At 37.8% G+C, this 51,295-nt stretch overlaps 3 protein-coding genes and 3 long non-coding RNA genes across 13 annotated transcripts; 1 reads left to right on the top strand and 5 right to left on the bottom strand.

The window, feature by feature from the left end:
* Positions 1–1,245: 1,245 nt before the first annotated feature.
* Positions 1,246–8,915, bottom strand: LOC122987259 (sialoadhesin-like). The gene is made up of 10 exons (XM_044359050.1): positions 8,274–8,915; positions 7,313–7,367; positions 6,852–7,214; positions 5,455–5,745; positions 3,371–3,619; positions 3,016–3,276; positions 2,819–2,903; positions 2,344–2,436; positions 2,158–2,221; positions 1,246–2,066 (listed from the first exon to the last, which is right to left on the bottom strand). The coding sequence occupies exons 2-10, from the start codon at positions 7,344–7,346 to the stop codon at positions 2,022–2,024; spliced, it is 1,485 nt and encodes a 494-aa protein (XP_044214985.1). The 5' UTR covers positions 7,347–7,367; positions 8,274–8,915; the 3' UTR covers positions 1,246–2,021.
* Positions 8,916–16,115: 7,200 nt separating this feature from the next.
* LOC122987258 (myelin-associated glycoprotein-like) lies at positions 16,116–21,312 on the bottom strand. Its single transcript, XM_044359049.1, has 6 exons — positions 21,063–21,312; positions 19,663–19,953; positions 17,550–17,798; positions 17,195–17,455; positions 16,998–17,082; positions 16,116–16,484 (listed from the first exon to the last, which is right to left on the bottom strand). The coding sequence occupies exons 1-6, from the start codon at positions 21,310–21,312 to the stop codon at positions 16,352–16,354; spliced, it is 1,269 nt and encodes a 422-aa protein (XP_044214984.1). The 3' UTR covers positions 16,116–16,351.
* A 4,752-nt stretch (positions 21,313–26,064) lies between these two features.
* On the bottom strand, positions 26,065–34,045 carry LOC122987072 (myelin-associated glycoprotein-like). 2 transcript variants are annotated; one of them, XM_044358718.1, is made up of 9 exons: positions 33,908–34,045; positions 33,072–33,126; positions 32,585–32,947; positions 31,194–31,484; positions 28,875–29,135; positions 28,672–28,762; positions 28,238–28,330; positions 28,062–28,125; positions 26,065–27,970 (listed from the first exon to the last, which is right to left on the bottom strand). In XM_044358718.1, the coding sequence occupies exons 2-9, from the start codon at positions 33,103–33,105 to the stop codon at positions 27,926–27,928; spliced, it is 1,242 nt and encodes a 413-aa protein (XP_044214653.1). In that variant the 5' UTR covers positions 33,106–33,126; positions 33,908–34,045; the 3' UTR covers positions 26,065–27,925. The 2 variants fall into 2 exon arrangements, with proteins under 2 accessions (XP_044214653.1, XP_044214654.1); XM_044358719.1 differs by lacking the exon at positions 28,238–28,330.
* Positions 34,046–38,757: 4,712 nt separating this feature from the next.
* Positions 38,758–41,970, bottom strand: LOC122987103. 3 transcript variants are annotated; one of them, XR_006404450.1, is made up of 4 exons: positions 41,879–41,970; positions 41,630–41,675; positions 40,189–40,345; positions 38,758–39,053 (listed from the first exon to the last, which is right to left on the bottom strand). It is a non-coding gene; the product is annotated as an uncharacterized LOC122987103 (long non-coding RNA). The 3 variants fall into 3 exon arrangements; XR_006404451.1 differs by having other exon boundaries at positions 40,189–40,278; XR_006404452.1 differs by having other exon boundaries at positions 41,630–41,672; positions 41,879–41,969.
* Positions 41,971–44,390: 2,420 nt separating this feature from the next.
* Positions 44,391–50,345, bottom strand: LOC122987102. Of its 5 annotated transcripts, none has more exons than XR_006404448.1 (6): positions 50,224–50,345; positions 49,861–50,016; positions 49,294–49,391; positions 46,028–47,345; positions 45,778–45,823; positions 44,391–44,428 (listed from the first exon to the last, which is right to left on the bottom strand). It is a non-coding gene; the product is annotated as an uncharacterized LOC122987102 (long non-coding RNA). The 5 variants fall into 5 exon arrangements; XR_006404447.1 differs by lacking the exon at positions 44,391–44,428 and adding an exon at positions 44,437–44,495; XR_006404449.1 differs by lacking the exon at positions 44,391–44,428 and adding an exon at positions 44,437–44,495 and having other exon boundaries at positions 45,778–45,820.
* LOC122987104 lies at positions 46,969–49,295 on the top strand. The gene is made up of 3 exons (XR_006404453.1): positions 46,969–47,056; positions 47,549–47,586; positions 47,850–49,295. It is a non-coding gene; the product is annotated as an uncharacterized LOC122987104 (long non-coding RNA).
* Positions 50,346–51,295: the final 950 nt, after the last annotated feature.

The following is a 51,295-nucleotide window of genomic DNA, read 5'->3' as shown; positions in this document are numbered from 1 at the left end:
GTTACCTCTAAATGTCTCAAGAAAGTCTGATAAACATAAAATTATACTGTCACTGCTCTGAGGATCTGTGAAACCATGATTAAAGTAACTCCTAGAAAACAATTTTTCCTTTCAAAGGTCATAACCTGCAGAGAAATACAACGATGTGTGATCTAAAGATGTGCAATGTATAACATTATTCATATGTGCGCTTCACTGAACCTTAAGTATCTGTATTTTTGTTTATTACAGAATGTGCGTTTGTGTTGCCGCTGTTACATTTGTCAATAGTTAATTCTCCTTTGACATTTTCAGTTTCAGTTTCCCCATATTTCACATTTCAGCTTTGTTTTCATGTAGATGGGTTGTTTGAATATTATGATCTGTTTCTACAGTGCTAATAAACTATTTTAGCATGACTGGTTTAGGCCTTATCTCCCAAGCTTCAAATAAATATTTACAAACAAAACCAACCATTTTGTTACTTTGCAGCATCTCTACTTTAACTTAAGCTGCAATTAACTGTAAAATAGGTCAATTGTTTATTGATCTTTCTGTAGCATCTCACTCCCCAAAGTCAAAAGTCAGTTTTTCTAACCTCCGAGACAGTCTGGAAAGCCGGTTCCACATGCTAAATGTGACCAAAAATTAAAACAATACATAAATCACATTCTCATAATGCCATGTGGAAGAATTGAAGATGCACATCAGTGAAGCACCACACATTGAATCTGATCTACAACCTTTTTGTATTTACCTGCTGTGAGAGAAAATACAAGAGAGAAATGCTTATTTGTGAAGGAGATGTTCAAATGTTCAGTATATGGATATATGTTCATTAAAGAATGTGTTAATAAATGCCCTGCAATAATGATTTAATCTGCAGGGCCTCTGTCTCTCTGACATTCATGGTCTCTCACAAAAGAGACCATGGTTGCATGATCTGTGCTATTCTATAAGAACTGACTGTTTCCTGTAATCCTTTAAGTTTTTGTTGAGACCGTATCCATGTATACGTTGTGCCAAAAGCTTCTGTGACATCAGATGTTCATTTTCAATAAACTTCATGTATTCAAGTAAGAATCAACTGGAGCCTGTAAAGTTTCTTTATCTTTATTCTTCATCAAAGTGTATATTGGACAGATATTGATCAAGTACAAGATTTCTCCAACAAACTGCCGTTGTCGGCAAGGAATCCAAGACAGACGGACACTGGGTAAGTAATTATTATTATTTTACTTATTATTATTTTATTTTATTTGTCTTACCCTGTGTGCCTCTTGACAATATTCCAAAAAAACAAATTAGAAATTGTACTTAAAAGGAATATTTGGCTTAATATATGTGAATTACAGTGACTGCTTTTCCGTTGCTTGAAGTGTGCTTAGGGCATGACTCACTCTGGCAGCAGAGAGAAAAAGGAGGGAGAGAAACACACTTTGAGTGTGGTGTAGTAATCCCACAGCCACCACAGATGCCTTTAATTCACAATGTAAATGTAAACCCACAACAGTCAGGGATACAGATATAAGAGTAACTGCAGGACCCTCTGCACCTCCCATAGATCGGCCGCCATCTGACAGTGAATCCAGTAGCGCAGGACCAGTTCAGACCTCCGCTGAGACAAACACTCAGACTATTGCTCAGACAGGTAAAAAGTTAAATAGCTGGGAGAGAGATGCAGACAGAAAAGGTAGAAACTAAAATACTTAAACCTAGTGACACTGTGGGCAAGAAAACAGACAATAAAGCTTCACAAAAAGCACTAAAACAACAAATAGAACAGGTGACTGCAATAAAGTTTTGTTTCTGGACTACAGAAAAACATGCAGACACAAAAGATGATGAGTAATAGGATTATTTTCAAACACAGTACTTTTGAAAAATATATGTAAAAAGAATATATGTGAAATGTACTGCACAGAAAATAGCACATCAACAGTTGCAACTGTCTTGACCCACATAATAATCACATCAGTGAGAGGACACACAGATGGACTGCAGCAGTTCTCCTGGACCAATCAGGAATGTTCTTGTTCATATTATGTATTGGCGTATATTGCATCATCATCTGTTGTCCATTTAGTCTGTTTAAGAAATAAGATGAACTTACTCTCTTCTTTTATGCATGGAAATAATAAAATAAAACTCTTGAGCAATAAAGAAAACATAACATACCTCCATGTTGCCATATATATGATCATTGCTAGGGTACTGTTCATCATCATAGCACGTCTCTTTCCTGAGGACAGAAGATAAACACAATTTCACATTAATTACACACACACACTCTCCTGCAAAGTCTTACTGCAAGTTTTGAAACTAATCATTTGTTTATTCTAAACTGAGGTGAATATTTAAAACCTTGGTGTTGTAGAGTACTGGGGGACCTCCACAGTTTTGTGTGCTGTCATGGTCTGCATTTGAGATGGTGGCACACCTCCAGATCTCCCCCTACTGGTAGAATAATGGTATCTAATTTAGGACATTGAAAACCTGTTGACATGCTGAGCACACACTATCATGCTCTAAAAGCACTTGCAAGCTGATCTGCTCTGCAAATTGTGGTCAAAAGCACATGCACCCATTTCCACTCCATACACAGACATACATTTCCGTGCAGTGCTAACATATGCATAGACACACATGACCTATATTTGACAAGCAAATTGAGCATTGTCGTACATTGCTGCATACATTGTTGTTCTGAAGTTTTTTTAAAATGCTACACACTTTTTAAATGCAGTTAAATATTGTTAGAAAACATAGCTAAAAAGAGAAACATGATTCTTCTTCTACATACTTTCAATGACATCAAACATTTTCTGTAAAGGCCTACCATTTCTTAACCACTGCCACCACTATTAGTATCACCAAAATCGCAGCTGCAGCTCCACTGGCGATGGCAAGAGTCGGTATCTGACCTGTTTAAACAGAAACCATATGGTGTCAGTTTCCTCTTATCTATATGGTAACAGTCTGGAGGCACATCATACAGACATGTAATACATACTTGAAATTCTAAATATTTCTTACTTTTATCCGGTAAAGTTAGTGTGATGTTGGCATTGCCCACCGTGTTGTTTACCACACAGTGGACAAATCCAGATGATCCCAAGTTTGCCTGCAGAGTCCCGATGGTAACAGGGCCATTGATTTCTACCTTGGTGCTTGACAGGACTCTGTTAGAAAGCAAAAAATGGACCATGCTGGAGGGCTTGGACTCTACAATGCAGATGCACTTCACCATATCCCCCTCTGAGTAGCAAGAAGAGTCATTCCTAATCTCAGGGGCATCTGTAAAACATAAAAATTAGATACCAGATTATACATTATGAGCCCCCCACACTCAAATCAAATTCTCACCTTCATCATTACACTGTTCACTTACATGACACGTTGAGCTGAACAGGGCTTGATCTGCCCTGTCCCATTTTGTTGATGGCAATACAATACAGGGCACCTGTGTGTCTGGAGACGTTTTTCAGCATGTAGAGGTTTCCCTTGTGCAGTTGAGCACCAGTGTCACTTCGCCACTCAAAGTTGCTGGCAGGGTGAGCATCACTGGTGCATTTCAGCCTCACATCCTCTCCCTCCTTTACATTTGACTTGTATTCAACCTTCACGTTCACAGGGGCATCTGAATGGAAACACACAATTAAAGGATATGGCTGGCAATTTTCTGTATTTTTCTTGTTATTGATAAATCTCATGTGCAATGCCAAACCAACAATGAACTGAACCCTACTTACAAGTATTGTGTGTGTATCCAAAGCCTGATGTAAGTTCTTTAAGAAATTTACAATGTGGCACAAGTATGATATTTCAGGCTTTGGATACAAACAAAATACTTGTAAGTAGGATCAGTTCATTGGTGCTTTGAGCTAAATGTTAACAACAGCATTGCAACGTCTTTACTGACAATGCCAACATGCTGATGTTCAGCAAGTATGATGTTTAACATGTTAACTATCCTATATCATAGCTCCCTTTAGTGTGTTAGCAAACTGATAATGAGCACTACACACAAAGTGCATCTGAGGCTGGGAATGGTGTATTTAGTCATAAACCAGAGAACCAGTTCATTTAAATTTATTTTTGATTTGATGGAAAGGTCAGGGGATTAGCAAAATGATTACAATTCATGCTGAGGGGCAATTAATGTGTGTAATCAATCCATTTGTTGAAAAATCACAAATGTTAACCTCATGGTGTTGCTAGACAAAAAGTCAAGGAATCATCCTTGAATCTTTGTACAAAATTTTATGACAATCCATCCAAGAGAGATATAGATGAAAGGGGCCAAAATAGCTTCATAAAGCCATTAAAGAAAAGGTTCACAATTTTTCAAGTGTGTCTTAAAACAACAGTCAGGTGCCCATATGAACACTGAAAGAGGTTTTCCTTGCAGTAATCAGTCCTCCTGTTCATACTGGCCATTAAAAGATCTTCAAATGTGCTTTCAATGTAAGTAACAGGGCCAGAAATCCACAGTGTGTCCACATGTCATTTTGTGCAAAAGTGCATTTAAAAATTTATCTGAAGCTGATATGAGGCTTCAGCAGTCTGAGTTAGTCAAATCAAGTGGATATCTGCCACAATTACAGTCTTTTTAGCATCAAATTCCCTCTTTGTGTTTCCTCAGACAGTGTTTCCCTGTTGAGCTGCAGTGGAAGTATAGTAACAAAAAGAGGAACTTTGGCACTAAAAAGACTGTAACGTTGAAAGATATCTACTTGATTTGATTAATTTGGGAAGGTGAAGCTTCATATTAGCTTCGGATGAACTTTTAAATATATTTTAGCATTTAAAGAGGCTTGTAGATTGAGGCCCCCATCACTTACGTACATTGTACACTTACTTACAAGTACATTATGAGGGGATCTTCTAATGGTCAGTATGAACAAGAAGAATGATCATGGCAAGGAAAACATTTCAATGTTCATTTGGGCACCTGACTGTTGTTTTAAGACAGACTTGAAAAATTGGGAACCCATCCTTTAAGCAGGTTTAAGATGCAACTGAAGAATCACAGAAGCAGACAGATTGGATGAGATAATGTCTTGATGCAGCCAGCTCATCCAGTGTACAGTAAGTGGTGCAGCATAATGCAGTTTTTCCTACAGTATGAATTCTGTACTTGGAGTCCTCTGATTCATGAAGCCGTGGTATGTGTGTGCATGTGTGTTGTTAGCTTACACATTGGGAAAAAATAAATCCAGTATGTATAACAACATATGGTTTGGTTGATTTAAATTTCATTTCAAGATTTATTCTCAAAAGCATTTAACTGGTGCGTTTTAACCCTGATTTGGTCTAATTCTTTAACAATTTTCACTTGATTTTGATATTTATTCAAAGTCTTTTTGCCATATTTTTGCACTCACTGTAGTGCTATATAAACAAACTTTTACTTACCTACGTAGCATATTTTCAGCACTGGCTTTTATTATTGCCACTGCCATAGACACTTACATTTTACTTTGAGGACCTTGGATGTTTTCTGGTGCTGCCCTCCCTTGTATGTTACGGTGCATTGTAAAGGCTTGTTGTTATCAGTGCGGGTGGGTTGAAAGGTCAGCGTGGACGTTGCTTCCCACTGGCCATTTTCAAGCTGCTGTGGTTGGAAATGTTCTTGTCCAGAGTGACTCCAGGTGAAGACAGGGGGACAGGTGGGGCAGGAGTGAGACACAGAGCAGGACGCAGACACCTTTACACCCTCTTCCACTTCCTCTTTCACAGAGAAATTGATGGGATTTGGTTCAGCTAGAGCAACATACAACAAGTTTCATGATAAGAAAAGATCGTGAAGGCTTTTGTACAGAAAAAGGAAGTGAAAGCACATTGTGTCTTTTATATTCTTTTTATATATTAAATAATTTTATAAGCACTTAAGTTGACAAAGATAAAATAAAAAATCTTGAAAATCACAAATCATGAAATTGCTGGAATGACATAAGGTTACCAAAATACAACACCAGAACTGAATACTAAAATATGTTATGAAGGGATGTGGGGTAAAGGTATGGAAAGATTTTACTGTTTTATTCAGATTTATTCAGTGTTTCCAAAAAATAATAATATATTCAGCTCTTGTCCAAAATTGTATCAGTGTTCTAAAAGTGTAGAACTTATTTCATGTTGCTACCGATCCAACTTTGTTTCACACCCCAATCACATCTCAAATTCAAAGATTTTCTGTCTGATTTTGAGCTTCAGGACAGATAAAAATGGACTCAACTGCCCTGAGACTTTAAGAGCATTTCTGTTGAATCTCATACATCTGTCTGGAGAAATGAAACTGTTTAAATGTTGTATGATCAAAGATATTTAAAGCAAGAGGAGAACAATCCGTTATGATAGCATAAATAAGGAAGTGGGCATATTTGCATAGTTGTCGAAATTATAGTGTTTGAAACCTAAATGACCATTATTACGAAAAAATGTGTGTTGTCTTTGGACTTTTTTTGAGGAAGCTAAAACTCTTTGTAGGAAAAGACAACTGAAATAAACTATAGAGGTGAAGGCTGCTGTATGGTTAAAAAGTACCTTTACTGTACCAGTGCTCATGAGCCTTTTTTGCCAGTTATTGTAATGTATTCTTGGTTCATTGTGCAAACTTAAAGTAATATCACATTTATAAAAATAAAATAAAATAGTAATTCAATACCATGTGGAAAGCAACCAAATTACTGTAAGATGTTCTTGAATAATGCATCCCGACCTCATGCTGTTCACTGATCTCTGATCCGAGGAAATGACCAGTGAAGTCAAGAAATGCAAATTACTTAAAGGAAAACATCATGGGAACAACACTTAGATTAAAGACATACTGTTAAAGATGCTTGTTGAAAGTTGCTAATCCAACTTACTTATCATTGTAATGGAGACTTTGTTCTGCAGGTAAGAAAAAATGTCATAGTTTCCAATTTCGATCCTGAAATGAAAAGGCCCACGGTCACTTTGTTGAAGAGGATCAATCTTCAGTGAACAGTTCTTCTGTCTGACATCTCCCACCAGCTCGGTTCGACCTTGATACTGCTGCGTGATTTCAGAGGCAACAGGGTGATAGATAAGCTTATTTGTGTCCTCATGCCAAGTCCCAGTGAATTGAGTGACCGTCTTCCTCGGATCAGGGTAGTTATATGAGCAGGGAATCACCACACAGGATCCAGGAAGGCCTTTAACTGAAGATGGCGCCTGAAGCGTCCAAGACAAGGCTTCAGCTTGAATAACTGAAATGAAATGCAGATGAAAAGGTATCTTTACTTGTAATTGTACTTCTTGTGAGCAGTAAATGATTTCTGCTGGATATTCAGAGAATGCGCCATACCTTTCAGGAAAAGGAAGAGAAACAGAGTTTCCATCTTGTTCTCTCACGGTCAGACCTGCAAATAAAGTGACAAATATTTCCAGGCTCGTGTGGCACCACTGTCATTTCCCTCTGGTGAGAGATGACTTGTCAAGTTTCCATTCCACTTTCAATACTCCACACATCCACAGTGTTAAACACAAAACCAGTCCTGTGCTCTCAACCATTCTCACCCAAGCTCTATATTTTTCAGGTTTTAATGTCATACACCAATACATAAAAGAGAAAAAAATGCTCAATTTTCTCTGATATTATATTTCTTTTAATACAATTACAACAAATACAACTTCAAATATAGGCTACAAGATTTTGACTCATTTTGACCAATTTTATTTTTGTTTTGTTTCGTAAGGCATGTTAACCACTTCATGAAACTTAGACCTCTGTTCAGCTCATGTTCACTGACCAACAATCTCAGCCAGCAAATTTTATTGTATGGAGATCTAAAACCCTCATTTAAGCCCCTTTAATTGTACTTTTACAGCACTGTATTATGGTGGTATTTGTTATTTTGCTACATATTATAGTTTAGATGCACATGCCGTATGTGCTGAACAAAGAAAACAATACAAAGCAGTAAACAAACCTCAGAGAAGTGATTATAATTAATGTCAGGTAAATCTCTGCACAAAAATCAAATCAAGAAGCAACACACTCTATCAGCTGGAAGGTTGAATGTATTTGTCCAACAAGCTTGTTTACATATAAGGTAACAAACTATATTTGCTTCAGAGAAAATATCTCGATAACAGTGTGCTCAGATATAATATAAGATCCAAGTTAAAAGGAAGGGCATATAAACTCATTGAGAGGTCAATGTAAAAAGCAAATCCTCCTTGAGTATTGCCTTTGGTTAAATGTTAATGCAAATAGTTAATGAGAAGAAAAACTTTTTCTATCAGGAAAATGGCATTTACTGTACCTTACACTGGTATGTGTCTATCACTGATGCAGATGAATCAAGAAAGGATTTTCTTTGCTCACTTGATGTTTACAGCTCCTGAAGTCACAGGATGTCTTGTGTCCTGTGCTTATTATTATCTTAACATCGATTTACATCAACATCAAAACTGCATTTGCACCCAGTGCAAAATTAAAAAGAACACCTCTCTACTTTTGCTTCATTCTCCACTCTCACGTTACACTGAGGGCTCACTTCCTGTTCTTTTTTTCACACCTATGGTTTTGTGGTGAGAATGATCACTCTCTTAGCTGAAGCCCTCTATGACAGACATAATCTCTCATGTTACAGGAATATCACAGGTTTTGCTTCTTTGAATATTAAATCCTTGAGGATCCTCTTGCTGAGTTTTTGTGTAGGTTTAATTGTCCATATGGAGTTGAGCAGTTCATGGACCCTGATCTCCAACAAAAGCAGGGTTCAGCATTCTGTCCCTGTTTGGATAAAAACTCTCACTGTCTTGAACAGCTAGGTCAGCATAACGGATGCTGTGTGTGAGGTGGACCTTTTTCACAGAGAAGCTTTTCTTTGTTTTAACACTCCAGAAGTCCTCTTCATATTGTGTCAAGAAATCCTCCAGCTTGACTGCGTCCTCTTTCAGGCGTCCCCCAGACAGTTTCTTAGGAGTAGGAGTGATGAAGCCGGTGGATGCCGAGTTACCCATGACAGGATATTCAATGAGAAAATCTGGGAATTAAAAAACAAAGAAAACGAATGTCTGTTTGTAATTAACTAAAAAATACATGCATGTCAAACTGAAAAATTACCTGAGTTATTACCTGGTTGCCAACAGGTCACAGTGATGTCCCCTCTCACCTCTGGTGTAATGTTGAATGAGAGGTGGTCAAGCTCCACCATTTTAAAGACAGTTCTGCTGGGCAGATGGATGGCCTGACTCTGTCTGTCATCAAAGGAACAATTAGTCAGATCAGTAACAATACAACTTAATCACTGCTGATTAATACATCTTACAATCAGTTGTTTGCATTAATCAGTCAGTCAATCAATCACTCACAAACCCACCCAATCACAAACACACAATGAATTAAAACTAGAGATGCACGATATTGGATTTTTTGCCGATATCCAAGTCATTGTGGCCGATTGCCGATACTGATATATGCACTTTTTTTTCCAGCTGGCTGAGACTATAATGCATGCAAGCATAGATTGTACTAAGTATGATCAAGAAGGACAATATATGAAGGAAGAACTTAGGAAGACTGGAGTTCAGGAGCTCAGCATTAAAACTTTAATGAACCTGCCAAGTGGGTGGAGCAGTAGAGTTTTCTTTGAGTTTATTAGACAGACAGGATTAATGTGTAGGATTTAATCTCTGGTCCACACTCTGGAGCAGAAGGTGGCGGTAATGCACCTAATACACTGGTTGCCAGCTGCCATTACAAATCAAAATGAAGAAATTTTCCCAAACAGAGTGGTACATCCTCAGACGAAGTGTTTCCTATCTGTTTGGCCGAGTATAGCTGCTCCTCGATGGACTGTTTCATCCTGACAGTCTTGGTATTTCCTTCGCAGGCTCTACTTCACTCAAGCTGCCCGTCAGACCAGCTGCTTCTTCCCACAACCAAGCCCCGGTTTGTCACTCAGGTTAAAGTGGGAAGAAGCAGCGGGTCTGACAGACAGCTGAGTGAAGTGGAGCCTGCAGAGGAAGCCCCTGGACTGTCAGGGTGAAACAGTCCGTCGAGGGAAGCACAGTCAAGTGGCGTTGGAGAAGGCGACATATCGGCCTCTCAAATCAGCAGACTTTGCTGATGCCGATATTTCATTTTAGAGCTTTTATCGGCCGATACCGATGATGTGCCGATAATATCGTGCATCCCTAATTAAAACATTTTTTATGACAAAGGTGCCCTTTGTGAATATGTGTTCATTGTCTCTATACTGTTGCTGTGTACTGAAAACTAGAATAGCTCAATTATATTCACCACATTTGATAATAAGATAGTATGAATGTTCTGTTACCCCTAAATACCTCAAGAAAGTCTGATAAACATAAAATTATACAGTCACTGCTCTGAGGATCTGTGAAACTGTGATGAGAGTCACTACAAGAAAATAATTTTACACCTAAAACTGTTCAGTATACTCCCCAAAGTCATGTCTAGCTCAAAGAATTATCAATGATATGAGGATCCAAACCTCCCTTTCAGAGGTCATAACCCGCAAAGAAATACACCGATGTATGATCTAAAGATGTGTCATGCGTAACGTTATTCATATGTATTTTTGTTTATTATACAATGTGATTTTTGTTGCCACTGTTACATTTGTCAATAGTTAATTCTCCTCCAACATTTTCAGTTTCAGTTTCCTTATATTTCACATTTCAACTTTGTTTTCATGTAGATGGGTTATTTGAATATTATAATCTGTTTCACCAGTGCTAATAAACTATTTTAGCATGACTGCTTTAGGCCTCATCTCCCAAGCTTCAAATAAATGTTCACAAACAAAACCAACCATTTTGTTACTTTGCAGCATCTCTACTTTAACTTAAGCTGCAGTGTCATAGTGGGCAGAAAGACAAATCAGGGAGCGGTTACTACCCTTCACTCACTTTTGTTAGTTAAATTTGCATCACTATAACCAAACTGCTGCAAGTAAAACAGATTAAATAAAAATAGCCTCCCTCTGCTCAAAGAAAACTTTACTTCAATTCTTCTACGCGCTTCAACTTGAGCTAACTTTAACCAATCTGATGAGAAGAACTACTGAATTTCATGAACTCTTCATCACGCTTCACTTACTGAGTTTGTCTCCAGGCATTGTTTCACTCTTCAGTGACATCTGCGGCTGTGTATCAGTCTTAAAGCACCACCATCTGACATGAAGGAGTACTGAAAGTGGCCAATTCATTAAAAACATTCATGGCAGTCGGGGTGTATTTCATCTCATTGTCCACACTGCAAAAAGGAAATTTAAGAAAGTTATATCTTATTTTAGGATGATTAAATCTTATTTTTTCTTGTCAAAGACAAATAATCTTGTCAAGCACCATATGCACTACACATAATGGACTGGATTCAAGGTAACTGGTCTTAATATGCTAGGTTTTGTAGAAATGTTAATATACTATGTATTCCACGTGTTGAAACAGTGCCACTGCTCTGTATACGCAGAGTATGCAGAGCGCGTGGGGCGCAGTACCAGGCAGGCTGGCCCCCAAAATTGAGGTTGATAAAAATGTCATGATAATTATCACATTATTACATTTTAACACAAATTGAAAAAATATATAAATTACTTATGGACAGGCCCATCGTTGGTTTTTTCATTGTATGTACTCTATCACTCAATTCAGGCAAATTAGATGTTTTTACCCAATGTAAAAAAGGAGCCCCCCCCCCCCAAAATGGTACAACTTTCAAAGCCCTCGTCTGTACGCTTTGAGTGAGGCCATAAGCGGAGAGACTATACTGGTAGAGGGGGTGGCCGCCCCAGGGCCCACGCTCAGTAGGGGCCCGCTGGGGGCGTGGCGGTTGACCTCGCGGGTGCAGCAGGAATAGGAGAACTTAACTCTCTCAGCTTCTTCTATTCACTCTCTATGGTAGTTCTTATCAATGGGTTGCAATGGCAGATGGCGCTGTCCGTATTTCTGCTTGTTAACTCTGCGGGAAGTGAAGACCGCAGAAACAGCGATTCAAAGTTTATGACTGACTTCGCTGAAAACTTTATCCAAAATATATTATATTCGCGTCTTTTTATATTTAAGGTGAATGAAACTTGCCAGACAAAGTTTCAGCCTTCTGAGGCTCATTAAAGGCTGTTTGCATTCATGTTTGAATGAGGCCAAACTATCCAACCTCACTTTGCTGTGTGTTGAGCGGGACATAAACACTAATAAGGACTAAATGGTTAGCAGGTTTGCCACCATGAAGGAGAGGAGGATAAAGTTTTAAAAGGGACCATGAAATGTACAAAGTTTGTTAAACTGTGCGCATTATTTTGCTCCACGGAGGATGGAGAAATACACAAATGGAACTAACGTTACACTAAACTACAGCAGTCTAAGCAGGGGACAACAACTGGTGAGTGAAACATCCATAATTAGTCTTTATTAACATAAAAGTTTTAATGTTAGATTAATGTGTTGTTTAACTCCATGCTTGCCGCATCTCAGCACCTGTCTGTGTCACTGCCTGTGGTGTTGTAGACTGTCCACTTTGTATTTGAATAGGCCTTGCAGTGTTGTAGACAGCTGTGTCTATTTTATGTTTGTTACTCCCGTGTTAGAAAGACATGGTACTGAGACAGAGCAGCTGGCTTGTCGCTATCTATTGGTGGTGGTGCTGAACTGTTTGTCAGTCAGTGTATGTAGAGCACCACATGCTGTCCTGAGTGCTGAAACATTTGAACGCGGCTGGCAACCTGTTTTCTTTTTTGTTCTCCAGAACAAGCCTGTCTCAAAGTGGCTTCACTGTATGTTTCTTGAGACATAGGCTTGCATGGCTCAATAACAATTTGTGATTATGAATAGGATATATCAGCTATTTTACAGTTGTGCATTTTAAAATAACTGTTTTAGAAAGGCCCCTTGAGAATGCTTTGCCCCCTCTGTGCTGAGAGTCTAGCTCCGCTCCAACATGAATCTCTGAAAAAAAGCTGAAAAATGGAAGAAGAGAAAACTGGGCCCCCATGACCAATTATGCTCAGGGCCTCCAAATGGTTAGCAGCGGCCCTGTGTTGAAATGTAGATATTCAATGTTCCTGTGGTTTGCAGAAACGTAAACTGCCATGGTTTTATTCTGGTGACCAGGCTGGACATAGCTAATTTAACTAATAACTAAGGGCAAATATGTCAGATTGTGAAATTTTCATGAAATTCGAGTATAGCCATCACTCAAAGTTTACTGAATGTCGAGGGTTTGTCATTCAATACCCCCCTCCCTCCCCCATAGAGGACAAAGGCATTACAATCGAGCAATGATGAAACAACCACTACAGAAAGAAGACAATTCAAGATTTAGGCTAATGCACAAGAATCAAGGTTTACAATACTGAAACAAGAAGTTGTTATTATTAGATGGAAAAACAGGTTTACAACATTTCTCATTTAATGTAGTCACTTGGAGATTAAAAACATTTTTCAATTTGATGTCAAGGTTTATGAAAGTTGTGTGAAAATCACACATTTAAATTAAATTCTTAAATGAAATTCTACATGATGAATCAAGGAAACTTCTCACCTATAGCAGTGAAGTTCTGTTTTTCACTTCTCATGTTTAGACTCTTCTGATTCGTACATAGAAAAAGGAGAACAAAAAATAACAGGATGATATCTGACATATAAATACAAGCACTTGTTTTATCAAAAGTAACAAGAATACACCCATCAGATGAGTGACGCATTGATGTGTGAAGGTTTGCGGTCAGAACAAACCAGAACTAGTTGACCGTAATTAATTGTAAAATAGATCAATTGTTTATTGATCTTTCTGTAGCATCTCACTCCCCAAAGTCAAAAGCCAGTTTTTCTAACCTCTGAGACAGTCTGGAAAGCCGGTTCCACATGCTAAATGTGACCAAAAAATAAAACAAAAATTAAAACAATACGTAAATCACATTCTCTGTGGAAGAATTGAAAATGCACATCAGTGAAGCACCACACACTGAATCTGATCTACAACCTTTTTGTATTTACCTGCTGTGAGAGAAAATGCACGAGAGAAATGCTCATTTGTGAAGGAGACGTTCAAATGTTCAGTATATGGATATATGTTCATTAAAGAATGTTTTAATAAATGCCCTGCAATAATGATTTAATCTGCAGGGCCTCTGTCTCTCTGACATTCATGGTCTCTCACAAAAGATGTTTTATGTTCGGGGCGCCAGCATATGAGATAAGGTGGTAGCCTTGGATGGGTAACAAAGCTATCTTTGTTATTTACAGTTAAAGTTCACTCTGATGTGTTCCCTCCTTTCAGGTTGCATGATCTGTGCTATTCTATAAGAACTGACTGTTTCCTGTAATCCTTTAAGTTTTTGTTGAGACTATATCCATGTATATGTTGGGCCAAAGGCTTCTGTGACGTCAGATGTTCATTTTCAATAAACTTCATGTATTCAAGTAAGAATCAAATGGAGCCTGTAAAGTTTCTTTATCTTTATTCCTCATCAAAGCATGTATTGGACAGATATTGAACAAGTACAAGATTGTTGGCAAGGAATCCAAGACAGACGGACACTGGGTAAGTAATAAGAATTATTTTATTTTCTTTGTCTTACCCTGTGTGCCTCTTGACAATATTCCAAAAAAACAAATTAGAAATTGTACTTAGAAGGAATATTTGGCTTAATATATGTGAATTGCAGTGACTGCTTTTCCCTTGCTTGAAGTGTGCTTAGGGCATGACTCACTCTGGCAGCAGAGAGAAAAAGGAGGGAGAGAAACACACTTTGAGTGTGGTGTAGTAATCCCACAGCCACCACAGATGCCTTTAATTCACAATCTAAATGTAAACCCACAAGAGCATCCAGTTGCACTGAATGTATGAAATATATGTTGTATTGTGTAAGTTGATGCTGCTTTAGTTACCTTACAGGAAACTACCTCATGTTACTCTAACTCATATGATACTGGTTGTTGTTCTCATCTATCTCTTCTAAAATCTGTAAGTACAAAACCTTTTTTCCTTTTGTTTCTTGGTTTATGATCCTCATCCATCGTTACTGTTCTGTAAGTAGTGAAATGTGCCTCTAAAACGGCCTCGAACAACACTAAAGCTCAGGCAATAGAAATGACACTTCCTGGAATTCCTAAACACTTACAATCCAAAATAAACCAGATTTGAAGGGAAAAACAAAAGATAAACAAAGATAAACTTTTAATTCCACCTGGGTCATTCTCCTCCAAAAAAATGAAAATGATGACAGACATCATATAATCCAGGAAAAGGACAGCTAATTAGGAATATCGGTAAACGTGCAAGTGCACATCACAGTGGGAAAAGATAGCATCAGAAGTCTGCTCTCCAAAGTCACCAAAGACACCTAAAAGCCAAAGTGTGTCTTTCTCTGGGTCCCCAGAGACGACTCAAGATGACTCAGAGGAAGTTAAAACGGTCATATCAAAAATAGATGAGGCCTTGTGCACAGAAATTTACAAAGTACACGCAAATGTAAGCTTCAACACTCTCCTACTGCTTAGTTATGCTATAATGCTCAAACATTCTGAAATATGTCAGATCAAGCTTAAACATCCAAACCAAGTTGAAAGACAGGCTGCTGCCATGTGCTATGCATGGGCTAATTTGCACCCGCATCCAACCAAAAAGAAACTGCTCCTACAAGTAATCACAGGAGGATTTAGTGCTGAGTGGTTTTCTTTCAGTGAGAGTTGTGTTTTTAAAATTGCTGGCCTTTATGCAAAAAGAACAGCTAATCACATTGGCAGTTTATGGCCGTTTATAGAATATGCCACCGTGCTACTGAACACTGATGTTACCTTCAGGGATACAGACATAAGAGTAACTGCAGGACCCTCTCCACCTCCCTTAGATCAGCCGCCATCCAACAGCGCATCAAGTAATGCAGGACCAGCTCATACTATTGCTCAGATAGTTAAAAAGTCAAACAGTTGGAAGAGAGAGGCAGACAGAAAAGGTAGAAACTAAAATAGTTAAACCTAGTGACACTGTGGGCAAGAAAACAGACAATAAAGCTTCACAAAAAGCACTAAAACAACAAATAGAACAGGTGACTGCAATAAAGTTTTGTTTCTGGACTACAGAAAAACATGCAGACACAAAACATCATGAGTAATAGGATTATTTTCAAACACAATACTTTTGAAAAATATATGTAAACTGAATATATGTGAAATGTACTGCACAGAAAATAGCACATCAACAGTTGCAACTGTCTTGACCCACATAATAATCACATCAGTGAGAGGACACACAAATGGACTGCAGCAGTTCTCCTGGACCAATCAGGAATGTTCTTGTTCATATCATGTATTGGCGTATATTGCATCATTGTCTGTTGTCCGTTTAGTCTGTTTAAGAAATAAGATGAACTTACTCTCTTCTTTTATGCATGGAAATAATAAAATAAAACTCTTGAGCAATAAAGAAAACATAACATACCTCCATGTTGCCATATATATGATCATTGATAGGGTACTGTTCATTATCATAGCACATCTCTTTCCTGAGGACAGAAAACAAACACGATTTCACATTAATTACACAGACACACTCTCCTGCAAAGTCTTGCTGCAAGTTTTGAAACTAATCATTTGTTTATTCTAAACTGAGGTGAATATTTAAAAACTTGGTGTTGTAGAGTACTGGGTGACCACACATCTCCAGATCTCCCCCTACTGGTAGAATAATGGTATCTAATTTAGGACATTGAAAAAAACCTGTTGACATGCTGAGCACACACTATCATGCCCTAAAAGCACTTGCACGCTGATCTGCTCTGCAAATTGTGGTCAAAGGCCCATTTCTGCTCCATAAATAGACATACATTTCCTATGCATAGACACACATGACTTATATTTGACAAGTAGATTGATCATTGTGGTACATTTCTGCATACATTGTTGTTCTGATGTTTTTAAAATGTTTAACACTTTTTAAATGCAGTTAAATATAGTTGGAAAACATGATTAAAAAGAGAAACATAATTAATTTTAGAACATTTTCTGTAAAGGCCTACCATTTCTTAACCACTGCCACCACTATTAGTATCACCAAAATTGCAGCTGCAGCTCCACTGGCGATGGCAAGAGTCGGTATCTCACCTGTTTAAACAGAAACCATACGGTGTCATTTTTCTACTGTCTATATGGTAACAGTCTGGAGGCACATCATACAGACATGTAATACATACTTGAAATTCTAAATATTTCTTACTTTTATCCGGTAAAGTTAGTGTGATGTTGGCATTGCCCACCGTGTTGTTTACCACACAGTGGACAAATCCAGATGATCCCAAGTTTGCCTGCAGAGTCCCGATGGTAACAGGGCCATTGATTTCTACCTTGGTGCTTGACAGGACTCTGTTAGAAAGCAAAAAATGGACCATGCTGGAGGGCTTGGATTCTACAATGCAGATGCACTTCACCATATCCCCCTCCGAGGAGCAGGAAGAGACGTTCTTAATCTCAGGGGCATCTGTAAAACATAAAAATTAGATAAAAGATTATAAATTATAAGCCCCCCACACTCAAATCAAATTCTCACCTTCATCATTACACTTTTCACTTACATGACACGTTGAGCTGAACAGGGCTTGATCTGCCTTGTCCCATTTTGTTGATGGCAATACAATACAGGGCACCTGTGTGTCTGGAGACGTTTTTCAGCATGTAGAGGTTTCCCTTGTGCAGTTGAGCACCAGTGTCACTTCGCCACTCAAAGTTGCTGGCAGGGTGAGCATCACTGGTGCATTTCAGCCTCACATCCTCTCCCTCCTTTGCATTTGACTTGTGTTCAACCTTCACGTTCACAGGGGCATCTGAATGGAAACACATAATTAAAGGATATGGCTGGCAATTTTCTATATTTTTCTTGTTATTGATAAATCTCATGTGCAATGTCAAACCAACAATGAACTGAACCCTACTTACAAGTATTGTGTGTGTATCCAAAGCCTGATGTAAGTTCTTTTAGAAATTTACAATGTGGCACAAGTATGATATTTCAGGCTTTGGATACAAACAAAATACTTGTAAGTAGGATCAGTTCATTGGTGCTTTGAGCTAAATGTTAACAACAGTATTGCAGCATCTTTACTGACAATGCCAACATGCTGATGTTCAGCAGGTATGATGTTTAACATGTTAACTGTCCTATATCATAGCTCCCTTTAGTGTGTTAGCAAACTGATAATGAGCACTACACACAAAGTGCATCTGAGGCTGGGAATGGTGTATTTACTCATAAACCAGAGAACCAGACAATTTAAATTTATTTTTGATTTGATGGAAAGGTCAGGGGATTAGCAAAATGATTACAATTCATGCTTAGGGGCAATTAATGTGTGTAATCAATCCATTTGTTGAAAAATCACAAATGTTAACCTCATGGTGTTGCTAGACAAAAAGTCAAGGAATCATCCTTGAATCTTTGTACAAAATTTTATGACAATCCATCCAAGAGAGATATAGATGAAAGGGGCCAAAATAACTTCATAAAGCCATTAAGGAAAAGGTTCACAATTTTTCAAGTGTGTCTTAAAACAACAGTCAGGTGCCCACATGAATACTGAAAGAGGTTTTCCTTGCAGTATTCATTCCTCCTGTTCATACTGGCTATTAAAAGATCTTCAAATGTGCTTTCAATGTAAGTAACAGGGCCAGAAATCTACAGTGTGTCGACACGTCATTTTGTGCAAAAGTGCATTTAAAAATTTATCTGAAGCTGATATGAGGCTTCAGCAGTCTGACTTAGTCAAATCAAGTGGATATCTGCCACAATTACAGTCTTTTTAGCATCAAATTCCCTCTTTGTGTTTCCTCAGACAGTGTTTCCCTGTTGAGCTGCAGTGGAAGAATAGTAACAAAAAGAGGAACTTTGGCACTAAAAAGACTGTAACGTTAAAAGATATCTACTTGATTTGATTAATTTGGGAAGGTGAAGCTTCATATTAGCTTCAGATGAACTTTTAAATATATTTTAGCATATAAAGAGGCTTGTAGATTGAGGACCCCATCACTTACGTACATTGTACACTTACTTACAAGTACATTATGAGGGGATCTTCTAATGGTCAGTATGAACAAGAACAATGATCACGGCAAGGAAAACATTTCAATGTTTATTTGGGCACCTGACTTGTTTTAAGACAGACTTGAAAAATTGGGAACCCATCCTTTAAGCAGGTTTAAGATGCAACTGAAGAATCACAGAAGCAGACAGATTGGATGAGATAATGTCTTGATGCAACCAGCTCATCCAGTGTACAGTAAGTGGTGCAGCATAATGCAGTTTTTCCTACAGTATGAATTCTGTACTTGGAGTCCCCTGATTCATGAAGCCATGGGAGCTTTTTTTATACAGAATGTTTTATATAGTATGTGTGTGCATGTGTGTTGTTAGCTTATACATTGGGAAAAAATAAATCCAGTATGTAGAACAACATATGGTTTGGTTGGTTTAAATTTCATTTCAAGATTTATTCTCAAAGGCATTTAACTGATGCCTTTTAACCCTGATTTGGTCTTATTCTTTAACAATTTTCACTTGATTTTGATATTTATTCAAAATCTTTTTGTCATATTTTTGCACTCACTGTAGTGCTATATAAACAAACTTTTACTTACCTACGTAGCATATTTTCAGCACTGGCTTTTATTATTGTCACTGCCATAGACACTTACATTTTACTTTGAGGACCTTGGATGTTTTCTGGTGCTGCCCTCCCTTGTATGTTACGGTGCATTGTAAAGGCTTGTTGTTATCAGTGCGAGTGGGTTGAAAGGTCAGCGTGGACGTTGCTTCCCACTGGCCATTTTCAAGCTGCTGTGGTTGGAAATGTTCTTGTCCAGAGTGACTCCAGGTGAAGACAGGGGGAGAGGCGGGGCAGGAGTGAGACACAGAGCAGGACGCAGACACCTTTACACCCTCTTCCACTTCCTCTTTCACAGAGAAATTGATGGGATTTGGTTCAGCTAGAACAACATACAACAAGTTTCATGATAAGAAAAGATTGTGAAGGCTTTTGTACAGAAAAAGGAGGTGAGAGCACATTGTGTCTTTTATATTCTGTTTATATATTAAATAATTTTATGAGCACTTAAGTTGACAAAGATAAAATAAAAAATCTTGAAAATCACAAATCATGAAATTGCTGGAATGACATAAGGTTACCAAAATACAACACCAGAACTGAATACTAAAATATGTTATGAAGGGATGTGGGGTAAAGGTATAGAAAGATTTTACAGTTTTATTCAGATGTATTCAGTGTTTCCAAAAAATAATAATATATTCAACTCTTGTCCAAAATTATATCAGTGTTCTAAAAGTGTAGAACTTATTTCATGTTGCTACCGATTCAACTGTTTCACACCCCAATCACATCTCAAATTCAAAGATTTTCTGTCTGATTTTGAGCTTCAGGACAGATAAAAATTGACTCAACTGCCCTGAGACTTTAAGAGCATTTCTGTTGAATCTCATACATCTGTCTGGAGAAATGAAACTGTTTAAATGTTGTATGATCAAAGATATTTAAAGCGAGAGGAGAACAATCCGTTATGATAGCATAAATAAGGAAGTGGGCATAGTTTGCATAGTTGTCGACATTACAGTGTTTGAAACCTAAATGACCATTATTACCAAAAAATGTGTGTTGTCTTTGGACTTTTTTTGAGGACGCTAAAACTGAAATTTTGCAGGAAAAGACAACTGAAATAAACTATAGAGGTGAAGGCTGCTGTATGGTTAAAAAGTACCTTTACTGTACCAGTGCTCATGAGCCTTTTTTGCTAATTACTATAATGGAATCTTGGTTCATTGTGCAAACTTAAAGTAATATCACATTTGTAAAAATAAAATAAAATAGTAATTCAATATCATGTGGAAAGCAACCAAATTACTGTAAGATGTTCTTGAGTACTGCATCCTGACCTCATGCTGTTCACTGATCTCTGATCCAAGCAAATGACCAGTGAAATCAAGAAATGGAAAGTACTTAAAGGAAAACATCATGAGAACAACACTTAGATTAAAGACATACTGTTAAAGATGCTTGTTGAAAATTGCTAATCCAACTTACTTATCATTGTAATGGAGACTTTGTTCTGCAGGTAAGAAAAAATGTCATAGTTTCCAATTTCGATCCTGAAGTGAAAAGGCCCACGGTCACTTTGTTGAAGAGGATCAATCTTCAGTGAACAGTTCTTCTGTCTGACATCTCCCACCAGCTCGGTTCGACCTTGATACTGCTGCGTGATTTCAGAGGCAACAGGGTGATAGATAAGCCTATTTGTGTCCTCATGCCAAGTCCCAGTGAATTGAGTGACCATCTTCCTCGGATCAGGGTAGTTATATGAGCAGGGAATCACCACACAGGATCCAGGAAGGCCTTTAACTGAAGATGGCGCCTGGAGCGTCCAAGACGAGGCTTCAGCTTGAATAACTGAAATGAAATGCAGATGAAAAGGTATCTTTACTTGTAATTGTACTTCTTGTGAGCAGTAAATGATTTCTGCTGGATATTCAGAGAATGCGCCATACCTTTCAGGAAAAGGAAGAGAAACAGAGTTTCCATCTTGTTCTCTCACGGTCAGACCTGCAAATAAAGTGACAAATATTTCCAGGCTCGTGTGGCACCACTGTCATTTCCCTTTGGTGAGAGATGACTTGTCAAGTTTGCATTCCACTTTTAATACTCCACACATCCACAGTGTCAAACACAAAACCAGTCCTGTGCTCTCAACCATTCTCACCCAAGCTCTATATTTTTTTTCAGGTTTTAATGTCATACACCAATACATAAAAGAGAAAAAAATGCTCAATTTTCTCTGATATTATATTTCTTTTAATACAATTACAACAAATACAACTTCAAATATAGGCTACAAGATTTGACTTATTTTGACCAATTTTATTTTTGTTTTGTTTCGTAAGGCATGTTAACCACTTCATGAAACTTAGACCTCTGTTCAGCTCATGTTCACTGACCAACAATCCCAGCCAGCAAATTTTATTGTATGGAGATCTAAAACCCTCACTTAAGCCCCTTTAATTGTACTTATACAGCACTGTATTATGGTGGTATTTGTTATATTGCTACATATTATAGTTTAGATGCACAGGCCGTATGTGCTGAACAAAGAAAACAATACAAAGCAGTAAACAAACCTCAGAGAAGTGAGTATAATTAATGTCAGGTAAATCTCTGCACAAAAATCAAATCAAGAAGCAACACACTCAGCTGGAAGGTTGAATGTATTTGTCCAACAAGCTTGTTTACATATAAGGTAACAAACTATATTTGCTTCAGAGAAAATATCTCGATAACAGTGTGCTCAGATATAATATAAGATCCAAGTTAAAAGGAAGGGCATATAAAATCATTGAGAAGTCAATGTAAAAAGCAAATCCTCCTTGAGTATTGCCTTTGGTTAAATGTTAATGCAAATAGTTAATGAGAAGAAAAACTTTTTCTATCAGGAAAATGGCATTTACTGTACCTTACACTGGTATGTGTCTATCACTGATGCAGATGAATCAAGAAAGGCTTTTCTTTGCTCACTTGATGTTTACAGCTCCTGAAGTCACAGGATGTCTTGTGTCCTGCGCTTATTATTATCTTAACATCGATTTACATCAACATCAAAACTGCATTTACACCCAGTGCAAAATTAAAAAGAACACCTCTCTACTTTTGCTTCATTCTCCACTCTCACGTTACACTGAGGGCTAACTTCCTGTTCTTTTTTTCACACCTATGGTTTTGTGGTGAGAATGATCACTCTCTTAGCTGAAGCCCTCTATGACAGACATAATCATGTTACAGGAATATCACAGGTTTTGCTTCTTTGAATATTAAATCCTTGAGGATCCTCTTGCTGAGTTTTTGTGTAGGTTTAATTGTCCATATGGAGTTGAGCAGTTCATGGACCCTGATCTCCAACAAAAGCAGGGTTCAGCATTCTGTCCCTGTTTGGATAAAAACTCTCACTGTCTTGAACAGCTAGGTCAGCATAACGGATGCTGTGTGTGAGGTGGACCTTTTTCACAGAGAAGCTTTTCTTTGTTTTAACTTTTAACTTTGTTTTGACAGCTGAGTGAAGTGGAGCCTGCAGAGGAAGCCCCTGGACTGTCAAGGTAAAACAGTTTGTCGAGGGAAGCACAGTCAAGTGGCGTTGGAGAAGGCGACATATCGGCCTCTCATTCGTTATTCATATGTATTTTTGTTTATTATACAATGTGATTTTTGTTGCCACTGTTACATTTGTCAATAGTTAATTCTCCTCCGACATTTTCAGTTTAGGTTTCCCTATATTTCACATTTTCAACTTTGTTTTCATGTAGATGGGTTATTTGAATATTATAATATTATAATATTGAATATTATAATAAGCGGAGAGACTATACTGGTAGAGGGGGTGGCGGCCCCAGGGCCCACGCTCAGTAGGGGCCCGCTGGGGGCGTGGCGGTTGACCTCGCGGGTGCAGCAGGAATAGGAGAACTTAACTCTCTCAGCTTCTTCTATTCACTCTCTATGGTAGTTCTTATCAATGGGTTGCAATGGCAGATGGCGCTGTCCGTATTTCTGCTTGTTAACTCTGCGGGAAGTGAAGACCGCAGAAACAGCGATTCAAAGTTTATGACTGACTTCGCTGAAAACTTTATCCAAAATATATTATATTCGCGTCTTTTTATATTTAAGGTGAATGAAACTTGCCAGACAAAGTTTCAGCCTTCTGAGGCTCATTAAGGACTATTTGCGTTCATGTTTGAATGAGGCCAAACTATCCAACCTCACTTTGCTGTGTGTTGAGCGGGACATAAACACTAATAAGGACTAAATGGTTGGCAGGTTTGAAGGAGATGATGAAGGAGAGGAGGATGAAGTTTTAAAAGGGACCGTGAAATGTACAAAGTTTGTTTAACTGTGCGCATTATTTTGTTCCATGGAGGATGGAGAAATACACAAATGGAACTAACGTTACACTAAACTACAGCAGTCTAAGCAGGGGACAACAACTGGTGAGTGAAACATCCATAATTAGTCTTTATTAACATAAAAGTTTTACTGTTAGATTAATGTGTTGTTTAACTCCATGCTTGCCACATCTCAGCACCTGTCTGTGTCACTGCCTGTGGTGTTGTAGACTGTCCACTTTGTATTTGAATAGGCCTTGCAGTGTTGTAGACAGCTGTGTCTATTTTATGTTTGTTATTCCCGTGTTAGAAAGACATGGTACTGAGACAGAGCAGCTGGCTTGTCGCTATCTATTGGTGGTGGTGCTGAACTGTTTGTCAGTCAGTGTATGTAGAGCACCACATGCTGTCCTGAGTGCTGAAACATTTGAACGCGGCTGGCAACCTGTTTTCTTTTTTGTTCTCCAGAACAAGCCTGTCTCAAAGTGGCTTCACTGTATGTTTCCTGAGACATAGGCTTGCATGGCTCAATAACAATTTGTGATCATGAATAGGATATATCAGCTATTTTACAGTTGTGCATTTTAAAATAACTGTTTTAGAAAGGCCCCTTGAGAATGCTTTGCCCCCTCTGTGCTGAGAGTCTAGCTCCGCTCCAACATGAATCTCTGAAAAAAAGCTGAAAAATGGAAGAAGAGAAAACTGGGCCCCCATGACCAATTATGCTCAGGGCCTCCAAATGGTTAGCAGCGGCCCTGTGTTGAAATGTAGATATTCAATGTTCCTGTGGTTTGCAGAAACGTAAACTGCCATGGTTTTATTCTGGTGACCAGGCTGGACATAGCTAATTTAACTAATAACTAAGGGCAAATATGTCAGATTGTGAAATTTTCATGAAATTCGAGTATAGCCATCACTCAAAGTTTACTGAATGTCGAGGGTTTGTCATTCAATACCCCCCTCCCTCCCCCATAGAGGACAAAGGCATTACAATCGAGCAATGATGAAACAACCACTACAGAAAGAAGACAATTCAAGATTTAGGCTAATGCACAAGAATCAAGGTTTACAATACTGAAACAAGAAGTTGTTATTATTAGATGGAAAAACAGGTTTACAACATTTCTCATTTAATGTAGTCACTTGGAGATTAAAAACATTTTTCAATTTGATGTCAAGGTTTATGAAAGTTGTGTGAAAATCACACATTTAAATTAAATTCTTAAATGAAATTCTACATGATGAATCAAGGAAACTTCTCACCTATAGCAGTGAAGTTCTGTTTTTCACTTCTCATGTTTAGACTCTTCTGATTCGTACATAGAAAAAGGAGAACAAAAAATAACAGGATGATATCTGACATATAAATACAAGCACTTGTTTTATCAAAAGTAACAAGAATACACCCATCAGATGAGTGACGCATTGATGTGTGAAGGTTTGCGGTCAGAACAAACCAGAACTAGTTGACCGTAATTAATTGTAAAATAGATCAATTGTTTATTGATCTTTCTGTAGCATCTCACTCCCCAAAGTCAAAAGCCAGTTTTTCTAACCTCTGAGACAGTCTGGAAAGCCGGTTCCACATGCTAAATGTGACCAAAAAATAAAACAAAAATTAAAACAATACGTAAATCACATTCTCTGTGGAAGAATTGAAAATGCACATCAGTGAAGCACCACACACTGAATCTGATCTACAACCTTTTTGTATTTACCTGCTGTGAGAGAAAATGCACGAGAGAAATGCTCATTTGTGAAGGAGACGTTCAAATGTTCAGTATATGGATATATGTTCATTAAAGAATGTTTTAATAAATGCCCTGCAATAATGATTTAATCTGCAGGGCCTCTGTCTCTCTGACATTCATGGTCTCTCACAAAAGATGTTTTATGTTCGGGGCGCCAGCATATGAGATAAGGTGGTAGCCTTGGATGGGTAACAAAGCTATCTTTGTTATTTACAGTTAAAGTTCACTCTGATGTGTTCCCTCCTTTCAGGTTGCATGATCTGTGCTATTCTATAAGAACTGACTGTTTCCTGTAATCCTTTAAGTTTTTGTTGAGACCATATCCATGTATATGTTGGGCCAAAGGCTTCTGTGACGTCAGATGTTCATTTTCAATAAACTTCATGTATTCAAGTAAGAATCAAATGGAGCCTGTAAAGTTTCTTTATCTTTATTCTTCATCAAAGCATGTATTGGACAGATATTGATCAAGTACAAGATTGTTGGCAAGGAATCCAAGACAGACAGACACTGGGTAAGTAAAAAGAATTACTTTATTTTCTTTGTCTTACCCTGTGTGCCTCTTGACAATATTCCAAAAAAACAAATTAGAAATTGTACTTAGAAGGAATATTTGGCTTAATATATGTGAATTGCAGTGACTGCTTTTCCCTTGCTTGAAGTGTGCTTAGGGCATGACTCACTGGCAGCAGAGAGAAAAAGGAGGGAGAGAAACACACTTTGAGTGTGGTGTAGTAATCCCACAGCCACCACAGACGCCTTTAATTCACAATCTAAATGTAAACCCACAAGAGCATCCAGTTGCATCGAATGTATGAAATATATGTTGTATTGTGTAAGTTGATGCTGCTTTAGTTACCTTACAGGAAACTACCTCATGTTACTCTAACTCATATGATACTGTTTGTTGTTCTCATCTATCTCTTCTAAAATCTGTAAGTACAAAACATTTTTTCCTTTTGTTTCTTGGTTTATGATCCTCATCCATCGTTACTGTTCTGTAAGTAGTGAAATGTGCCTCTAAAATGGCCTCGAACAACACTAAAGCTCAGGCAATAGAAATGACACTTCCGGAAATTCCTAAACACTTACAATCCAAAATAAACCAGATTTGAAGGGAAAAACAAAAGATAAACAAAGATAAACTTTTAATTCCACCTGGGTCATTCTCCTCCAAAAAAATGAAAATGATGACGGACATCATGAAATCCAGGAAAAGGACAGCTAATTAGGAATATCGGTAAACGTGCGAGTGCACATCACAGTGGGAAAAGATAGCATCAGAAGTCTGCTCTCCAAAGTCACCAAAGACACCTAAAAGCCAACGTGTGTCTTTCTCTGGGTCCCCAGAGACGACTCAAGATGACTCAGAGGAAGTTAAAACGGTCATATCAAAAATAGATGAGGCCTTGTGTGCAGAAATTTACAAAATACACGCAAATGTAAGCTCCAACACTCTCCTACTGCTTAGTAATGCTATAATGCTCAAACATTCTGAAATATGTCAGATCAAGCTTAAACATCCAAACCAAGTTGAAAGACAGGCTGCTGCCATGTGCTATGCATGGGCTAATTTGCACCCGCATCCAACCAAAAAGAAACTGCTCCTACAAGTAATCACAGGAGGATTTAGTGCTGAGTGGTTTTCTTTCAGTGAGAGTTGTGTTTTTAAAATTGCTGGCCTTTATGCAAAAAGAACAGCTAATCACATTGGCAGTTTATGGCCGTTTATAGAATATGCCACCGTGCTACTGAACACTGATGTTACCTTCAGGGATACAGACATAAGAGTAACTGCAGGACCCTCTCCACCTCCCTTAGATCAGCCGCCATCCAACAGCGCATCAAGTAATGCAGGACCAGCTCATACTATTGCTCAGATAGTTAAAAAGTCAAACAGTTGGAAGAGAGAGGCAGACAGAAAAGGTAGAAACTAAAATAGTTAAACCTAGTGACACTGTGGGCAAGAAAACAGACAATAAAGCTTCACAAAAAGCACTAAAACAACAAATAGAACAGGTGACTGCAATAAAGTTTTGTTTCTGGACTACAGAAAAACATGCAGACACAAAACATCATGAGTAATAGGATTATTTTCAAACACAATACTTTTGAAAAATATATGTAAACTGAATATATGTGAAATGTATTGTACAGAAAATAGCACATTAACAGTTGCAACTGTCTTGACCCACATAATAATCACATCAGTGAGAGGACACACAGATGGACTGCAGCAGTTCTCCTGGACCAATCAGGAATGTTCTTGTTCATATTATGCATTGGCGTATATTGCATCATCGTCAGTTGTCCATTCAGTCTGTTTAAGAAATAAGATGAACTTACTCTCTTCTTTTATGCATGGAAATAATGAAATAAAACTCTTGAGCAATAAAGAGAACATAACATACCTCCATGTTGCCATATATATGATCATTGCTAGGGTACTGTTCATTATCATAGCACATCTCTTTCCTGAGGACAGAAAACAAACACGATTTCACATTAATTACACAGACACACTCTCTTACTGCAAGTTTTGAAACTAATCATTTGTTTATTCTAAACTGAGGTGAATATTTAAAACCTTGGTGTTGTAGAGTACTGGGGGACCTCCACAGTTTTGTGTGCTGTCATGGTCTGCATTTGAGATGGTGGCACATCTCCAGATCTCCCCCTACTGGTAGAATAATGGTATCTAATTTAGGACATTGAAAAAAACCTGTTGACATGCTGAGCACACACTATCATGCCCTAAAAGCACTTGCACGCTGATCTGCTCTGCAAATTGTGGTCAAAGGCCCATTTCTGCTCCATAAATAGACATACATTTCCTATGCATAGACACACATGACTTATATTTGACAAGTAGATTGAACATTGTGGTACATTTCTGCATACATTGTTGTTCTGATGTTTTTAAAATGTTTCACACTTTTTAAATGCAGTTAAATATAGTTGGAAAACATGATTAAAAAGAGAAACATAATTAATTTTAGAACATTTTCTGCAAAGGCCTACCATTTCTTAACCACTGCCACCACTATTAGTATCACCAAAATCGCAGCTGCAGCTCCACTGGCAATGGCAAAATAAAGAGTCGGTATCTCACCTGTTTAAACAGAACCCATATGGTGTCATTTTTCTACTGTCTATATGGTAACAGTCTGGAGGCACATCATACAGACATGTAATACATACTTGAAATTCTAAATATTTCTTACTTTTATCCGGTAAAGTTAGTGTGATGTTGGCATTGCCCACCGTGTTGTTTGCCACACAGTGGATGATTCTAAATGATCCCAAGTTTGCCTGCAGAGTCCCAATGGACACAGGTCCATGGATTTCTACCTTGGTGCTTGACAGGACTCTGTTAGAAAGCAAAAAATGGACCATGCTGGAGGGCTTGGACTCTACAATGCAGATGCACTTCACCATATCCCCCTCTGAGGAGCAGGAAGAGACGTTCTTAATCTCAGGGGCATCTGTAAAACATAAAAATTAGATAAAAGATTATAAATTATGAGCCCCTCGCACTCAAATCAAATTCTCACCTTCATCATTACACTGTTCACTTACATGACACGTTGAGTGGAACAGGGCTTGATCTGCCCTGTCCCATTTTGTTGATGGCAATACAATACAGGGCACCTGTGTGTCTGGAGACGTTTTTCAGCAACACACAATTAAAGGATATGGCTGGCAATTTTCTATATTTTTCTTGTTATTGATAAATCTCATGTGCAATGCCAAACCAACAATGAACTGAACCCTACTTACAAGTATTGTGTGTGTATCCAAAGCCTGATGTAAATTCTTTTAGAAATTTACAATGTGGCACAAGTATGATATTTCAGGCTTTGGATACAAACAAAATACTTGTAAGTAGGATCAGTTCATTGGTGCTTTGAGCTAAATGTTAACAACAGCATTGCAACGTCTTTACTGACAATGCCAACATGCTGATGTTCAGCAGGTATGATGTTTAACATGTTAACTGTCCTATATCATAGCTCCCTTTAGCGTGTTAGCAAACTGATAATGAGCACTACACACAAAGTGCATCTGAGGCTGGGAATGGTGTATTTAGTCATAAACCAGAGAACCAGACCATTTAAATTTATTTTTGATTTGATGGAAAGGTCAGGGGATTAGCAAAATGATTACAATTCATGCTGAGGGGCAATTAATGTGTGTAATCAATCCATTTGTTGAAAAATCACAAATGTTAACCTCATGGTGTTGCTAGACAAAAAGTCAAGGAATCATCCTTGAATCTTTGTACAAAATTTTATGACAATCCATCCAAGAGAGATATAGATGAAAGGGACCAAAATAACTTCATAAAGCCATTAAAGAAAAGGTTCACAATTTTTCAAGTGTGTCTTAAAACAACAGTCAGGTGCCCACATGAACACTGAAAGAGGTTTTCCTTGCAGTAATCATTCCATCTGTTCATACTGGCTATTAAAAGATCTTCAAATGTGCTTTCAATGTAAGTAACAGGGCCAGAAATCCACAGTGTGTCCACATGTCATTTTGTGCAAAAGTGCATTTAAAAATTTATCTGAAGCTGATATGAGGCTTCAGCAGTCTGAGTTAGTCAAATCAAGTGGATATCTGCCACAATTACAGTCTTTTTAGCATCAAATTCCCTCTTTGTGTTTCCTCAGACAGTGTTTCCCTGTTGAGCTGCAGTGGAAGTATAGTAACAAAAAGAGGAACTTTGGCACTAAAAAGACTGTAACGTTTAAATATATCTACTTGATTTGATTAATTTGGGCAGCTGAAGCTTCATATTAGCTTCAGATGAACTTTTAAATATATTTTAGCACATAAGGAGGCTTGGAGAATCGTCGCAACTGTACAATCAACTTTCATTGATTGTACACTTACTTACAAGTACATTATGAGGGGATCTTCTAATGGTCAGTATGAACAAGAACAATGATCATGGCAAGGAAAACATTTCAATGTTTATTTGTGCACCTGACTGTTGTTTTAAGACAGACTTGAAAAATTGGGAACCCATCCTTTAAGCAGGTTTTTAGCTGCAACTGAAGAATCACAGAAGCAGACAGATTGGATGAGATAATGTCTTCATGCAGCCAGCTCATCCAGTGTACAGTAAGTGGTGCAGCATAATGCAGTTTTTCCTACAGTATGAATTCTGTACTTGGAGTCCTCTGATTCATGAAGCCATGGGAGCTTTTTTTATACAGAATGTTTTATATAGTATGTGTATGCATGTGTGTTGTTAGCTTACACATAGGGAAAAAATAAATCCAGTATGTATAACAACATATGGTTTGGTTGGTTTAAATTTCATTTCAAGATTTATTCTCAAAGGCATTTAACTGATGCGTTTTAACCCCAATTTGGTCTTATTCTTTAACAATTTTCACTTGATTTTGATTGTTTATTCAAAATCTTTTTGTCATATTTTTGCACTCACTGTAGTGCTATATAAACAAACTTTTACTTACCTACGTAGCATATTTTCAGCACTGGCTTTTATTATTGCCACTGCCATAGACACTTACATTTCACTTTGAGGACCTTGGATGTTTTCTGGTGCTGCCCTCCCTTGTATGTTACGGTGCATTGTAAAGGCTTGTTGCTATCAGTGCGGGTGGGTTGAAAGGTCAGCGTGGACGTTGCTTCCCACTGGCCATTTTCAAGCTGCTGTGGTTGGAAATGTTCTTGTCCAGAGTGACTCCAGGTGAAGACAGGGGGAGAGGCGGGGCAGGAGTGAGACACAGAGCAGGACGCAAACACCTTTACACCCTCTTCCACTTCCTCTTTCACAGAGAAATTGATGGGATTTGGTTCAGCTAGAACAACATACAACAAGTTTCATGATAAGAAAAGATCGTGAAGGCTTTTGCACAGAAAAAGGAAGTGAGAGCACATTGTGTCTTTTATATTCTGTTTATATATTAAATAATTTTTGAGCACTTAAGTTGACAAAGATAAAATAAAAAATCTTGAAAATCACAAATCATGAAATTGCTGGAATGACATAAGGTTACCAAAATACAACACCAGAACTGAATACTAAAATATGTTATGAAGGGATGTGGGGTAAAGGTATGGAAAGATTTTACTGTTTTATTCAGATTTATTCAGTGTTTCCAAAAAATAATAATATATTCAGCTCTTGTCCAAAATTGTATCAGTGTTCTAAAAGTGTAGAACTTATTTTATGTTGCTACCGATTCAACTGTTTCACACCCCAATCACATCTCAAATTCAAAGATTTTCTGTCTGATTTTGAGCTTCAGGACAGATAAAAATTGACTCAACTGCCCTGAGACTTTAAGAGCATTTCTGTTGAATCTCATACATCTGTCTGGAGAAATGAAACTGTTTAAATGTTGTATGATCAAAGATATTTAAAGCGAGAGGAGAACAATCCGTTATGATAGCATAAATAAGGAAGTGGGCATAGTTTGCATAGTTGTCGACATTACAGTGTTTGAAACCTAAATGACCATTATTACCAACAAATGTGTGCTGTTCCTGGACTTTTTTTGAGGAAGTTACAAATGTAACTTTGCAAGAAAGATAACTGAAACAAACCATCGAGGTGAAGGCTGCTGTATGGTTAAAAAGTACCTTTACTGTACCAGTGCTCATGAGCCTTTTTTGCCAGTTATTGTAATGGAATCTTGGTTCATTGTGAAAAGTTACTGTAAAATCACATTTGTAAAAATAAAATAAAATAGTAATTCAATATCATGTGGAAAGCAACCAAATTACTGTAAGATGTTCTTGAATACTGCATCCTGACCTCATGCTGTTCACTGATCTCTGATCCAAGCAAATGACCAGTGAAATCAGGAAATGCAAATTACTTAAAGGAAAACATCATGGGAACAACACTTAGATTAAAGACAAACTGTTAAAGATGCTTGTTGCTAATCCAACTTACTTATCATTGTAATGGAGACTTTGTTCTGCAGGTAAGAAAAACTTTCATAGTTTCCAATTTCGATCCTGAAATGAAAAGGCCCATGGTCACTTTGTTGAAGAGGATCAATCTTCAGTGAACAGTTCTTCTGTCTGACATCTCCCACCAGCTCGGTTCGACCTTGATACTGCTGCATGATTTTAGAGGCAACAGGGTGATAGATAAGCTTATTTGTGTCCTCCTGCCAAGTCCCAGTGAATTGAGTGACCGTCTTCCTCGGGTCAGGGTAGTTATATGAGCAGGGAATCACCACACAGGATCCAGGGAGGCCTTTAACTGAAGATGGCACCTGAAGCGTCCAAGACGAGGCTTCAGCTTGAATAACTGAAATAAAATGCAAAGGAAAATGAAACTGAGAGAGAGCAGATGAAAAGGTATCTTTACTTGTAATTGTACTTCTTGTGAGCAGTAAATTATTTCTGCTGGATATTCAGAGAATGTACCATACCTTTCAGGAAAAGGAAGAGAAACAGAGTTTCCATCTTGTTCTCTCACGGTCAGACCTGCAAATAAAGTGACAGATATTTCCAGGCTTGTGTGGCACCACTGTCATTTCCCTCTGGTGAGAGATGACTTGTCTAGTTTGCATTCCACTTTTAATACTCCACACATCCGCAGTGTCAAACACAAAACCAGACTGTTGTCTCATCTGATTTTGATATTGAATTAATCATAATTTATTATTACTTATAATTTAATTTCTGTATTCATTTTTGCCATGTCCTGTGCTCTCAACCATTCTCACCCAAGCTCTATATTTTTTCAGGTTTTAATGTCATACACAAATACAAAAAAGAGAAAAAAATGGTCAATTTTCTCTGATATTATATTTCTCTTAATATAATTAAAAGCATTGGCTGCAATATGTATCACACTGTGAGTGCCACCCTGCTGCTCCCACTTCTCTCTTCGAATATAGGCTACAGGATTTTGACATATTTTAGAAATCTGAACTTCTTCAATTTTATTTTTGTTTTGTTTTGTAAGGTATATTAAGCACTTCATGAAACTTAGACCTCTGTTTAGCTCATGTTCACTGACCAACAATCCCAGCCAGCACATTTTAAAACTGTACAAACTGTATTTGCTTCAGAGAAAATACTTTGATAACAGTGTGCTAAGATATAATATAAGATCCAAGGTGAAAACAAGGACATTGAGAAGTCAATGTAAAAAGCAAATCCTCCTTGAGTATTGCCTTTGGTCAACTGTTAATTACAGTAAATCTTCATTGAGAAGTTCAGTTAATGAGGAGAAAAACTTTTTCTATGACATTTATTGTACCTTACACTGGTATGTGTCTATCACTGATGCAGATGAGTCACGACAGGATTTTCTTCGCTCAGTTGATGTTTACAGCTCCTGAAGTCACAGGATGTCTTGTGCCCTGCTTGTATTATTAATATCTTAACATCGATTTACATCAACATCAAGTTGAAACAAAAAGTGTTCTCATACTGCATTTGCACTCAGTGCAAAATTAAAAAAGAACACCTCTCTACTTTTGCTTCATTCTCCACTCTCACGTTACACTGAGGGCTCACTTCCTGTTCTATTGTTCACACCTACGGTTTTGTGGTGAGAATGATCACTCTCTTAGCTGAAGCCCTCTATGACAGACAAAATCATGTTACAGGAATATCACAGATGTTGCTTCTTTGAATATTAAATCCTTGGGTTTTTGTGTAGGTTTAATTGTCCATATGGAGTTGAGCAGTTCATGGACCCTGATCTCCAACAAAAGCAGGGTTCAGCATTCCGTCCCTGTTTGGATAAAAACTCTCACTGTCTTGAACAGCTAGGTCAGCATAACGGATGCTGTGTATGAGGTGGACCTTTTTCACAGAGAAGCTCTTCTTTGTTTTAACACCCCAGAAGCCTCTGGTGTAACGTTGAATGAGAGGTGGTCAAGCTCCACCATTTTAAAGACAGTTCTGCTGGGCAGATGGAGGGCCTGACTCTGTCTGTCATCAAAGGAACAGTTAGTCAGATCTCTCTGAATGAGGTTAAACACAGCAGTCTTACAATCAGTTGTTTGTATTTATCAGCAGTCAGTCAATCAATCTCTTACAAACCCCACTCAATCATAAACACACAATTAAAATATTAAAACATTTCTTTATGACAAAGACAAGAATAGCTAAATCATATTCACCACTTTTGATAGTAAGATGTATGAATATTCTGTTAGGATCTCTGAAACCATGATGAAAGTACCGGTAACTACTAGAATGCAATTTTACACCTCAAAATGTTCCAGTATCCTCCCCGAAGTGGTCTTTAGCTCAATGAGTTATGAATGATTTGAGGATCCAAACCTTCCTTTCAGAGGTCATAACCTGCAAAGAAATGTACCGATGTATGACCTCAAGATGTGTCATGCATAATGTTATTCATACATGTGCTTCACTGAACTGTAACCCTTGTGCCTGAAGCCATGATTTTTGGCAAAGGTGTGTATTTTTTATCCAATTTTTATTTGATTATATTAAGTCTATAATACACTGTGTAGAAACAATACTAACTTTCAGCATGTTAGGGCCCTTTTAGGTCCCACTGAAACCCATTAAAACCACACATTTTTTGATACCATGGTTGCTACTGCATAAATTCATGCATTCCGTTTTATAAGACTTTAAAACTGAAGCCCTAGCTTCAAAATTTTAGTTTTTACTATTTTTCAGCTGATTGAGCCACTTTCTCTTTTTAAACCCTTTGTGCAAAATGCATGCTACATTCATGGTTCCACTAGGGGCATTGATCCTTTATTATGATTACTGCAGCCAAGTATATTACAGCTTCAGTGAGTTGTATGTGTGGGTAGGGATGTCTAAATGTGATGTATGTGTGTGTAAGGACAAATTGGTGTTTGTGTGTGGCCAAAATACAGACACTCAAATCCTTATGGAAAACAGCCCAATGTAAACCCATACAAACTGTATTTTTTGATCCCCTGGGCCACAATATTGTATAAACATGCATTCTATTTTATTAGGCTTTCAAACTGAAACCCTAGCTTCAAAATTGTAGTTTTTACTATTTTCCAGCTGATTTTCTCCTGTTTGCCCTGAAGAACAAATACCATTAGAATTTCTCTCCACTAAGGGCTATGCCAGGGGCATTTCATGCATTATCAAGTTTTGCAAGACATTGTACCAAATTCGTTCATTTAAAAATGGTCTGTTTGTATTGATATGGATGTCCAAGGGTGGTATATGTGTGTGTATGGAAAAACTAGTGTGTGTGTGTGTGCGCAGATAAAAAGAGGTCATTTATATGGGCTGCAGGACACATTACTCCTTTCTCCCTCTCTCTCTCTCACAGAGACACACATTCACACACCTTCAACCCCCTGCTCGCACTCATACACACATGCACGTGCAGGCCTTCTGACTCAATAAAGGATATTATACCTGATACAGATGCCTACATAAGTTACAGTACAGTATGTGCTATTGAGCTTTGAAGAGGCGTGTGTGTGTGTGTGCACGCGCACGTGCATGCTTGGAGTGACAGAACAAGTGCATATCTGTCACTATGTGTGTATGTGTGAAACAAGAAAGCAAGCAAGCAAATTTTATTTATATAACACCTTTCACAGACACCGGTCACAAAGTATTTCGCAGTCAAAGAAATAAAATCAAATACAATCAAAATAAACAAAAACAAAGACACCAGATAAAATATAGTACAGACAAAATAGAAAAATTAAAACGTAAAATTCCACATGCTACCCGATTCCACATGCTACCCAAAAGCCTGTCTGAACAGATGGGTTTTTAGCTGCTTTTTAAAAGAGTCCACAGTATCAAAGGACCTTAAGCTTATTGGGAGACTATTCCAAAGCTTAGGGGCTGCTGACTGGAAGGCACGATATCCCCGAGTCTTAAAATGTATCCGAGGTGCATTTAGAAAGCCCTGGGTGGAGGACCTACGAGCTTGGTTTGTGATGCAGAAAGTCTGTCATATACTGCGGAGCCTGGCCATGTAGGGCTCTATAACTGAGCACCAAAATTTTAAAATTCATTCTAAAATTAACTGGAAGCCAGTGCAGTGAGGTTAAAATAGGAGTAATATGTGACCATCTTTTGGATCATGTTAAGAGCCTAGCAGCAGCAGCAGCATTTTGGACAGTTTGTAAGCAGTGTATGGAAGATTTATTAAGGCAGGTAAAAAGAAAATGACAGTATTCCAAACGTGATGAAATAAAAGCATGTATTAGCATCTCCATTTCATTTCTTGATACAACAGACCAGAGTTTGGCTATGTTTCTCACGTGAAAGAAATCAAGTCAGCGTCTTAATGTGAGCTTCAAAACTCATGAATTAGTCAGTCTATGACACACACACGTATGCATACACGCACACACATGCACAGACACAGACCTACTCACTCACTCATTCATTTCTGTTCTGAATTTTTGAATGTTAAATGTGGAATTTTATTAAATTTTGTAAAATAAATGTTCAAAGTGATGTTGTATTTATGCTATATTTCTAGAGCAAAATAAGGAAATATGCTATTAGAAAGTAAAAACTTTGAAGGGTAATAGAACAATCTTTCATGTTTTGGATTTTATTTATTATAATGTCTTTTTGTTTTTACTTTAAATCAATTTTTAAATTTTGTTTTAAACTGTGCGATATAAATAATTATTATTTAACGTAATGTGAAAAGGGTCACTTGTAGTAACAAACCAACAAAGAATTATCACACAATTCTCTGCAGCCCTCAGACCTTTGTTGCCTCTTTTAGCTAATTGTTTTAAGTGTGTGGACTGCATACTGAGGTCCAATCACAATGACAGCAGAATTATTGATTAATGAAATAATGCTTATTAAATGCAAAGGCCTGCGATCAGATGTCCAATGAGACAATGTTGCTCTGTGTCTGCTAGTTGTGTAAGCAAACAACTGTGTGTGGACCAGCTTGTCTTAGATTTCTTCTGCCTTATTGTGGCCAAAAAAGTATCGATGCAACTTTGTATAATTCTTAAAAAATGCATGTCTGAGTGAAATGTGGTTAAAGTGTAAATTCTACACAATTAATGAAGGAAACTTCTCACCTATAGCAGTGAAGTTCTGTTTTTCACTTCTCATGTTTAGACTCTTCTGATTCGTACATATAAAAAGGGGAACAAAAAGCAACACGATGATATCTGACATATAAATAAAAGCACATATCTTATCAAAAATAACAAGAATACACCTATCAGATCAGTGATGCACTGATGTGTGAAAGTTTGCAGTCAGAACAATACAGAACTAGTTGCTAAAATATCTGTGAAGATACAAAACCCTTACACTGCCTCTTACCTTTGGTAAGAATGGCCGACTGTTATTAACTGTAAAATAGATCAATTGTTTAATGATTTTTCCGTTGCATTTGCATTTTGACTACTTTAAGGATTCAGCACCCTGCTGTATTATTGTGAGTTGAGCATGTTGCATCATAGTTTTCCATGTCTTTCTGTAGTATCTCTGTAGAAATGCTCATTTGTGAAGGAGACGTTCAAATGTTAAGTATATGGATATATGTTCGTAAAAGAATGGTCTAATAAATGCCCTGCCATAATGATTTAATCTACAGGACCTCTGTCTCTCTGACTTTCATGGTGATCTAAAAAAGTCACATCAAAAATAGATGAAGCCTTACACACAGAAATTCACAAAATATGCACAAATGTAAGCTCCATTACTCTCCCGCTGCTTAGTAATGCTCTTATGTTCAAAAATTCTGAAATATATCCGTGGAAGTGGACGTGGTTGATGTTCAGCTGCAGTAGAGAGAGGTGTAGAAATGGCTCAGGAGAGCAGTGCCAGGTGAATTGATTGGCACAGCTGGTGCTTGTTGGCTAATTGTACTCTCCCTTTCAAATGCAGTAGCGTGCAGTAGTGTGCTGGACCTCAGATGACTGCTGCACATCACAGAGACAGACAGGCTAACTGTCAGAGATTGTTTGGTGAAGGCCGAAACTATTATTTGGTGGGACTGAGTTCTCTGTGACTGATCTGTTGTGTTGGTGTTGTATGCTGAGGGAACTCACGGTAGCAGCTAGACTTGCTACAATACCAGATCAAATAAAAACATCCGAACCAAGTGGAAAGACAAGCTACAGCCAAAGAGAAATTGCTCCTACAGGTAATCACAGAAGGATTTGGTGCTGAGTGGTTTCCTTTCAATGAGAGTTGTGCTCTTAACTTTGCCGACCTTTCTTATAAAAAGAACAGCTAATCACACTGACAGTTTATGGCTATTTATAGAATATGCCACTGTGCTGCTGATCACTGATGTTACAGTCAAGGATACAGACACAGGAGTAACTGCAGGGTCCTCTGCACCTCCCATAGATCAGCTGCCATCTGACTGTGCATCCAGTAGCACAGGACCAGCCCAGACCTCCATTCAGACAGTTTATAAAGTCAAACAGCTGGAACAAAGGCCAACAGAAAAAGCAGAAACTAAAATAGGTAAACCTAGCAACAATGTAGGCAAGAAAACAGACAAAGCCACATAAAAAAGCACTAAAACAACAAATGGTTAGCAATGCAACACACCTGCTTTTCTCATACAGAGTCAATATATTTGAATGGATAGTTAGTCATTATTTTATTTTTGTTATCCTCATTTTAGACAAAGAAATATGCCATCATCCTCCACAGAGGCCAAGAGTGAGTATAAATATCATGGAAATATCTGGATATCAGATCTTGCCTATTGTGATTTCAATAGGACATTTTACATACACTTTAAGTCGAAAGTTTTTTTTAAAAATCCTCCTTGCCTTTCATATATAGAAAATATTTCAATGTGTTTTTTTAATAAATATTAGTGGTATCATCACAAAAACTGGCATTTCAAGGGTTAAAATTCTGAAAATTAATGAATATATGGTAGTCATGATCAGGACTGAAGTTAGTTAAAAAATTAACTCAAAGAGGAAAAAAGTTTGATATATATTTTTATGGCAGTTTTTGATGGGGACCTTTTAAGTCCCTAATATGCTCTATTGATACTATAATAAAGCGAGGCCCAAAGGTTAAGTATCTGTAATTTTGTTTATTAATCACAATGTGAGTTTGTGTGCCACTGTTGCATTTGTCAATAGATAATTCTCCTCTAACATTTTCAGTTTCCCTGTATTTTGCATTTCAACTTTGTTTTCATGTAGATTTGTTTCATGTAGACCAGTGCTAATAAACTATTTTAGCATGACTGCTTTAGGCCTCATCTCCCAAGCTTCAAATAAATGTTCACAAACAAAACCAACCATTTTGTTACTTGGCAGCATCTCTACTTTGACTTAAGCTGCAGTGTCATAGTGGACAGAAAGACAAATCAGGGAGCAGTTACTACCCTTGACTCACTTTTGTTAGTTAAATTTGCATCACTGTAACCAAACTGCTGCAAGTAAAACATCTCCACAGATTAAATAAAAATAGCCTCCGTCTGCTCAAAGAAAACTTTACTTCAATTCTTCTACATGCTTCAACTTGAACTAACTTTAACCAATCTGAAGAGAAGAAACACTGAATTTCATGAACTCTGCATCACGCTTCACTTACTGAGTTTGTTTCCAGGCATTGTTTCACTCTTCAGTGACATCTGTGGCTGTTGATCAGTCTTAAAGCACCACCATCTGACATGAAGGAGTACTGAAAGTGGCCAATTCATTAAAAAACATTCATGGCAGTCAGAGTGTATTTCATCTCATTGTCCACACTGCAAAAAGGAAAGTTATATATTATTTTAGGATGATTAAATCTTATTTTTTCTTGTCAAAGACAAATAATCTTGTCAAGCACCATATGCACTATACATAATGGACTTAATTCAAGGTAACTGGTCTTTATTTGTCTTAGTAAGGTATTCAGGGTATTTTTCAGCTAGAGCTGACAAGAAACAAGTCTGAAAAGTGGATTGTATAGTTATCACACTACTATCTCTATTATGAGAGAACAAGATTGCTTTGCTTATTTAAAAAAAATCAGACCACAAACTAAAGAGCTTGAAGATATTAATTCCTAAACTGAGTCAAATTAAAAGGTAGGCCCTGGTATCCTTCTCATTGAGCCACATGCCACAACTCATAAACTGGGGTGACTTTAAAGACAAAAACTCTAGTTTCAAGCATCTTTAATGTGAATTTCTGACAGTTCATTGCTTACTGTATATGAAATACTAGTTTAAGGTTAGATTGTGTTTGATAGTGACTAGAGTATGATGCTAGTTTCAAGAAAACTTAAGTAATGGCACATTTTCTTGCTTGAAATGATCAAATTTCAGTAGTTCCAAGAATATGTTGTATTATTTCTATTAGGGGAGTTTTTTTCTGTGCAAACAGCAGTTTCTTTGGCACCTCTGGTTTCTGAGCTCCAGATTTGAGTCCAGTCAAAAGGCTGTGGAATAAAAAAACTAAGGGATAATATGACTTCATGAAACTCGAGTATAGCCATCACTCAAAGTTTTCTGAATGTCAATGGTTTGTCATTCAGTTGACTTTCATGTTTTGGATTTTATTTATTATAATTTCTTTTTGTTTTTACTTTAAATCAATTTTTAAATTTTGTTTTAAACTGTGCGATATAAATAATTATTATTTAACGTAATGTGAAAAGGGTCACTTGTAGTAACAAACCCACAAAGAATTATCACACAATTCTCTGCAGCCCTCAGACCTTTGTTGCCTCTTTTAGCTAATTGTTTTAAGTGTGTGGACTGCATACTGAGGTCCAATCACAATGACAGCAGAATTATTGATTAGTGAAATAATGCTTATTAAATGCAAAGGCCTGCGATCAGATGTCCAATGAGACAAAGTCGCTCTCTGTCTGCTAGTTGTGTTAGCAAACAACTGTGTGTGGACCAGCTTGTCTTAGATTTCTTCTGCCTTATTGTGGCCAAAAAAGTATCGATGCGACTTTGTATAATTCTTAAAAAATGCATGTCTGAGTGAAATGTGGTTAAAGTGTAAATTCTACACAATTAATGAAGGAAACTTCTCACCTATAGCAGTGAAGTTCTGTTTTTCACTTCTCATGTTTAGACTCTTCTGATTCGTACATATAAAAAGGGGAACAAAAACAACACGATGATATCTGACATATAAATAAAAGCACATATCTTATCAAAAGTAACAAGAATACACCCATCAGATGAGTGACGCATTGATATGTGAAGGTTTGCGGTCAGAACAATACAGAACTAGTTGCTAAAATATCTGTGAAGATACAAAACCCTTACACTGCCTCTTACCTTTGGTAAGAATGGCCGACTGTTATTAACTGTAAAATAGATCAATTGTTTAATGATTTTTCCGTTGCATTTGCATTTTGACTACTTTAAGGATTCAGCACCCTGCTGTATTATCGTGAGTTGAGCATGTTGCATCATAGTTTTCCATGTCTTTCTGTAGTATCTCACTCCCCAAAATCAAAAGCCAGTTTTTCTCATTTCGGAGACCTCTAGAAAGCCACATGCTAAATGAGACAAAAAATTAAAACAATACATAAATCACATTCTCATAATACTGTGGAAGAATTGAAAATGCACATCAGTGAAGCACCACACATTGAATCTGATCTACAACCTTTTTGTACTTACCTGCTGTGAGAGAAAAAGCATGAGAGAAATGCTCATTTGTGAAGGAGACGTTCAAATGTTAAGTATATGGATATATGTTCGTAAAAGAATGTTCTAATAAATGCCCTGCCATAATGATTTAATCTACAGGACCTCTGTCTCTCTGACTTTCATGGTGATCTAAAAAAGTCACATCAAAAATAGATGAAGCCTTACACACAGAAATTCACAAAATATGCACAAATGTAAGCTCCATTACTCTCCCGCTGCTTAGTAATGCTCTTATGTTCAAAAATTCTGAAATATATCCGTGGAAGTGGACGTGGTTGATGTTCAGCTGCAGTAGAGAGAGGTGTAGAAATGGCTCAGGAGAGCAGTGCCAGGTGAATTGATTGGCACAGCTGGTGCTTGTTGGCTAATTGTACTCTCCCTTTCAAATGCAGTAGCGTGCAGTAGTGTGCTGGACCTCAGATGACTGCTGCACATCACAGAGACAGACAGGCTAACTGTCAGAGATTGTTTGGTGAAGGCCGAAACTATTATTTGGTGGGACTGAGTTCTCTGTGACTGATCTGTTGTGTTGGTGTTGTATGCTGAGGGAACTCACGGTAGCAGCTAGACTTGCTACAATACCAGATCAAATAAAAACATCCGAACCAAGTGGAAAGACAAGCTACAGCCAAAGAGAAATTGCTCCTACAGGTAATCACAGAAGGATTTGGTGCTGAGTGGTTTCCTTTCAATGAGAGTTGTGCTCTTAACTTTGCCGACCTTTCTTATAAAAAGAACAGCTAATCACACTGACAGTTTATGGCTATTTATAGAATATGCCACTGTGCTGCTGATCACTGATGTTACAGTCAAGGATACAGACACAGGAGTAACTGCAGGGTCCTCTGCACCTCCCATAGATCAGCTGCCATCTGACTGTGCATCCAGTAGCACAGGACCAGCCTAGACCTCCATTCAGACAGTTTATAAAGTCAAACAGCTGGAACAAAGGCCGACAGAAAAAGCAGAAACTAAAATAGGTAAACCTAGCAACAATGTAGGCAAGAAAACAGACAAAGCCACATAAAAAAGCACTAAAACAACAAATGGTTAGCAATGTAACACACCTGCTTTTCTCATACAGAGTCAATATATTTGAATGGATAGTTAGTCATTATTTTATTTTTGTTATCCTCATTTTAGACAAAGAAATATGCCATCATCCTCCACAGAGGCCAAGAGTGAGTATAAATATCATGGAAATATCTGGATATCAGATCTTGCCTATTGTGATTTCAATAGGACATTTTACATACACTTTAAGTCGAAAGTTTTTTTTAAAAATCCTCCTTGCCTTTCATATATAGAAAATATTTCAATGTGTTTTTTTAATAAAAATTAGTGGTATCATCACAAAAACTGGCATTTCAAGGGTTAAAATTCTGAAAATTAATGAATATATGGTAGTCATGATCAGGACTGAAGTTAGTTAAAAAATTAACTCAATCAAAGAGGAAAAAAGTTTGATATATAATATTTTTATGGCAGTTTTTGATGGGGACCTTTTAAGTCCCTAATATGCTCTATTGATACTATAATAAAGCGAGGCCCAAAGGTTAAGTATCTGTAATTTTGTTTATTAATCACAATGTGAGTTTGTGTGCCACTGTTGCATTTGTCAATAGATAATTCTCCTCTAACATTTTCAGTTTCCCTGTATTTTGCATTTCAACTTTGTTTTCATGTAGATTTGTTTCATGTAGACCAGTGCTAATAAACTATTTTAGCATGACTGCTTTAGGCCTCATCTCCCAAGCTTCAAATAAATGTTCACAAACAAAACCAACCATTTTGTTACTTGGCAGCATCTCTATTTTGACTTAAGCTGCAGTGTCATAGTGGACAGAAAGACAAATCAGGGAGCAGTTACTACCCTTGACTCACTTTTGTTAGTTAAATTTGCATCACTGTAACCAAACTGCTGCAAGTAAAACATCTCCACAGATTAAATAAAAATAGCCTCCGTCTGCTCAAAGAAAACTTTACTTCAATTCTTCTACATGCTTCAACTTGAACTAACTTTAACCAATCTGAAGAGAAGAAACACTGAATTTCATGAACTCTGCATCACGCTTCACTTACTGAGTTTGTTTCCAGGCACTGTTTCACTCTTTAGTGACATCTGTGGCTCTTGATCAGTCTTAAAGCACCACCATCTGACATGAAGGAGTACTGAATGTGGCCAATTCATTAAAAAACATTCATGGCAGTCAGAGTGTATTTCATCTCATTGTCCACACTGCAAAAAGGAAAGTTATATATTATTTTAGGATGATTAAATCTTATTTTTTCTTGTCAAAGACAAATAATCTTGTCAAGCACCATATGCACTATACATAATGGACTTAATTCAAGGTAACTGGTCTTTATTTGTCTTAGTAAGGTATTCAGGGTATTTTTCAGCTGGAGCTGACAAGAAACAAGTCTGAAAAGTGGATTGTATAGTTATCACACTACTATCTCTATTATGAGAGAACAAGATTGCTTTGCTTATTTAAAAAAATCAGACCACAAACTAAAGAGCTTGAAGATATTAATTCCTAAACTGAGTCAAATTAAAAGGTAGGCCCTGGTATCCTTCTCATTGAGCCACATGCCACAACTCATAAACTGGGGTGACTTTAAAGACAAAAACTCTAGTTTCAAGCATCTTTAATGTGAATTTCTGACAGTTCATTGCTTACTGTATATGAAATACTAGTTTAAGGTTAGATTGTGTTTGATAGTGACTAGAGTATGATGCTAGTTTCAAGAAAACTTAAGTAATGGCACATTTTCTTGCTTGAAATGATCAAATTTCAGTAGTTCCAAGAATATGTTGTATTATTTCTATTAGGGGAGTTTTTTCTGTGCAAACAGCAGTTTCTTTGGCACCTCTGGTTTCTGAGCTCCAGATTTGAGTCCAGTCAAAAGGCTGTGGAATAAAAAAACTAAGGGATAATATGACTTCATGAAACTCGAGTATAGCCATCACTCAAAGTTTTCTGAATGTCAATGGTTTGTCATTCAGTTGACTTTCATGTTTTGGATTTTATTTATTATAATTTCTTTTTGTTTTTACTTTAAATCAATTTTTAAATTTTGTTTTAAACTGTGCGATATAAATAATTATTATTTAACGTAATGTGAAAAGGGTCACTTGTAGTAACAAACCCACAAAGAATTATCACACAATTCTCTGCAGCCCTCAGACCTTTGTTGCCTCTTTTAGCTAATTGTTTTAAGTGTGTGGACTGCATACCGAGGTCCAATCACAATGACAGCAGAATTATTGATTAATGAAATAATGCTTATTAAATGCAAAGGCCTGCGATCAGATGTCCAATGAGACAAAGTTGCTCTGTGTCTGCTAGTTGTGTTAGCAAACAACTGTGTGTGGACCAGCTTGTCTTAGATTTCTTCTGCCTTATTGTGGCCAAAAAAGTATCGATGCGACTTTGTATAATTCTTAAAAAATGCATGTCTGAGTGAAATGTGGTTAAAGTGTAAATTCTACACAATTAATGAAGGAAACTTCTCACCTATAGCAGTGAAGTTCTGTTTTTCACTTCTCATGTTTAGACTCTTCTGATTCGTACATATAAAAAGGGGAACAAAAAGCAACACGATGATATCTGACATATAAATAAAAGCACATATCTTATCAAAAATAACAAGAATACACCTATCAGATCAGTGATGCATTGATATGTGAAGGTTTGCGGTCAGAACAATACAGAACTAGTTGCTAAAATATCTGTGAAGATACAAAACCCTTACACTGCCTCTTACCTTTGGTAAGAATGGCCGACTGTTATTAACTGTAAAATAGATCAATTGTTTAATGATTTTTCCGTTGCATTTGCATTTTGACTACTTTAAGGATTCAGCACCCTGCTGTATTATCGTGAGTTGAGCATGTTGCATCATAGTTTTCCATGTCTTTCTGTAGTATCTCACTCCCCAAAATCAAAAGCCAGTTTTTCTCATTTCGGAGACCTCTAGAAAGCCACATGCTAAATGAGACAAAAAATTAAAACAATACATAAATCACATTCTCATAATACTGTGGAAGAATTGAAAATGCACATCAGTGAAGCACCACACATTGAATCTGATCTACAACCTTTTTGTACTTACCTGCTGTGAGAGAAAATGCATGAGAGAAATGCTCATTTGTGAAGGAGACGTTCAAATGTTAAGTATATGGATATATGTTCGTAAAAGAATGTTCTAATAAATGCCCTGCCATAATGATTTAATCTACAGGACCTCTGTCTCTCTGACTTTCATGGTGATCTAAAAAAGTCACATCAAAAATAGATGAAGCCTTACACACAGAAATTCACAAAATATGCACAAATGTAAGCTCCATTACTCTCCCGCTGCTTAGTAATGCTCTTATGCTCAAAAACTCTGAAATATATCCGTGGAAGTGGACATGGTTGATGTTCAGCTGCAGTAGAGAGAGGTGTAGAAATGGCTCAGGCGAGCAGTGCCAGGTGAATTGATTGGCACAGCTGGTGCTTGTTGGCTAATTGTACTCTCCCTTTCAAATGCAGTAGCGTGCAGTAGTGTGCTGGACCTCAGATGACTGCTGCACATCACAGAGACAGACAGGCTAACTGTCAGAGATTGTTTGGTGAAGGCCGAAACTATTATTTGGTGGGACTGAGTTCTCTGTGACTGATCTGTTGTGTTGGTGTTGTATGCTGAGGGAACTCACGGTAGCAGCTAGACTTGCTACAATACCAGATCAAATAAAAACATCCGAACCAAGTGGAAAGACAAGCTACAGCCAAAGAGAAATTGCTCCTACAGGTAATCACAGAAGGATTTGGTGCTGAGTGGTTTCCTTTCAATGAGAGTTGTGCTCTTAACTTTGCCGACCTTTCTTATAAAAAGAACAGCTAATCACACTGACAGTTTATGGCTATTTATAGAATATGCCACTGTGCTGCTGATCACTGATGTTACAGTCAAGGATACAGACACAGGAGTAACTGCAGGGTCCTCTGCACCTCCCATAGATCAGCTGCCATCTGACTGTGCATCCAGTAGCACAGGACCAGCCTAGACCTCCATTCAGACAGTTTATAAAGTCAAACAGCTGGAACAAAGGCCAACAGAAAAAGCAGAAACTAAAATAGGTAAACCTAGCAACAATGTAGGCAAGAAAACAGACAAAGCCTCATAAAAAAGCACTAAAACAACAAATGGTTAGCAGTGCAACACACCTGCTTTTCTCATACAGAGTCTATATATTTGAATGGATAGTTAGTCATTATTTTATTTTTGTTATCCTCATTTTAGACAAAGAAATATGCCATCATCCTCCACAGAGGCCAAGAGTGAGTATAAATATCATGGAAATATCTGGATATCAGATCTTGCCTATTGTGATTTCAGCATAATGTATTTTTTCATTTGAGAATGATTTAAACTAACTGCACTTTTTAACATTAAATTACATCCATTATACCCTCATAGAGCACACTACCGACTGGTAAAATATGGAAAATAGAAATATAATATAAAATGTTAAATTTAATAAAACACCAACAAGTTTTCATAGAAAGGTGATACTGTTTTCTTTTCGTGTTACAATCAACAGGACCCAAAAATAACCAGCTACATTTGCTGTAGGGAAAAAACAAACAAAGGGAGATCATCAGGATCAACTTTGGTCTGTATGCCTGGGTCCAGTGGTTCAGCTAGGGGGGCATGGTTTAGAGAAACCTCCTCCCCTTCTTTCATTGGTGCCTTAGAGGAAGAGCTGTGCCAGATGTCCCGGTGATCCACTGTGGAGAAAATGACCTTGGGAACATCAAGAGCATCAAGCTTGTCGCAGGGATCAAGCAGGACCTGCAAGATCTCCACTGACCACTCCCTCAGATGAAAATCATCTTCTCTGCCATCACCAAGCGATGCTGGTGGAGGTCTGCCCACCCTAAGAAGATAGACAAAGCCCGGCGCTTTATTAACAGTGTGATGGCCACCTTTGTTTTGTCTGTAAGTGGAAGCATTGGACAACATACTCAGATAAAGCATCGAGGTCCTAGCAATATTTTGCATGACAGAGTTCATTTCACTGTTCTGGGAAATAATATATTTAACAAATATTGCCCAGTGTCTGAAAGACCAAATCCAATAGGCTGATGCTGGATTTGGATTTCCCACTAATGTTTTGGCAGCAAAAAAGAGGCCAGGATTTTACACTTTGTGATGTTTGTGCCTTTTTTTTTTTCTTTTTTTTTTTTTTCAAACAACATACGAAGGTAGCCATCACACTTGTCAGTTCTGTCACAGCTTTTCCTCTCCCTTCTTCTTCTCCAAACCCTTACCTTTACCCCAGCCATTTCACCTGATGTACTTCCTCAGTTGTTTATCCCCATGGTGAATGCAGCCAGGGGTTTGTGCAGTCAGACAAAAGTTCTGCCTGTTTTTGTGCAAATATTTTTTTTTTAACTCTAGTATGCATGCCTCTGATTTACTGTGGTATTACACACTATTAGAAGAACAAACAGTTTATGTGAAAGAATTCCTGGGTAAAGTTTTTTGCTTAACATACAAGTAAAGACCTTTACCTTACATCACATTAGGTTTTATTTAATGCTGTCAAAGAAAACATACATAACAAAACAAATGCATTTCTCATATACCCCTGGGACAGTTGACAACAGTTAATGTTGAACACAGAAGCTCTGCCTCTCTAAGATCAACTGCTTTTGAACTTTCTTAAACACCGATCTGAGTGACAGTTTATGCCAATAAGTTTAAGGCTAAAGTATTTTTGTCCCTGACTTCCATATGTTGGATTGTTGGACAAATGTGTAGCCCCTCAAGTAAATAAACTCCTAGATGGAATACTTGCACAGTCAACACATGGTTGTTGTTGTTAGGTGCAAACCACTGAGAACCACTTGCGCTTCTGGCAGAATGATGTTTGTGAATAGTGCAGTATACTGATCATTTTCCTGTCCACACACTCATAACAGATACAACAGCCAACAAAAACAAATTAAACACAACTTCTAACTTATATTGGTTAACTTTACTTCATTGCCTTGTGTTGGGATACTACATCTTCCTCTCAACTCCTCAAGAGGTCCTCCACTGGAACTGCTCCTGTCCTTATTGGTGTCATCACTGTAGTCTGGGTTCATGTGTGCGAAAGAAAAGAAATGTCAAAAAAAATGTTCTTGAATACAACAAGATGAAATGTTACCTTTGTTCACAAGGTAACAAAGGGAAAATAATCATTTGTGGTAATCAAAAACAAGATATTTGATGAAAACCTGGACTATTAAATGGTAAAATGCATTTATTTCAAAGATATAACCAAGAAACACTTAGTCATGACTGAAATAACAGGGAATGAACACAGGTAATTTCTGACCCATGTGCTTTAGAAGGGTAGTGATACAAAAAAGATTTTTATTCAAAAACTAAGAGAGGAAAAATGAAAATAAGGATTTGTGATGATGAATTGAGGAATGCCTGGAATACTGAATGATGAAATTAATTTATTGCAAAAATATAGAAAATAAAAACTCAGTCTGGTCACTTTTCACACATTATGTGCACAAGCATGATAATCGACATAAAATACATAGCTACGTTACCTTTCAAGATGAAATTACTCACCGCCTGAGAAATCTTCCATTTGTCAGCCTTTCCCCAACTGTGGTGAAACTTTCCAACTTCCAAGTAAACTCGGAGATTCGCTCATTTTTAACTCATATCGGTCTCTGTCTTCTCACATGTATTAATGTTATAGCCTGTAACAAACAGACGAAGATAGTAAATTACACATCGATGGCGAAGACTCAGATGATGTAGTTCAATAGTGCATTCGCGACTCAAATCGATGGTTGAAACTTTTATCGTGACGTGGTTTGTCCAAGTGTTGGTGTACCTAGATGTCAAAAATGGCGGAGCGGCTCACATTGACTCAGATTGCGCAGTGACAATCGTCTTGCACTCACCCAATTCCATATAAAACATGTGTCTGTTGGCATATAACAAATGTCGTGTCCCTCGTTATCTGACCATCAGATGTGTAAAAAGATGTGTGTGTATATGTGCGTGCGTGCGTGCGTGGGTTAGTTGAAAGAGAGGGAAGAAAGAGGAGGGAAAGCGACCGTGACGGAGAGGGAAGTGGTTCCTTTGTCCACAGAAAGCGCACGTACGGACGGCAGTCTGTAGCGCACATTGTCTGGTTTCTGATCGACAAAGCAACTTACTATCTCACTCGGGTGTTTGTCCCGAGTGGAACAAACACTAAAACAGTCTAGCGTGGGGAACACAACTAAACAGGCAGCAAAGTTCAAATACTCCTCAGAGTAAAGCAGAACAAATGGACTCGGCAGTCCGTCGATTCACACAACAAACATAGTGATGAAGCTTAAGAAGCTAAAAGCTAACAACAAGACTGATGCTGAGAATAATACACTATAACACTGTCTCTGCCCAGACTTAAGCCTCTTTCTTGGTCGCTTCAGAAAGCGAGCAGGGTGTGTGTTTGGGTCCGTCTCTGGGTCCAGCTCAGTTCCTCGGCTCGGATGTTGACGGGGCCTTCCTCATGCTTTCGGCGGGTTTCACGGCAGCTGGTCCTCGGCGGCGTGGCGAAGAAGAAGAAAATCCTTTTCTTCATCTGCAGGCAATGAGAGTGCTGGTTGCAGCAGTGGTCTCTCTCGGATCCGGTAATTGTGTTCGGTTGAACACAAGCGAAGTCTCGTCTCGTCCAGCAAGGGGAGAGTCTTCCAGTCGGTGTGGGAAAAGCAAGTGCACGGGGTTACCGCCTTCAGTAAACTGGCTCAAGGAGGCAGCAAGTCTTCCCCTAGGGGTGGTGACGTCAGGGCTGTGTCGCCGGGACTTCCTCTGTGCTGGAGCATCTCTGCCAATGAGAGACTACAGTTGCGACCATTTCTGGTTTAGCACCTAGGTGCGAACTGAACAGTGCATATTGGGTAATGGAGTCTGAAATGGACTTTCTTTGTTCTCAACTGGGTGCCCTTTCCTGTTATCAAGCTGTGTGGGTTGCATGCAGGCCTGCCT

This window comes from Thunnus albacares, chromosome 8, assembly GCF_914725855.1.
Source record: "Thunnus albacares chromosome 8, fThuAlb1.1, whole genome shotgun sequence".
NCBI classification, from domain to species: Eukaryota; Metazoa; Chordata; class Actinopteri; order Scombriformes; family Scombridae; genus Thunnus; species Thunnus albacares.
The sequence above is the reverse complement of the archived record's forward strand: the minus strand, read 5'-3'. Positions and strand labels throughout refer to the sequence as shown.

Coding starts and splice junctions, on each gene's coding strand:
- LOC122987259 (XM_044359050.1), bottom strand. CDS start 7,346: ATGGAAACTCTGTTTCTCTTCCTTTTCCTGAAAG. Junction 5,746..6,851: donor AGTCTCCATTACAATGATAA/GTAAGTTGGATT, acceptor ATGTTGCTCTAG/CTGAACCAAATCCCATCAAT. Junction 2,904..3,015: donor ACTAACTTTACCGGATAAAA/GTAAGAAATATT, acceptor CTGTTTAAACAG/GTCAGATACCGACTCTTGCC.
- LOC122987258 (XM_044359049.1), bottom strand. CDS start 21,312: ATGGTCACTCAATTCACTGGGACTTGGCATGAGGACACAAATAGGCTT. Junction 17,799..19,662: donor CAAGGTCCTCAAAGTAAAAT/GTAAGTGTCTAT, acceptor GTTTCCATTCAG/ATGCCCCTGTGAACGTGAAG. Junction 16,485..16,997: donor GTGGCAGTGGTTAAGAAATG/GTAGGCCTTTAC, acceptor TTCTGTCCTCAG/GAAAGAGATGTGCTATGATA.
- LOC122987072 (XM_044358718.1), bottom strand. CDS start 33,105: ATGGAAACTCTGTTTCTCTTCCTTTTCCTGAAAG. Junction 29,136..31,193: donor CAAGGTCCTCAAAGTGAAAT/GTAAGTGTCTAT, acceptor TATGTTTTACAG/ATGCCCCTGAGATTAAGAAC. Junction 28,126..28,237: donor CAGTACTCTACAACACCAAG/GTTTTAAATATT, acceptor TTCTGTCCTCAG/GAAAGAGATGTGCTATGATA.